This window comes from Homarus americanus, unplaced genomic scaffold, assembly GCF_018991925.1.
Source record: "Homarus americanus isolate GMGI-L3 unplaced genomic scaffold, GMGI_Hamer_2.0 scaffold60044, whole genome shotgun sequence".
NCBI lineage: Eukaryota > Metazoa > Arthropoda > Malacostraca > Decapoda > Nephropidae > Homarus > Homarus americanus.
In genome coordinates, this window is record NW_024726521.1 from 317,940 (window position 1) to 387,500 (window position 69,561).

A 69,561-nucleotide genomic window follows, 5' to 3' on the forward strand; every position below is an offset into this window, starting at 1 on the left:
ATAATAAACGGTTTATTAATAGAGTTGCAGCCGGTGGCTGAAAATATACAGACTTACATTAGATTTAGACATAATGATATAATATGCATTGAATGCATTTACAGGGCTGTGCAGTACATAAATCAGGAGTTGTTTATTATTTTAACAATAGATGGGATGGTGCTGTTCTTATATCTATCGGTGCGGGCTCTTATGGGCTGAATTTTGTTGTAGTGGCGGAATGCGCGAGTTGGGTGGGTGTGCAGGAGGTGGCGATGGCGAGGGTGGTGCAGTAGTCCACGGCCAAACCTTTCCAGTGCTTGGTGGTGGAGGTCACTGAGGGATGGCATTTCCAGGGTGGAGAGAGCGTTGGTGTAGCCGGAGTATTCTGCGCCGAGCATGATTCTGCAGGCCCTTTTCTGTACCTTCTCTAGCTGACGTTGTTGGGTGGAGTTGAGAGAAGACGACCAGGCTGGTGACGCATACGTTAGTTTGGGGAGAATAAAGGCGTTGTAGATGGTCCTCAGCTCTGGCGTGGGTGTTCCAAGTGACCTAAGTCTTCGTAGCATGTAGAGACGGTACGAGGCTGCCTTGACTGTGTTATTTACATGGGCCTTCCAGTCAAGTTTGTTGTCTATAGTTACACCCAGGAATTTGGCAGACTGCACCAGCTGGAGAGGATGGGCACCCACTGTGAGTGCTGGGGCTTGCACTGGAGTGGTGGCGGTATTGATATGCATGACTACGGTTTTGGTGTGGTTGATGGTGACCTTGTTCTCCGTAGTCCATGCCTGTAGCCTGTCCAGGGTGCCTTGGAGCGGTGAGTAGTCTGGTGCGGTGTTGTCCACTGAAACCCCCACACTGCAGTCATCCACGTACTTCCACCTGTGAGGAGTGTCCGATAGAGTGTCGTTGATCAGGATGAGGAAGCACAGTGGTCCCATCTTGGTCCCCTGGGGAACACCACAGGTGAGGTGTTGGAATGTAGAGACCAAGCCCTGATACCTCACTGCTTGGCGACATCCACTCAAGAAATCAGTGAGCCATGAGACCAGGTTGGTGGGCAGCCCTAGTGCAATAGCCTTGTTGATAACAGTGCAGTGATCAACAAGGTCAAAGGCCTTCCTGAAGTCCACAAGGGTAACGGCCAGTGATGTCTTACGTTTCTGCAAGTTTTTGTGCAGAAAATCCAGAAAGCTCACCAAGCAGTGTGATGTAGAGGAGGTCCTCATATTGCCAAATTGCTGTGGATCAATTGACTGATAGATACTGTGTAAGTATACATTCTAATTGATATGTGTAAGTGTGTATTCTGATTGGTGTCAGTGTATTCTGATTGGTGTAAGTGTGTATTCTGATTGGTGTAAGTGTGTATTCTGATTGGTGTAAGAGTATTCTGATTGATATAAGTGTGTATTCTGATTGGTTAGTGTGTGTGTGTTCTGATTGGTGTGTTTTAAGTGAGAGTACCTAAGATAGTATTGATTCCCTTAAGGGTTATGCCAGTCGCGTGGTTCAGGGATCAGGTCTTGGTGGTTGTCGATGTGTGAACTGACAGGGAAGACGACGAGTTTCCCGAATTACTGTCTGTCTGTCTGTCCGTCCGTCTGCTTGTCTGTCTGTCTCATTAAGATTTCAATTCGACATTTTTCCCTCATTTCATTTCAAGTGGAACAAAACTCTCCCGATTATTACTCAAAATTGCCAATTGAAGTCGTTTATACGGATATTTTTTTCTGGATAAGTTTGTCAACTCTTGGTGTGGAAATTCGCTTCGGCAGACATTACGATTTCTTTCATCTGAGTTCGAAAATAAATTGATTTATTCCAGATATAATTTTTCTTAAGTAATTTTTTTCCTGATAATATTACTTGAAACGATTATTATAGCAGGTAAAGTGAAATTAATTTTTTATTATATTTTTATGCCGTATTTTATTGAGTTATATTTATTCTTTTTCACGATTATTATTATTATTATTATTATTATTATTATTATTATTATTACTATTATTATTATTATTACAGCACTTGCACCAACACTATTCCTACTGTTATAGTTTTCATCAACACCGCCGTTACTATCACATAAACTACCAGTTCTATCAGGCTTAAGACTTACTACCCTCCTCACCCCGGTCAATGTCCTTACTAAGACTTAAACCACCTGCAACCACCACCATCAGCAACCACCAACCACCAACTATAACCATCACCCACAACCACCACACCACCAACACCACCAACCAACACAACCAAAACACAACAAAACTTTCAGTCACACACACACACACACACACACACACACCCACACACACACACACACACACACACACACACACACACACACACACCCACACACACACACACACACACACCCACACACACACACACACACACACACACACACACACACACACACACACACACACACACACACACCCACACACACCCACACACTACATCAGTATACATACAGGTGTTGAAGATATATATATACAATAATGTTTTGATATGCAGTTTACATATTTTTACGCCCACGTGATGTTTTTATATTTTGTGCTCGTACAACACGACGGCAGTGATATACTGCACATTGTAACAAATTAATAAAGACTACAGGAAAGCGGCGTGGGTGTGGGAGGGCGGTGTTGCAGTGTGGGTGTGGGAGGTGTGGGAGGGCGGTGTTGCAGTGTGGGTGGGAGGTAGAGGGGTAAGGGAGGGGTTGGGGAGGGTGGGTGGAGGAGGTGTTGGTGGTGTGGGGAGATAGAGGGGTAAGGAGGGGTTGGGGGGTAGGGTGGGGGAAAGGGAGCAAGCAAAAGCAGCAGTGGTGTAGAGGGAGGGTGAGGAGCTTGGGGGTGGGGTGGGAGGGTTAAAGGTGTGTGGGAGATAGAGGGGGCAAGAGGGGCCGGGGGTAGGGTGGGGGTGGGAAGGGGTAGGAGGGGTAGTTGTGGGGGGGGTGAAAGCACAAACGAGAAGGACTTTTACAACATACAGATTTTATTCCCGTCTACCTCACTGTCCACCTGTCTGTTTTTGTCTGTTGTTCTGTCTATGGACCATGACAGGTGACCGTTGCTTAATCACCTTAGCAACTAAAGCTGAAGTGCCTTAATAAACAACAACAACAACAACAACAAACAGTACTATTAACACCACCATTTAGAGTAGAAAAGTAAACAGTCGTTCTTGGGCAAAATTGTATCGCTTCGTTTAATTATATTTTAGTTTTTACAATTAATTTAGAAACCATCATCATCATCATCATCATCATCATCATCATCATCATCATCATCATCATCATCATCAACGCCCATGGGATATTAAAACATGTCTACATTATTTATTTCAATTAATATTTTCACCACCAATTTATTTCTGACATAATGCAAATTTTCCTTAAAAAAAATAAAAATACTTAATATTAAAAAGGAAATCCTACACTTTGATATAATATAACTATAATGTATATAACTATTTTATTTCAATATGCTGTTTGCAGTGTGATCGCCGCGTGTCAAGGGGTCAAGGATCATCTTTCTGTCTCATGAGGTAGAGTGAGCGTCCAGCAGAGTCTTATCTTGTTGTATTGGCCTAACAGCGGTAGTTGAGCTCTGCAGTATATTGTATGATGAAACTCCATTGCTAATTTTATAAGTCACTTTTAACTCTGACTTTGCTGAATATTTGTTGTAGATGCAGCTCAAGTATTAGTTATTATTATAGTATAGCAAAACGCAAGTACTAGCAAGATTGGCTATTGAGTTAGGTACTGTTACGTAGAGCTAGTGCGTGTGGCCTTGAAGAAAACCATACTAGCACGGCAAAATGAGCAGCGCCGCAAAAGCGAGAGACCAATATTTTTTTTACCCCAAATCTCGGGGAAAATAATCACACGCCAGTCAGTGCCGTAGGAGATAAGGTCTTGTTGGCGGGGGAGAAGTGGGAAAAAAAAAAAACCTCATTCCTCACAAAGATATTACTCGGTATAATACATGAGTGAGGAGAGGCAGCCAGATGAATGGTCACACAGTTAATATAGCTTTGTCTGACACGTGATCAAGACGTGTTTTAAATTCTGATCCATTTAAAGGTCATATAGGTCAGTGGTTATAAGAAGTGAATTAAATATAGAGGATTTATTTTATTTATGAAACACACACACACACACACACACACACACACACACACACACACCAAAGACCTTTCTAAAATACATAATTCGTAAAAAAAAAAATCACACATTGGACAGTTAACTAGATTGAACTGACTTAATGTTAACTAACTACAACAAATTAACACAGCTCATTATCATCATCACAGAGGCTGCCAAACCTCGTCTCTGCATCCTTGCCTCCCTGCCTCCCTTCTTGCCTCCCTCCCCGAGACACTGTGATTTGGAGGGAGGGAGAGGAGGCAGGTGGGCACTGACCACCCGGCCTGGCCAAACCCAGGTCACAAGCAACCCAGGAGGCTGACAGGGTGAGATCTGGTGTAATGACGTGGTGTGTGTGTGTGTGTGTGTGTGTGTGTACAGTCCTCGTTAGGGAGACAAATCGACTCAGCTGTGACATTACGGTGAATAATTTGATTAGCATCTGGTGTAGAGGGAAGACTATAGTGTTTATCTTGGCTTAAACATGAATAAATATAATAACACACCTAACCTAACCTAACCTTCTCTGTATTTGTATCTCACCTGTACCTGTATTTTCACCTTACCTGTATTTGTACCTGTACCACCCTTCGTGTAATTAATAAATGAAGTACAGTTTACCCCAGGTGTGGAGGCGGGGCAGGTAGTGTGAGAGCCTCAAGCAGGTGTAACACATGTACCTGTATGGATGATGGTTATGTTTACGCTTTCCTACACTTAATGAGGCTGTTGGTAGTTAGGGTAATAATTACTCTCGTTAACACTTAGTAATAGATTATTGAATCTCGGATGTGATTAAAAATGTAATTGCTTCTGTTGATTATTTGCGTAAGGAATTTTCCGATGTTCTTTTGTCAAAACTGAAAATTAGAATGGATATATTTTATCTTCAGTAACTTCAGTGTTAAGCCTTTATTACCTCCAGCCACGGACTCCATGATAAATCCCCCGTAAGAGAAACTGAATGAAAACGTCATAACCCCCAGTGTCCAATGAAATGTATGGATGATATCATTATATGTCCCCTTAACCAATGAAAATCTTGGATGGTGACGTCATATAACTGGGTAACAAATATTAGACATTATTGACGTCACATGAGTCTTTTGCCGGATATAGAGCTTGAATGTGATTGGTAACATCACTTAATATCGGACATATCATTGGTGTGGAAGTTGACGTCATATAATCCCTTCACCACTAATAGGTTTGAAAAATAACGTCACATAATTCCTGGCCATTCATAGGTCTAAGAGATGACGTCATTTGTTTATTATCTTGTGTCACTTGATTTAGAAAACTATGTGACCACTGTTTTTCTCACTTTAGGAATGTAAACAATTATATCCTGTTAATAAACTGCGTAAAAAAGGAAGATATGAAAAGTTATTGATGCAGAAATCCAATAAAATGAAGAATATTTCGTTAGTGAGAAATGTGGGCCGTACGCCGAGGGAAAATACTGAATTAAAATGTCCAATAATCCTGGATTTCTGTGTGTGTGTGTGTGTGTGTGTGTGTGTGTGTGTGTGTGTGTGTGTGTGTGTGTGTTTGTGTGTTCTGCTAACACACACACACACACACACACACACACACATAAACATAGTATGCATACCAAAACTGGGTCAGTAATGATGACAATGAGACGACAAGACTCGCTATCTGTGATGCATCACGTGCAGTATTTGTTGACGCTAATTGGTGCAGTACAGGAGAGGGCAATGTCTTGTACCCTCGTGTGTGTATATATATATATATATATATATATATATATATATATATATATATATATATATATATATATATATATATATATATATATATACATATATACACACACATGTGCACAAGTATAGTTCAAGTGATGAAAGTGATACATATGTACACTTCACGGACGCTATAACCACTATGTAGTCTGAAAAATGAACGAAGAATCTGAAACCATTCCCAGATGTCAAGACCCATTCTGCGTATTCTCACACCCATCGTGCCCAGGTTTTGGAGAAGTCTGGGTTGAGAGTGTACCTTGGTAACCGTGTACATTGATACAGTGACCTAGTTTTATGCCACAAGGTGTACACGGGGTGTAGTGGAGAGCACAGTGACACAGTCACTAGAACGGGCAATGCTGAGAACTACCACAGTTGTGCGTCACAAGCAATCATTATTACTGACTAACTAGACTGCACTCGAGTGAAGTGCCATCTTATTCGGGAGATGCTTGTTGCAGGGCTGTTACCTGTACCTCTGGCCTTGTGACCCTAAACCATAGCAGCTTAAGAGTATCTCATACGACATACAGAACAACCAGGTATGAAGACTGTACCTCCTCCCACTCTCTATAGTTCTGCTGTTGACACATAATTAGTTCCAGACACATATAGAACGTCTGATACAGCCGGTGGTGCTCATTAAGGGGGAAATATAATAATATATATGTGACTCTTACTGCCTCGTGCTCTCTGTTGTGTTATTTGAGGAACATCATGACCTACTAGGTGGTGCAAAACTACCAAGATGGGATACTGTCATAAACTGTTCTTATGACAGCTATTGCCAATCATTCTTGTCGTGACTGCAGCTAAAATGGGGATGTAGAATTGTGGCGAGCTATTCTTAGCGTGTTTACAGGGATGAAACGTGGTTGCCACAGAAGAAACAGTGACATATTCACAACTTCCCTGGTGCCACACTGGCCCTGTTTGGCACCCTGCCCGGGAATATGGTTGTGCGTAAGGGTATGGGCTGGGCGGTGACTAGGGTGGTTCTGGGTGGGTAGGGTGGTGCCCCTCTTTGTAGATGGCGGGTGGCGCTGAGCACACCTGCGGACCATCATCATCATCATCAACACACACACACACACACACACCAGTCAAGAGGGAGGAGTGGCGTGTGTACGGTGGAGCTCCCAGTAGGCTCTTGAGGGGAGTGAGGGAATCATGTGAGTGTACAAGGTTCACACCGCGGGTATAAGTGATGCATTATCGTGGTGCAGTGTACTTCTAAAGTGCGGCAGTGTACGTCTAAAGGTGCGGTAGTGTACGTCTAAAGGTGCGGTAGTGTACGTCTAAAGGTTGCGTCAGTGTACGTCTAAAGGTGCGGCAGTGTACGTCTAAAGGTTGCATCAGTGTGCTTTATAAGTGTGTTAAGTGATGCACCAACACAAATACAGCGACGTGAAATCATCCAGCAACTTATCTCTCAGTAATTCAATAAAATACACAGAACAATTTCAGTGATTCGATAACATTCATACGACGATGTAAATGTTGGAATAACGTACAGTACACAGTCGGGTTTAATGGTTCAGCAACGTACATAGAACGGTGTAAGTGGTACAGTAATGCACATGTATCGTGTATGTAGTAGTGTTATGTACGTAGTGGTGAAAGAAAATACGTACAGCTGTCCGTGTGGTTCAGTAAAGTACAGACAACCTTGTACGTGTAAAAGTATCTCAATCATGTACACCAAATAATGTAAAACGTACATACAATATTGCAATGTCATACAGTAATGCATTAACGTACACACAGACGTTTTACAATGTATACATACACTCGTGCAACAACGTACATATTTTAAGTGCAACGACGTATTGATATGAGTGAAATGACGCACACAAGGTAGATAACTACGTACATGCGGTAGATAACAACGTACATACAGTAGATAACGTACATACATGCAGTAGATAACGACCTACATACAGTATACAATCACGTACATGCAGTAGATAACCACGTACATGCAGTAGATAACCACGTACATACAGTAGATAACCACGTACATACAGTAGATAACCACGTACATACAGTAGATAACCACGTACATACAGTAGATAACCACGTACATGCAGTAGATAACCACGTACATACAGTAGATAACCACGTACATACAGTAGATAACCACGTACATAACCACGTACATACAGTAGATAACTACGTACATACAGTAGATAGCCACGTGCATACAGTAGATAACCAAGTACATACAGTAGATGACCACGTACATAACCACGTACATACAGTAGATAACCACGTACATACAGTAGATAACCACGTACATAACCACGTACATACAGTAGATAACCACGTACATAACCACGTACATACAGTAGATAACCACGTACATACAGTAGGATAACCACGTACATACAGTAGATAACCACGTACATACAGTAGATAACCACGTACATAACCACGTACATACAGTAGATAACCACGTACATAACCACGTACATACAGTAGATAACCACGTACATAACCACGTACATACAGTAAATACCGCAACATTGTATAGATATAATGTAAATATTTACTTAAATTATGTAGCACTGAATACATACGTCGTGTTATTATGTAATGAAGAAAAATGAAAAACGACAGCAAAAATGAAAAGAAAAAGAAGAAAGAAAACGAAGAAAGAAAAGAAATAGAAGAAAGAAAAGAAAAATGAAGAAAGAAGACAAAGAAAATATGAATTAGCTATATATTTCTATCTTAGTGTAGCGAGTGTAGTATGAGGAATATCTTTAAGACAACAATGAAAGAAATAATGAATAAGAAAGAACGAAAAAGAAAACAAAAAATGAAAGACTTAAGAAAATGAGATAATGAATAATTTACGAAAATATAAATGAAAGGAAAGATAAATATGAAAAGAAATTTGTAAACCAGACAAATGAAATAAAGATGAAAAAATAAACGAAAAGAACAAAAGAAAAAATGGAAAAAAATCAGGAAATGAGAATAGAAGAAAAATATAATAAATAAGTAAACAGGAGAGAGAGAGAGAGAGAGACCGGGGAGAGAGAGAGAGAGAGAGAGAGAGACAGAGAGAGAGAGAGAGTAAAACTAGCCGAGTCAACATAGCAGTGTTAATATAGCAAGACAATATATACTGTACAGCAAGGGACTATAATACTCATGGTGTACAATGACACACATGGTGCACTGTAACGCACATGGTGCACTATAACACACATGGTGCACTACAACACACACGGTGCACTATAACACACACGGTGCACAGTAATACACATGGTGCACTATAACACACACACACATGGTGCACTATAACACTCCCGGTGCACAATATAACCCTAGCACCTGATGTGGCTCGACTGGTTATTACACAAGGGTGACCCAGTGTGTTATTGCAGCATTTTCAGAAGTTGTTCTCATATGAGGTCTAATTATATTAAGGTTGCTAGTATAACGGTGCGTATAAATAATTACAGTGCTAGTAGATTATATTATTTACTTGTTGCTGTAGGGTTAGATTATTTTACTAGTATAAATAGGGCGTGGAATATTGCTAGTATAAATAGGGCTTGGAAATGATGATAGTCCTAGTAGATTACATTATTTACTAGTTCTACAGTATGTCAGATTATATCATCAGTACGTCAAGGTGTGGAAATGATTATAGTGCTAGTAGATTATATTCCTTACTAGTAATGTATCAGATTATATCACAAGTAGATTATACCATTAGATAATTATTTGCTATGAATCACATTATACAACTAGGAAACGTTATATAACTTGAGAACAACATATGCTATTAGAGAACTTGATGTGGAACAGAATTATACCACAAATTATATACGATTAGAATAGAGTATTATGTATAAAGGACACGTAATTTGTGACATGGTTAAGGTAGGGTGCGAGAGGACAGGGGTAGGGTGCGACAGAACTCAGATAGGGTGCGGGAGAACTCAGGCAGGGTGCGATATAACATACTGTATGTGGAGTGCGAGAGTACACAAATTAGGGTGCGACAGTAGACAAATTAGAGTGCGAAAGGAAGCTTGAGATAAGTAGAGTGTAGTTAGGGTGCGACAGTAGACAAATTAGGGTTAGAGTGCGAAAGGAAGCTTGAGATAAGTAGAGTGTAGTTAGGGTGCGACAGTAGACAAATTAGGGTGTGAAAGGAACTATGACGTAGAGCGAGTGTTGTTGACGTCAGAGAATGGAGCCACGAACTATTAAGCGGAGTAAAGGTTATGTGTTGAGAGGTGACCGATGGTTCTCTCCTGGATGGATTTAAAGCTTATCCACTCTATTGATTATAAGTGACAAAGTGCCCAAAAGTGGATACAAGTGATACAAAGTGGATAAAAGTAACAAAGTGCCTAAAAGTGGATATAAGTAGCTTAAAGTGCCTAAAATTGGATATAAGTGACAGAGTGGATAAAAGTAAGAAAGTGCTTAAAAAGTGGGTATAAGTGACAGTGGATAGAAGTAACAAAGTGCTTAAAAGTGGGGAGAAGTAAGATAAAGTGGATATAATGAACAAAATGCTTAAAAATGGATATAACTGACATAAAGTGGATAAAATTAGTATAAAGTGCCCTAAAAGTGGATATAAGTACGATAAAGTGAATATATGTAACATAGTGCTTAAAAAGTGGAGTTAAGTAACATAAATTGAGTATTAAACGGAGTGCATAAAAAGTGGATATAAGTGATAAAGTGCTTAAAAGTGGATATGAGAGCATAAAGTGCCTAAAAGTGGATACAAGTAACAGAGTGACAAAAAAGTGAATGTAGGCATCGCAAATTGCTTAAAAAGTTAAGTACCGATCATGTAAGTGATATAAGTGAGGAATATGTAAGTGAAGGTCAAGATACAAGTAGAAGACTATTTAAGTGTGGTACAGTGACAGAAATATAAGTGAATATCTTATTAAGTGTCTTATATATTCAGTGCCCATCGTATAAGTGTTGACCCTATAAAATGTTCATAAGTGACTCGAAAGTGAACAAATTATAAGTGAAAATCCTATAAAATAATCATAAGTGACTCGAAAGTGAACAAATTATAAGTGAAGACCCTATAAAATGATCATAAGTGACTCGAAAGTGAACAAATTATAAGTGAAGACCCTATAAAGTGACCAAAAGTGACTCTAAGGTGACCAAATTATAAGTAAACAGATTATAAGTGTTGATTAAGAAAAAATCTGAAAATCCCACGAAAAAATGGTAAATATTTCTACAGTAAAAGAACACAAGTGATAATGGACTAAAGGGAGAGGGGGAAGCACACTAGTGAACGTCGAATTGCCTAATGGGTCTCACTTCTAATGGGTGCTAGACCACAGCCAGTTCTAATGGTCCTAATGGTCTTAAAGGGTTGTTCAGTAAAAGCTCTATTTAACGAACTATGTAGAGATGAAAGTCCGTTATATAGAGGGTTTGTTAGATGTGAAACCCCCCATCTAACGAACTATGTAGAGATGAAAGTTCGTTATATCGAGGGTTTGTTAGATGTGAAACCTCCATCTAACGAACTATGTAGAGATGAAAGTTCGTTATATCGAGGGTTTGTTAGATGTGAAACCTCCATCTAACGGATTATATGGAGAGAGAAGTTCGTTATATGGAGTTTTCACTGTAGTCCTGAAATGTGCCCCAATTATAATGGTAAAATCTGATTAGGTTTTGGGCCTATTAAAAGTGGCCCCTATTAAGACTGCCTCCTATTAAGACTGGCTCATATTAAGACTGGCTCCTATTAAGACTGGCTCCTATTAAGACTGGCTCCTATTAAGACTGGCTCCTATTAAGACTGGCTCCTATGTTCCTATTAAGACTGGCTCCCATTTAAGACTGGCTCCTATTAAGACTGGGAGGTTCATTAAGACTGCTGGCACAGGAAACACATTTCAGGTCTTGGCTATAAATCCACAACTGGTGATGATAGCATATAGTATATCATCCTCTCTGACGCGTGTTATGTGGTGACTGCCATAACAACAGCCTCCTCCTCCTCCTCCTTCTTCTCCTCCTCCTCCTCCTCCTCCTCCTGCTCCTCCTCCTCCTCCTCCTCACCTTACTCTTCTTCTCTTCTTCCTCCTCTCCCTCCCCTTTCTCTTCCTACTCCTCTCCCTTCCCTTCTTCATCTTTTACTTCTTCCTTTTCATTTTCTTCTTTCTCCTCTTCATTGTCTTTTCTTCCTCCTCGCTTTCTTTTTCTTCTTCACTTTCTTCTTCCTCTTTACTTTCTTCTTCTGCTTCTTCACTTTCTTCTTCTTCCCTCTCACTTTCTTCTTCTTCCTCCTCACTTTCTTATACTCCTCCTCCTCATACACTTATTCCTCCTCCTTCTCTCCCTCCTTCAGGATATTCATGAGTGACATTAGTAGAAGCTCCAGGGGTCCTTCACCAATAAGGTATTATAGTGACGGGGGTAACAATCCTCCAGGTCTTGGCTGCAGGATATTGGATATGGCGCCGTGGATTTAGATAACTTCCCTTTGTTTTTAATTATTTTTACTAGATTATTTGACTAGATTGATTGTTTGAGAATACCGTGTTCTGTGTTTTCCGGTATAAAGACTCGTTGGTATGTTGAAGTGGGTTATTTACGATGGTTGATGTAAATATTCCCTGTGTATATTAGTAAACGTAATATATGAGCTTTATATCTGAGAAATAAGGCCCGGGGTTATACAGGGTGTCCATAAATGATTACCCTAAAAACAGTATGTTCTCGTGTTTTAATCAGGGTAATCACTTCTGGACACCCTGTATATGTAAATACTTGATAACATGATTCTTAGTTTGGTGTAGGTCAGGGAAGGTTATTTTCCGAGTTTGGCAGCCTCGCCCTACTCCCAGCCGTGTACTGATCCCTGAACTAATCACACGGTAACAGGTTCATGAATATTCGTGTGTCGGTGTGATACCCTCGGGGGCTGGCGGGCGGTGTGCAGTCCTCTCTCAACTCTCTCCAAAAATGTAGCCGAGAACCTTCTGATTTTTCTAGTCATTCGTGTGTTTGTTAATGGATTGTGGATGTAAAGTTGTGACAATAGATTTCTCCGATATTAACGAGTGTCTGCTTTTTTATTTGGTCTTGTATTTAATAACCAGAGATATGACGGTGTGTTTGCCTTACTCTTGCCAAGGATCGTCTTCGTATAATTTTTCACAATATTTCGTTCTGTAGGTCAAGGAATAGCGAGCCCAAACTCTCGATCAAGTGTTCGAAAATAAGGCCAATCTGAAATCGTTTTTCACCCCCAACACAAAAGAGAAAATGACGAACAAAATGATAAAGTAGAAGAGGAGTAAGAAAGGAACATTGATGAGATAGAAAATTAGGATCTATCGATAACTTGTGAAAACTTACCACCACTTATTGCGAAGTTTTCGTAAAGTTAGTTCACAAGTCAGAGTCATTTGCTAAAATTAAAGTTTGAGTTTTTCATTCGTAGACGCTGTAGTTGTGGCTATTATTGATACACTGTCATATTAACTTTGAATTTTACAAACTACGCTTTTCTGATTTGATGTTTACATTATGCATTCCCTAAACTGTTACCTTCGACTGTTTTATAAAATATTAAACATTTATTAAAGAATATCATTGTAACATGAATTAGTATATGTGATATTTTCATTATATCTTGTGATTCTCAAGAAAGGCAGAAATAAGGCATCACCTTAGTGTATAATGTATAGTACTTTATTTATCATTGTACGGGAGGACAAGTGGTCTCAGTGCTTGGTCTAGACAGGGCGGCTTAGGTTAGGTTAGGTTAGGATAGGTCATGCTAGGTTAGGTTACGTATTAGATTAGGTTACATACAATCAGGTTATATTAGGTTATACTATGTAAGGTTATATTAGGTAAGGTTAATAGTGATCAGAAGGTAATGACTCACACTTTAGGCTCTCTGGCAGAGGGACTTGATCCACTTGGAGTTATTGATGAGGTGGGATAATGAGAAGCAGTCTGGAGCCTATGTGAGGTGACGCGACGCCAAAACACCACACAGTTTGATCTTACCTTTGACCTTTAATGTTAATGCAAATTGAATGTGTTTGAGGGTTGAATGTTGAACGTTAAAGACGTATGTAAGTTCTTTTTAACATCAAGAATAAAAACTGTATATAATATTTATTGGACATTTTTACCAAGTTGAATATTAGCGAGGTTTATTTCCTTGATCCGGCCACTGTGAATCCGTCATCAGCACACCGACCCTAGCACGAGATCATTTTACCTGAGGGTGAATGAGGGTTTAAAATATCCCCCCCCACCCCACCCCTAAGCAGACACACTGACCCACTCCACAGATAGTTTTGATACACTGCCCACTAGAGCCACCTCCCCCCACCCCCCCCCCAACACCCCCTCTCCTGACGGCGTGTTCCATTTTAAGAGCTCCAGACTGCGGGGGTGGACAGGGAGGTACTGTTAACAGATGCCAAGGAATACCTCTTAAACATGAATCGAATCTGGGCCACCCAAGAGGTGTTTGTTCGGGGGGCAGAATCTCAAGTTTGTTACGTAGATATATCGGGATGATTAACACGTGTTTTATCTTTTGACTTTGTATGTGTCGCTGTTGCGTATCATGATATAGCCGTTACCTTCTGTCTGTCTGACTGTCAGTCACCGTCACCTGTCTGTCAGTGTGGTAGTTGACGTTGCACACAATAAAGACTACTTAACTGTCTTAAGTATTTATATAGCTTGTGACTGTTGATGGGAGACCATTACGACTAAGTGGATGGAACATGTTTAATGTAGAAGGCGGGGGGGGCGTGGAGGCGTGGTGAGGATGATATGGGCGTGCGTGGAGAAGTCGTGGGTGAGGGTATGGGCGTGGAGGAGGCGTGGGTGAGGATGATATGGGCGTGGAGGAGGCGTGGAGAAGGCGTGGGTGAGGATATGGGCGTGGAGGAGGCGTGGAGAAGGCGTGGGTGAGGATGATAAGGGCGTGGAGGAGGCGTGGGTGAGGATGATATGGGGGTCGGAGGCGTGCGTGGGGATAACATAGGCGTGGAGGAGGCGTGGTGGGGGATAACATAGGCGTGGAGGCGTGAAGGCGTGGAGGCGTGGAGTGAGGCATAGTAGGCGTGGAGGAGGCGTGGGTGAGTATAACAGGCGTGGAGGAGGCGTGGGTGGGTGATCGGGTAAAACACAGTAAGCCGTTGGATACACTCAGTCGTGTTCACAAATATAGAAGTGTTGGCAGAATCGAGTGAGCTCAGGGTGTAGGGTGGGCGATATATGAGTGGGTGTTGGATGGATGGTGTATGGGTGGGATTTGTATCTGTGGGCTCTGTGTGGGTGGGGTGGGTTTGTATGGGTGGGTAGACATATGAGCTGAAATTGGTCGTGGGTGGGAAAAGGTGGGTCTTTATTTGAGGGTGTAGGTCGTTGGGTGGGCTGTGGGCGGGTGGGTAGATAGACTGGTGAGAGGGGTGTCATGGGTGGAACAGGGTGTGACGGGGTGTGTGGGTGAGGATAATTCCGAGAGCTCATTGGACGGAACGGGGCGGGAACTAGCTGTTGTTAAGAGTGTAGGTGCGGCTGAGAGTGAAGGAGGTTGTGGTTTATTATTATTATTATTATTATTATTATTATTTACTGATAGTCTTATACGTTCATCTTATAAAAGTAATAAATGGTTGGTATAATCTGACTTTGGTGAAGGGAAAGTATCCGCTCCGTCGTATGATGTGTTATAACTGAGTGGTCGTTGAAGCATATTACTCAATTATTTGTTTAAGATATCGTTGAAATAATAGAATTTTCTTTAAATATCTTTCATTTTCACCAATGTTTAAGGTGTCACTTTTACATTAAATATTGTAAAGTTACTTATTTTACTTTAAACGCCATTAAAAGTGTCTAAGCATGCTAGAATTATAAGTGTGGTATAAGTGTGGTGCCAGTGTGGTGTAAGGTATGTTCACCTTGTACTGCAGGTAAAGATGTACTAGGTAGGAACAGAGCCATTAAAGCTGCCGTACTGTGTTATGGCGGTAACAGGTGGTCACCGTCACTCCTGACATTATCAGTTAAAGCATTACAACAATATCATACAGCTACTTTTTTTAATTAACGTCCTATTGAAAGCGGGAAACAGTCGTGTCTCTTTTTTTTTTCATACCGTCTCTCTTTTTTTTTCGTTCAATGACACAATGACACTGCACTATTACTAAAGGACATAACAACAACAATAGCAGAATCCATGGAAAGAAAAGCATTCTCTGTTTAGGGAAAAATATCAAGTAGAACAGTGTGCGTTTGAAAATGTCGGCGGGGGAGAATTGTGGGTCTGGCCGCCATTGTCCAACGCTGGCGACAAAATTCCACCGCCAGATAGAAAAACTCCTGCTTTTCCGACTTGGGTAATTTATACTGCAAAGGTTGGAACACTCCCACGCCGCACCGCTCTCAGTGTTCCTTTTGTATTGTACAAATATTTAACACCGTGTCCAATTATTCATTGTGATATTCCAATAAAACTATTGATACAGGATAATTAAAATATCAAAATTCACAGTGTGGAGCTGAATCATCACACCACTATCGAGTAGAATTGTTTAACCAAATGTGTGGGGAAAGAGTGACCCACACACACCAAGGGAAAACATGACAAATTCAGGTGAAAATTTATTGAACAATGTTGAGGTGGACACTAAGGGTTGATATGTATAGTGATGAGGCAAGTTAGGAGTACCTAATGCTGTTATGACGGGGAACCTCCACGCTGAGGACCTCTTCTTCAGGAGGCTAAGAGTGTCCTTGCTCCTACCCACCATACCCAGACTGCCTGCCATCACCAAGAACCTGTCCTATAGACGCCACAGGAAAGAACGCGTCCCAATGAAGACACAAACAAAGTAAAACGTCCCAATGAAGACACAGCCAAGAGAAGTTCTTGGTTGATTCACGAGGGACATAACATAACACTGGCTCTTGTTGGTGGAGGCTCAGAGTCCGTCAAGCCCCCCAGCCAGGACCACCAGTTAAGGAAGCAACATTGTGACACGCCCAAGAGCTTATGGATGGACTAGTAAGTAAAATTCAAGAAATTAATTTATTCATCATTAAAAGGAAGTTTATTATATGTTTTATTAAATTTTGTACTAATTATTTTATATTAATTTTAGATCATAAACTCTTACTGTTATTTGTTTTTCTATCACATAAGCATAATTTAACATAAAAACCCAATCTCTGACATTTTGGACATTTTCTTTGTATAATTACGTTTATTTAGTAATTGAATGATTTTGTATCAGGCTTTAACTTTAGAAAAACTGAAGAGATTATTTTTTTGATCTTCGCATGAGAGTCAAACATTATGGCAAAGTATTAAATTAATTCTATACTATACAGATTATCTAACCTAACCTAACCTAACCTAACACCTCTATCAACCAACGCCACTACCAACCATTACCTCTTCACCTTCAGGATTTTTTTATAGGAGCTGCAGGTGGAAAGGTAGAGGTGCGACAGGTAGATAGGTAGAGGTGCGACAGGTAGATAGGTAGAGGTGCGACAGGTAGAAAGGTAGAGGTGCGACAGGTAGATAGGCAGAGGTGTGACAGGTAGATAGGTAGAGGTGAGACAGGTAGATAGGTAGAGGTGCGACAGGTAGATAGGTAGAGGTGCGACAGGTAGAAAGGTAGAGGTGCGACAGGTAGATAGGTAGAGGTGCGACAGGTAGATGGTAGAGGTGCGACAGGTAGATAGGCAGAGGTGTGACAGGTAGATAGGTAGAGGTGAGACAGGTAGATAGGTAGAGGTGCGACAGGTAGATAGGTAGAGGTGCGACAGGTAGAAAGGTAGAGGTGCGACAGGTAGATAGGTAGAGGTGCGACAGGTAGATAGGTAGAGGTGCGACAGCAGGTGAGGTGGTAAATGCCGTGTCACTCTGGTCGTGATGAAGGTGGCGTCACCTGTCATACCCGAGGTGATCTCTCAAGTCATCAATTCCTCGGTCGACTGAACTCAGTGTATCAACGCCGGGACGTATGGAGGGGTGGGGAAGGGAGGGGTAGGGTGGGGTTGGGAGAGGAGGGGAAGGGGTGAAAGGACGGGTGGGAAAGGGTTAAGGGAAGGGTGTGGAGAGGGGAAAGACGGTGAAGAAGAAGAAGGTTTTTCACGATATACACACACACACACACACACACACACACACACACACAAGCTCTTACTGTGTACTCTAATTGCATATGATTCTTATACGTTAAAAAAAAGAACAAAACGTAATCAAATGTCCATATACACAAAGCAATCCTGATCAGTCCTTTGAAATATCACGTCAAGAGCTGCTAAAGTGATCAGTCCCTCTCAACAGTGGAATGGTGACGTTCTTAACTCATGAAAATGTTTAAATTACGTAACTTATATAATTGGTTTTTTTTTCAATTATGTGTGATATCTAAACATCTTACCTGGCATTATTATATGTAGAGTAATGTGTTGTTGCTTACACGTGTGATATGTATCTATTGGTTCTGGTTTTTTCACTGTAATGCATTTTGTAGTTTTGAATGAATTGAGTTACAAGTGTCATTATTAAAGATTATATTAATGTTTTTTTTTCTGAATCAAAGGAAAAACAATAATCGTATCTAATAATCATATAATCGTGATTTATTTATTTATTGGTCAATTTCAATCACCATATTGCAATCTTTACTGACCTGACTAATGAATTTTTTCGCCAATGCCAGATTTATTTATTTTTGTTCAAGTACGTTTCCAAAGATCTTGTAATGTAGAGTCACTCAAACAAGTATCTATACAAAATTGTATCTAAAAAATATGACACAGCAGACGAAGGATTTTGACAACCCTACCGAGACAACAGGAGTCACAGTGTTCATTGTGAAATTCATCGATCACCCCGAGTACAGATAGTTTTTTTGGAGTGATTACATAAACCCATCAATGTATTTACATATTTACTTTTGTATCTGAGTCATTGTTTGATTTAACCCCCCCCCCTCTCTCTCTCTCTCTCTCTCTCTCTTATTATGTATTCATGCTGTTATATCTATATGTCTTTCCCTTCCTGATCTCTCTCTTTCTCTCCCTTCGTTGTATAATACACTATTTCCATCTCCGTCTGTCTCAACCATGAATTTTGTCGTCACATCATCTCGTTAACTATATCTTTCTTTTCATTCCTTAATTTCTACATTCCAACAAATTGGAATGTAATGCCATCACTAAAAAACAAACAAAAACAAGAACACGTCAATTCCCACCAAAACCTGACAACAGAGAGAATTAAAAAAAAAAAAACCCTCAAAAATTCTCACCAAATATTTTTTAACACCGCTATTCATTTCCCACCAATTTTGGGTAGTGGAGCGAGGCGCCATCTTGGTGCTCTATCACCCAGCATCACAACCGCGGGAAAATAAATGACTCGGTCGTAAGAATTTGCATGATAAAGCAGCCAGCATATGGAAGTGGCTCGATTAGGTTGTAAATTCGAAAAAGATATAGGTATTAAAAAAAAATGAGTGTTTAGGAAGGTGTTAAATAATACCTAAGGGAGACGCTTACATAACTTGAGCTGTGGTTAGACGTATGTTTGGGGGGTTCAGTGTTATACCGCATCTCTCTACTGCTGGAGCTTCAGGTGATACCTTCTTCAGGAGTTTATTACTGGAGCGGAGGAATGACACCCTATATACTTTGAGGGAGGGAGAAGGGAGGTGAGAAAGGGAGAGACATAGAGGGAGAGGAGGAGAGGGAGGCAGAGAAGGTAGGAAGAACAAGGAGGAATGATTGTTTGGTTTTTATTATTTTTTTTTCCGAATATAAAGAAAATTATTGGTTAAGGTGTAAAATGAATGTTATGTTTCTTCTCTCTGGTTTGGGTTACCGTCTGTGGAGAATGTTTATATCGGGTGTATGTTTATGTGACCGCCGTTTATGGGTGTTAATGGTATGCTGGATAATGTTTACAGTATGTGTGGTGTGTCCAAAGAGGTAATGTTTAGATAAGCACTGTTTATATGGGCATTATCTCTGTGTGTGGAATTATTATTATTTTTTGGATGGACAGGTGGGCGGGGGGGGGTGTTTTGAGACAGAGTTGCTGGTAGCGATGTTTATGCTGGTAGCGATGTTTATGCTGGTAGTGTGTTTTTGTTCAAAGTTTATGGGGAAAGTTTATGTTGAGCACTATGTGGTCGATGTTTACGTGAAGAGTTTTGATGTGGCAGCATAATAAGTTCCATGGATCAGAAGTCCCATTTGAGAGAGAGAGAGGACAAAGCACACTTCGGTATATTAAGCCTTTGGTGATAACATAGGTTCTCACTGCTCCTTAATGCCCTTCCCTTCCTCAAGTGTATAGCTGGTGTGAACTGAAGATCCCATGGGCGCGAACCAGTGACCCCGTTGGACATAAAGCAAATGTTGTAGCCACTCAGCCACCGTAATCCAGAATGTATATGTAAGAAAATAGTGGCGGTTAAGTGGATAATATTTATATAGGCATTTTGTAATTGTATCCAAGTGCATATCCTTACATGTATGCCATATGTACCATACACATGTACTGTATCGACACTACCATATACCATCGTGTTTTTAGATGCAATTTCTTTCATCAAATTCTACCATAGTTTACTTAATTTTTTTCTACTTTCAACATAAACTACCGATATAATATGTCATCACACTCACTATATCTTCACACTTTCAAATTAAAAAAAACAAAAACAAAACCACACAAACTGTTTACCCCTAAAACACACACAAACACACTAGTACATAAATAATGGTGCTGTTTGTTTCATAAATTTCACTTTATTGCAGTAAAACTCACACTGTGTATATTTTTTCAACATTATATAAAACAGTTTAAAAGGTCATTATGAGGCTCCATATAGTTTATATACCAGGAAATAGTACACACATACACATTCTCCACCTGGGATGAGATAACTGTATACAGCACCAACCTAACATAGTCCAGGACCCAAAAAATAATAAATGACAAAAATAAACTTCTGGGTTCCATATGCAAATTAATAAAGGTGTAAATAATTTCAGTGAGTGACAATAACTACACAGACAAATTATATAATTCACATATTATCGAATACTTGAGTAAGTGACTGCATAGATTTCTAAATATACGAATTATCAGTTAATTATCAGTTTTACGAAATAACGCATTGGTTTACATATGTATTAGCGTACAAAAACCTTGACACTTTTAAGAATTTTCGGATATATGATATACCCAAAAAGATATAACGAATATACCATTATAACGAATAAATAAATGACCACGGACCGAATATGGGTTATTAATATATGAACTGACGAAAATAACAATGTTTATATACGAGTTAGCGACGATACGGATAACAGAAGGCTGCAATTATGTATGAGAGATTATACACGATCGTGGGCGGGATTATATACTGTACTCTGTTCCTGGGCTGGATTATATACTGTACTCTGTTTCTGGGCGGGATTATATACTGTACTCTGTTCCTGGGCGGGATTATATACTGTACTCTGTTCCTGGGCTGGATTATATACTGTACTCTGTTTCTGGGCGGGATTATATACTGTACTCTGTTCCTGGGCGGGATTATATACTGTACTCTGTTCCTGGGCGGGATTATATACTGTACTCTGTTCCTGGGCTGGATTATATACTATACTCTGTTCCTGGGCGGGATTATATACTGTACTCTGTTCCTGGGCGGGATTATATACTGTACTCTGTTCCTGGGCGGGATTATATACGGTGTGCCTGTACTCTGTTCCTGGGCAGGATTATATACTGTACTCTGTTCCTGGGCTGGATTATATACTGTACTCTGTTTCTGGGCAGGATTATATACTGTACTCTGTTCCTGGGCTGGATTATATACTGTACTCTGTTTCTGGGCAGGATTATATACTGTACTCTGTTCCTGGGCGGGATTATATACTGTACTCTGTTCCTGGGCGGGATTATATACTGTACTCTGTTCCTGGGCGGGATTATATACTGTACTCTGTTCCTGGGCGGGATTATATACTGTACTCTGTTCTGGGCGGGATTATATACTGTACTCTGTTCCTGGGCGGGATTATATACTGTACTCTGTTCCTGGGCGGGATTATATACTGTACTCTGTTCCTGGGCGGGATTATATACTGTACTCTGTTCCTGGGCGGGATTATATACTGTACTCTGTTCCTGGGCGGGATTATATACTGTACTCTGTTCCTGGGCTGGATTATATACGGTAACCATTTTCAAATACTTGTTCCGGTTCATATATTTCTTAATTAACAATTTTGCCTTTAATTTGTGTATGCATTAAAATAACATAACAGAATACAGTACAATGCGGTTAAGTCGTGTTTCTGAAATCTCAATAACCGTACAGTTGTTGCTGAACAGAGAGAAAACTATATTGCACAAAACACATTGGCATATAAACAATGAAAATGACTAAAGTTTTGCATATATTTTGCATAAACACAAATTGATATATACGCTTTTATGGACAACCCCGTTAGTTTGCATACGTGAATGGCTCTTAACAGTCGGTAGTTAGTTAAATCGAGGTTTCCAGGTCAGGGAGCATTAAATGTAAACAACTGTGGAACACTTCTGAACCATGTTTTGTACAAGTTCTATTACCATTTGTGTTAAAGTTGAGTTTGGTTCATGGAATTAGTTTAGTTATTCGAGGTCGTGTGTAGTAAGGCAATAGTGATAGGTAGAGGTGAAGGGTTGGTCACTGTTCGGCCGCGTGTAGTGAAAAATTAATGTTCTTTTGATTTACCTGTTGAAAAAAGCCTTAAATTATGGCATTATACACACACACACACACACACACACATATACACACACACACACACACACACACACACACACACACGTACGTCAACAAATAGTGTTGGTTTTTCATTATACAACTGAGGGGCAGATGACGTCTCTTCCTCTCTACTATCCTTACTCATTTAGCATTTGTTTACTTTTTATTTTATTTTTCGTATTTTTCATTTTTCATCATAAAATTTATTCTCAGTGTTTTGGTATTATGTTTTATTAAAATTATTATTATTATTATTATTATTTATTTCATGCAGACGTTTCTTGCATTTCCCGATATTATCATACAAATCTAATAAGCTAATGATAGAATATTAAAACGAATCCAAATTACTTCCTAAAAAAAATTTAATTATGAAGAAATTACAAAATACACTTACTTTTAATTACAGTTTACATAACGGTATAGGATAAAAATACACTCTGCATCTTGAGCCAACTAGGAAGACACTAGCTTAGATACCAAACCCACGTTGAAGGTCAGAAAATTATATTAAAACGCTAAGGTCAAATTGATTTCCAAGTAGACATTCACATTAGCGTTCTGTAACTCTCCTCGAGGTGGGTGAATGATATGTTCACTACGTGTCTGTCTTGTCGTCAAATTTCTTCAACCACAGTGAAGCCTTTATTTAACGAATGATATAGAGATGAAAGTCCGTTATATCGAGGGTCTGTTTGATGTGATCCTTCCATATAGTGAATGGTATAGAGATGAAAGTCCGTTATATCGAGGGTCTGTTTGATGTGAGCCTTCCATCTAATGAATGATATAGAGATGAAAGTCCGTAATATCGAGGGTCTGTTTGATGTGATCCTTCCAAATAATGAATGGTATAGAGATGAAAGTCCGTTATATCGAGGATCCATTAGATCTATTACCCCATCTAACGGATTATATGGAGAGGAAAGTCCGCTATATGGAGGTTTCAATGTACAACCACAGGCAGGTAGACTAATGATAATAAAATATGAAGAAGAAGAAGAATATAGTGAGTTTTGTCAGACCAAACCAAGCCAAAAAAACCTTCATCCCCTCCTCCAACCCCCTCACCCATCCCCTCACCCCCTCCCTCATCACACCCCATCCCTCACCCCTCCCTCCTCCCTGCCCATCCCCTCACCCCCCTTCTCACCCCTCCCTCCTCACCCATCCCCTCACCCCCCCTCCCTCCTCACCCATCCCCTCCACCCCTCCCCTCCTCACCCATCCCCTCACCCCCTCCCTCCTCACCCATCCCTCACCCCCTTCCTCCTACCCATCCCCTCACCTCCCTCCCCTCCCCACCATCCCCTCCTCACCCCCCCCTCCCCTCCTCACCCTCTCCCTCCTCACCCATCCCCTCCCCTCACCCATCCCCTCACCCCTCCCTTCTCCACCCATCCCCTCACCCCTCCTCCTCATCCCCTCCCTCCTCCACCCCTCCTCCTCGCCCCCCTCCCCTCCTCCCCCCTCCCTCCCTCACCCCTCCCCTCCCTCACCCCCCTCCCCTCCTCACCCCTCCCCTCCTCCACCCCTCCCCTCCCTCACCCCTCCCTCCCACCCCTCCCCTCTCACCCCCTCCCCTCCTCCCACCCCCTCCCTCCCCTCACCCATCCCCTCCACCCCCTCCCCTCTCCACCCCCCTCCTCCTCCCACCCCCCTCCCTCCTCCACCCCCTCCCCTCCTCCCACCCCCTCCCCTCCTCCCCCATCCCCTCCACCCCTCCCTCTCACCTCCCTCCCCTCCCTCACCCATCCCCTCCCTCCCTCCCTCCCTCACCCCTGCCTCTCCCCCCCTCCCTCCTCCACCCCATCCCCTCCCTCCCCTCCCCTCCCCTCACCCCTGCCTCCCTCACCCCCTCCCCTCCCTCACCCATCCCCCTCCACTCCCTCCTCCTCTTACCCACCTCCTCCCCCCCCCTCCTCCTGCCCATCCCCCTCCTCCCTCCTCCTCACCTTACCTCTCACCCCTCCCTCCTCACCATCCCCTCACTCCCTCCTCCTCACCTTACCTCCTCACCCCTCACTTCCACCCATCCCCGCACCCCCCTCTCCGTGTAGAATAATTTCACCTCCCTTTATATCCCCTTTACCCCCAGACTCGCCATGAGATAAAACTACACTCTAGTCTCAGTTAGGTTAGGTTAGGTTAGGTTAGGTTAGGTTAGGTTAGGTTAGGTTAGGCTCTCTGCAAGGCATCACACTCTTCTCTACCAAGACAAAATATTATGAGTGAATTAAATTTATTTCCAGTTTTCAATGTTTGTTTACTCGTGGTGAAGAGTCGGGAGTGTTATTTCCCAAGAGAGGAGTTGCTTCCTGAAAGTAAATCTCAGCACACACGCACACGCACACACACGCACACACACGTACACACACACACACATACACGTACACACATACACTCTGAGATAAAATTAAGAGGTTTATTTACACTACAATAGGTGCTAACATCCCAAGTCTCTCAGCCAAGTTACATCATCGAGATAACTAAAACAAACCCACTACCTTGAGGCCTGACGTACCCGGCCACGCTGCAACACCTCCTTCCCGGCCGCCTCCAGGAGTTTATATCGTCATTTCCGTCCCGTATAAGGAAGAGTCCTTGGTCGTCTTGGAGATGTCGGCAGGTCCCGGAGGCTCAGTTCTGCTCCCACAAAATTGGTGATGGGTGGGTCGTATATGTCAAGGTGATATCTGCCAGGATATTGCCTGCAGGAGAGGTGTGTGTGGTGTAGGTCAAGCTCTGTACAGGTGGTGGTGAGAGACGAGGGGATCCACGACACATACATATCTTAGATGTACACAGAAGTAAAAAAGCGGCCTAAGTGAAAACTGTATACCTAAACACTCAATAAATGTTTACTAAATTTCTGTTCGGTTATAGCTAGAAGTATTATCCTGGGCTTGTGTATTAGTGGGTCACCTACGGAAGGTGTCAGGTTTGGTACCGTAGTTAGATATGTTGCATAAATGTCCCAGTATAATAGACCATCAGCCAAAATCCGGAAATCCACATACTGTATCTCCTTGGCAGTTCGACAGACGCTTAGTTCAATGAGCTTAAATAAACCCACTGAGGTTAGGTCAGGTCACGTTTGGTTCGGGAACGTTCAGTAAAGTGAAACTTAATGTCAGTAAACTCGTCTTTCTTTACGTATGAAATGTAATACATCACAAGCCAAGGCCAGACTTCCTGTTTGTGCTCCATGACTCTCGAAAAATCGTGAGTTTCTCCAATTTTCTTGAATCAAAATATATCAAACCGAATCCTTGACTCGGTAACTATACAGTGGCCTTCTGTCCCTCCCAAGTATATAAGAGTGTATGGGTTTTCCATTAAAGTTATAGGAGTGATAGGCAACGGGGGACAGTGTAAGATTATAAACGATTTTGGATTTGAAATTTATAATAATAATAATAATAATATTATCAATAAGCAAGGATACGCTGAAGAGTGTTTGTGGTGCCCTTATTTTTGTGATGGTTTGATGTGACTTCCATTGCTATTGCTACATCCTTTTTAATACATGTAATATAGAACGGCTGACGAAGGTAAGAAAAATAACAAACGTGAAATCAGGTAAATAACTGTACATTTTCAAGCTTCTATAAGGAACATGACACTAATAAACCAAGTTTATCTTTGCCTAGCTTAACCTAACCTTACATAACCGAACCTAACCTAACCTAACCAGAATACATTCTTTTCTTTTACTCCCCTCCCTCACCACATTTACAAGCTATGCATCGAAATGAACAAATTAGTAGAGATGATATCGGGAAAAATCCAATGCCGTGGCGTTCCCTTTTATAAGCCTTGATCAATACGATATACTCAATGCTAATAAACTGAAGTATTATAAAGGGCTACGTGTGTTAATAAGGCGGGTATATTATGCTCTTTTTCCTGTCTTGTAATAAGTATTCATTGGTATAGATTAAGCGGTAGAATATATTTTTATGCTATGTTTTACGTGTAATTTCGTTTCATTCTTGATACTTGAAATTTTTAAATTATTTGTGTTTGTGTTAGTTTTCTCCATCGACAATTTTTCACACGTACGCATACACACACACACTCACGCACACACACGCACAGGCACACCACGCACAGACACACGCAGACACAGACACAGACACAGACACACACACGGCGACCTTCATAATGATTTTTTAACTTCTTCCATACAATAGGCTGTGTTGCCCTGGAGACAAAGGAGAGAAAGAAATAAGGAGTAGAAAAAAACTCCGGTCGTGGGTATAATACAGGTGGTAGTGGTGATGATAATGGTGGTGGTGCAGGGGCCTCTGGTGGTAGTGGTGGTGATAATGGTGGTGGTGCAGGGGCCTCTGGTGGTAGTGGTGGTGATAATGGTGGTGGTGCAGGGGCCTCTGGTGGTAGTGGTGATGATAATGGTGGTGGTGCAGGGCCCTGGTGGTGGTGGTAGTGGTGGTGATAATGATGGCGGTGCAGGGCCTCTGGTAGTGGTGGTGATAATGGTGGTGGCAGGGCCTGGTAGTGGTGATGATAATGGTGGTGCAGGGCCTGGTGGTAGTGGTGATGATAATGGTGGCGGTGCAGGGGCCTGGTGGTAGTGGTGATGATAATGGTGGTGGTGCAGGGGCCTGGTGGTGGTGGTAGTGGTGGTGATAATGATGGCGGTGCAGGGCCTGGTGGTAGTGGTGGTGATAATGGTGGTGGTGCAGGGCCTGGTGGTAGTGGTGATGATAATGGTGGTGGTGCAGGGGCCTCTGGTGGTAGTGGTGGTGATAATGGTGGTGGTGCAGGGCCTCTGGTAGTGGTGGTGATAATGGTGGCGGCAGGGGCCCTGGTGGTGGTGGTGGTAGTGGTGGTGATAATGATGGCGGTGCAGGGCCCTGGTGGTGGTGGTAGTGGTGGTGATAATGATGGCGGTGCAGGGGCCTGGTGGTGGTGGTAGTGGTGGTGATAATGATGGCGGCAGGGCCTCTGGTGGTGGTCTGGTGGTGGTGGTAGTGGTGGTGATAATGGTGGCGGTGCAGGGGCCTCTGGTGGTGGTGGTGGTAATGGTGGAAGTGGTGCCGGTTCCCCCTCTAATCTAAATGTTCCAGAGTTTGTGTGTGTGTTCTTGAAAGTTCACAGTTCGCGTTCCTTTCTTGAATTGGATATTATGGGAAAAAACTAAACTTAATTTGTTTCCCAGGTTAATTTGCTTTACTGTACCGGGTATAAGAAAAACACTGAAACCAACTTCTTAAACATTTGATGATTAATGAGCTTTTGTTAATTGGCCATAAGTGAAACACATCAGCTAATTTTTCTTTAAAGTTCAAAGGTTAAATTGTTTCTCATAACTGGACAGAAGACATACTGAGGAACCAAATCTTTAAAAGGTGTAATGGTTAATGTGCTTCCCTTAACTGATCATAAGAAAAACAAAACACAAAACCTCAGTTCTTAAAAGTTTGTAGGTAAAAAAAAATTCCCTGTAACTAGACATGAAAAAAGCAACCTCACCTAAGAACTGTATTCCAAGTAGAATTTTTGACGACAGTTGAGCTTACGAAACTGTCACATTTTAGCTAAGCCTCTTAAGATACGTTCTCAAGTCACCAGTTACATACAGGAGAGAGAGAAGCTAACTTACGAGGGTGTGAGAATTCAAGACTTATTTTAGAACAGCGTGTAAGCGTTACGAGCTGTGGTGTACCAGTGCTAAGGATTCTGACTTCGTGGTGACTGGCCCTACACACTGCCCACCATACCCACCGTGCCCAACACACCCGGGGCACTAAGGGTAAGATGGAGAGGGTATAGGAATGTAAAGGGAAGGGAGGGATGGGAGGAGATTGGGACGGGAGGAGGGGGGTGGATAGTTTGAGAGACAGAGAGAGAAAACTAGTGTAGGAGGAGAGGAGGAAGGTCAGGAAGGAAGGGAGAGAGGAAGGGGGTGGGAGAAAGCCAGGTGGAATGGGAGAAATGAAAATGTAATAAAGGGGAGAGAGAAATAAATGAGAAAAGAAGAGTGGGTAAAAGTGAGGGGGGGGGAGGAGGAGGAGATGGTGAGAGGCAGACGGAATGGGAGGAACAGAGAGAATAGGAGGTAAAAAGGATACAAAGATAGAGAGGGAATAAATGAAAGAGGAATAAGGAATGGGAGAAAGAGTTCGAGGAGAGAATACGGGAGATGAGAGACAATAAAGAAGAATTAAATAAAAAAGAATGATTTGAAAATAGAAGAATATGATAAAAGAGTTGCCAAAAGGTATTGAAGTAAAGGAATATTGACAACAACAACGACGATAATAATAATAATAATAATAATAATAATAATAATAATACAATCAATCTCTCTCACATTACTATTGTCATTCACGTTATAAACCAAGTGTGAGTATCGTGGGGATGTGGTTGTCATTGAATTTTTAAGTCGAGTTTCAACCTACGTGTGTGTGCGTGAGGGCAGGAGGGGGGGTGGAGGGCTATTTTTGAGACCGTCATCATAGTCTAGGGGAGAGAGGACAGCTAAAATAGGGTCACCGGCTTTACAACACTGAGATAGGGGGAACACTGAGGTACAATTGACACCAACTTTTTATTTATTTTTTTTATTTTTTTTTTATTTTCAAAGTTGACGATGTTATATAACTTGTTTTATTTTTTTGTTCATTTTTCTCTTCCCTTCTCTATTTTCTGGTCGAATTTTACACCGATTTTGTAACTTTTTCTTCTTGTATTTTGTTGTGAATTTTCCGATTGTGTTTTTGTGATTTTTTGGGGGGCTCAGATTTCTTTGAGGGATTTATTTTTTTTATTTTTTGGGGGGCGATTTTTTGTGAATTTATTTATTTATTTTATTTTTTTATTATTTATTCTTTAATTTGTGGATTTATATGATATACCGGCATATTTTTTTTCGATTTTTTTCTCATTCCACGAGTTTATATATTCAAATTTATATGCGTAATAAGACTCTAAGATCGATGAATCGGAGGAGGTGAACGAGGAGAGAGAGAGAGAGAGAGAGAGAGAGAGAGATATTAAAAGAAGGGAGGCAGGAAGGAAGGAAGGAATGTGAGTCTTCCCTCCCCTACTCCTTCAGGCATTTAACAATAGGATTTGTTCGAGTATGGCCCTCGAGGGACACCAACAGGAGATATTCAAGGTTTAGCTCTCCTTGACAGGGTAGCTGACGGAGGGGAGGGAGGGTGTTGATAAGGGAGGGACCTTAGTATGTTCCTGTCAGGGTGGGTAACGGAGGGAAGGTGTCAAGGGAGAGGTTCTTAGGTTCCTGCCAGGGTGTTGAGGAGGAGGTTGGGTGTTGAGGGAAGGAGGGAGGTGTTGAGGGAAAGAGAGGAGGTGTGAGGGAGGGAGGGGAGGTGTGTTGAGGAGGGAGGGAGGTGTTGAGGGAGAGGAGGTGTTGAGGGAGGGAGGGAGGGTGTTGAGGGAAGGAGGGAGGTGTTGAGGGAGAGGAGGGTGTTGTGGGAGGAGGGAGGGTGTTGAGGAGGAGGGAGGGTGTTGAGGAGGGAGGAGGAAGGTGTTGAGGAGGATCTTATACTCTTACTAGGTGGATGACGATGGATGAATTCTTATAATAACAATAATAATAATAATAATAATAACAATAATAATAATAATAATAATAACCAAATCAAATACAATCTCTTCTCTTTCGCAGGAGACACACACACACACACACACACACACACACACACACACACACACATTAAGCTTCCATCTAAACACTAGGGAAGAGGCTTAACACCCCCACTTATATAATGCATACTCACCCCGTATGTACTCACTTACACTAGGTATACAAGGCGGGTCGCTCATGATTGATCTTCCCTGTTTGTTTAAGAATCATTGAAGGGTCGTGTGGTGTGTTGTCATCCCTGTAGGAGAGAGAGAGAGAGAGAGAGAGAGATATAGAGAGAGAGAGAGTAAAGGAACTAGGATGACAAAGAGAGGAAGAAAAGAAGAAAGAAAGAAATGGAAAGAGGAGGAGGAGAAAGAGAGAGCAAAGGGAGGGAATGGTCGAGAGAGAGAGAGAGAGAGAGAGAGAGAGAGAGAGAGAGAGAGAGTATCTGTTTATATAGTTAAAGACGACGTTTACGGGGTGTTGGTCATTCGCCAAATATGTTGATGCATCAGTTGTTATTTGTGGAGAAAATTCGCCACTCAGGTTCGCCAATCAGTGTAAAATCGCCAAATATATTAATCAGTAGGGAAAGTTTGCAAATTATATCGTGTTTATCGTTAAAAAAACAATCGCCAAAATTGGTCAGAGAAATTTTACCAGGTCATGTTATTAAAACTAGACCAAAGTTGTATCTTTAATCTGTGAGGTCAAAGTATTAAACGGGGAAGATAAGGTCAAAGTATTAACGAGAAAATCAGGTCAAAGTCTCAACAACGATGGAGATCAGGTCAAAGTATTAAGCGAGGAAGATCAGGTCTCTGTCTCCCCAAAACTTTCGAGATATTACTAACTTCAAACTTTCATGAGACAATACTTATGCATATTCCTCATGAAGCTTATTGTGTTTGTTGACATTATTTAAAGGTCAAGGTCAAGTAGTCAAGAGGTCAAGTAGTCAAGAGGTCAAGTAGTCAAGAGGGCAAGCAGTCAAGAGGTGAATAGGTCAAGTAGTTAAGAGATTAAGCAGTCAAGAGGTGAATAGGTCAAGAGGTCAAGCACTCTAGAGGTCAAACATTCAAGAGGTCAATAGGTCAAGCAGTCAAGAGTTCATATGGCTTAGTTTAGGTCAATGAGTTCAAAATATTTGGTTAAATTCAGAGGCCTTGACTACAGTAGTTGATTTATCGTGAGTCTTGTATTTTTTTCATTCCTGGGGGAGTATTGGCACTGTACATCCTTGAGAGATGATTCTTGGCACTGTACATCATAGACAGAAGATTCTTGGCACTGTACATCCTTGAGAGATGATTCTTGGCACTGTACATCCTAGAGAGAAGGTTCTTGGCATTTGAATGTGATCTGTCTTAGGTTAAAATGAGGTCAAAGGTCACTCAGCCGTGCTTTAATCTGTGACCATCGTGCAAGATAATTAAATTCCTGCCTTAAGGTAATTGATGTGAAATTCTCCAAGTTAAGCTTTCATTAATGTCCATTTGTATGCTCGTTGGTAAATACACCTTCCTGCATAATGGTTCGTGTATATTTAAATTTTTAAGCAGGCAGGCAGTGTGTGTGTGTATGTGTGTGTGCGTGTGTGTGTGTGTGTGTGTGCGTGCGTGTGCGTGCGTGCGTGCGTGCGCGCTGGGAAGCAAGCGAGCGGACCCGGGTTCGATCCCCTGGCAGGTGAACCTGGATGTTAATCGATTTGCGGATCGTGTTCTGGGGTAATAGTTAGCCAGTGCAGTTGGCGAGTTGTCCGGTCATCTCGGACTATTCCTTGACACTGGGTCACGCATCTCGTTAGCTCAGGGTGTGGTTGTTGTGTTGGCGACAGCTTCTACACCTTAAACAAACTCACGCCTAGGTGACCCTTGGGCCGGCCATCCTCGTTAACACGAGGGGCAACCATTACTGTGTGTATGTGAGTGTGTTTTTAAGTGCACCTTCCCCTACACACACACACACACACACACACACACACAGCCGTATCGCGAACCCCCCATCTAGCCACCTACCACCACCACCCCCCCCTACCACCACCACCCAGGGTCAGAGATAGAGAGATTTACCGTATGTGTGGAGATTTTTTCCCTGTCCACATATAAATTATCCTGTGACACCAAGACCACAGGAAGGAAAAGGTTGAAATAAATATGTGGTGTAATTTCCCATGTGTCCGTGTAATGGTTTATAGGTTAGGTTAGGTTAGGTGACCATACAAGGTTATGAACTTACCGGTGAGTTCTGAATGTGTGAGGGTTAATAGCACTGAGAAGGTAGATTAGGTTAGGTTAGGTTAGGTTATGAACTAACGCGGTGAGTTATGAATGTGTGAGGGTTAATAGCACTGAGAAGGTAGATTAGGTTAGGTTAGGTTAGGTTATGAACTATCGCGGTGAGTTATGGATACATGCTCGTCCAACTTCGGGTTACGCCACCATAGTGCATCTGATAGTGTTGTAGTTTAATGTTAATACCTTTTATCTCCCTCACTCCCCTGATAGACTGAAAGGGCATGTCAGGCTATTCTAATGGTATCCTTCCATGCAAGTCTCATCACGGATACTCCACCATTACCTCTCCCATTAGCAGTCAGCTTCAGTGTCCCAGCTTTTGACCCTGACCTTCTTCTCACCCATCAGTGAACACCATCCCACACTTGCCTCAGAGATAAACAAGGTGGATCAGGTAGTAAACATTTAATGGGTGTAAACCTTCAACTCTCTTGCAACTCTTATCAAATATGTCTTCCCTCAGCCTGCCACAGGGCGACTAAAAGACCCCAACAGTGTCAAGGGACTAGTTGGGGGCGATATGGTCCTTATTTACTGAACCTTCTTCCCAAATCCAATAAGCAGTAACGGAGAGACCGGGTATTACTATTATTATTTTACAGGGAATAGCCCACCCGGGCACAGGTCATCGACCCACAAGGGGGCCTTGGGGGGGAGGGGGGAAGGGGGCGAAAAAATAAGAGTAAAAAGAAATTAAAAGTAGAAGAGAAAAGACTATATTAATCTACACCACGAAGATGCCGGAAAACCAGCTTTTTGAAGTGAGACAGATTGTATGAGTATGGAAACACAGAAGAAGGCAGAGCATTCCACAGTTTGGCTGTGTGAGGAAAGAAGGAGGTACTATAACGGATTATTCTAGTGTGACCGACATCCACAGAGAAACGGTGGGCAACAGAGGATGCCAAATCCACCGAACATTGCCTGTTAAGTACCTGTAAAAGAGAGTGAGTGAAGCAACATTGCGGCGAAGGGAAAGGGAAGGGAGATTGTCGACTAAAGGAGGAGAGTTAATAAGACGAAATGCCTTTGATTCCACCCAATCTAACAGTTGGGCAAAACAAGGGCCACCCCAGATATGAGAGCAGTACTCCAAATTAGGACAAATGAATCCCTTATAAACTTGAAGCAACTGCTTAGGAGTGAAGTAGCTACATCTGTACAGCATTCCCAGCTTTCGGGAGGCAGCTTTAGCAATGTTGTGGATGTGCGGCTTCCATGACGTATTAGAGGAAATGGTGAGGCCTGGCATATCTATTTTAGAATTTGGTAGAATGATTGCGTCCTGAAATGTGATTGGCGGGAGATCTTCTATTTTGGAAAGTGTAGTTGGTAATTACTGTGTTTTATTACTATTGAATTTAACCAAATTTTCTACCTCCCCATTCGGAGATGCTGCACAGATCCGCATTGATAGATAAAACAATATCAGCTCTAGAAACAGATCTAGTTTGAGAGTTAGGGGAACGTGAAAAATGTGAAGCGTGAAGAGTAGAATCATCAGAATGGATAGAATTTGTCGTAGTGTGAAGTAAATTATTGATAAACAGAAGGAAGAAAGTAGGTGAAAAAACAGAACCCTGTGGGACACCACTATTGTTAGAGAAAGGGTGAAAGATCGATCCCTCGACAACAACTGACATGGATCGGTTCTCAGGGAAGCTAAAAATTAGAGAACAAAGTGGAGGAGAGAAACCATAAGAGGGAAGTTTAGAAAGCAAGGACTTGTGCCATACCCTGTCAAATGCTTTGGAGATGTCGAGGTGCCGCGACGAAAGTTTCCCCATAATCCCTAAGAGAGGATGACCAAAAATGGGTGCACTAGGAGAGCAGACCACCAGCAGATCTCGCCTGGTGAACGCCGTACTGGTGATCCGACAAAAGAGAGAGGCGTTCAAGGTGACAGAGAAAACGAAAGTTGAAGATAGTTTCGAAAATCTTAGAGAGGGATGAAGTTAGGGCAATGGGACGATAGTTTGAGGGATTAGAATGGTCACCCTTCTTCGGGATGGGCTGAACTGAGGCACGCTTTCAAGAAGAAGGAAAAGTTTGAGTTTTGAGGCAAAGGCGAGAGAGACGAGCAAACACAGGAGCCAGAATTTCAGCACACTCCCCAGAACACGAGGGTATATTCAAGCCAGTCCATGCGCTTTGCTCACACCCAAACTGGATAACACACCAGCAACCCAACGAGTGGAGAGTATAGGAAAGTGCAAAGGTTCAGAAGGCGGAGCAGGAGTAGGAGGGATAGAGTTGGAATCATCTAAGGTGGAGTTAGAGGAGAATAAGGTGCCAAAGAGATTGGCTTTATCAGGGGGAGAGTTGGCTATAGAGTTATGAGGTAGGAAGAGAGGAGGAAAAGAGGGAGTGTAGAAGTTATTACAGATGTTTTTGGCTAAGGACCAGAAGGATTTACTAGAGGAAGAGTTAATCAGGTACTGTAACACTCCTCATTCTTAAGGAGTCCGACAGTGTACTCTTATATGGTTGAGTCTGAGAGTGTTGGAGTACAGGGAGTGAAAACAGCCCTTCACTCCGGTAAGAGACTGAAGCTTGGATCCTCCACTTTCAAGGCGACTGTTTTACCACTGAGGGTGAGCGTTGCGTTGTATGAATGGATGGTCTTTTTACCCAATGTCATTCACGTTTCCTACGGTCTTTTTGTCATGAAGGAAAACTACGGCTATAGGGGACTTGGTCTTATAGTGCAAAGTTCATGAATGGATGGGATGGCCTTCTTAAAATGTGAATGAAAATGAAAAAAACTCAATCTTCCTTTTTTCTTTCTTAAGTTTATTTATCAGGGGTAAAAGTAGAGATTTTTAAGAGAAAAATTCAGGTATGCAAAGCCCGTCTACTGCACACACGAGGAAAATTCGCTCTTATCAAATGAATCAAACCCGGAAGCGAAGTAACTGACGGCTCTCTGTATGGTAGTGTACGGCAGCAATCTCCAGCCTTGGTGTGAAGTAGATAGACAAAATTACATAGCAGCAGCGTTTGCAATTTATTCATTACTGCAGAGCGCCTATCCCAGTCCCCTTCCACCCCCAACCACCAACCCTGTCTCCCACTCCTACCTCCCAACCCACTCTCCCAAACTCCAACCTTCCACCTCTCTCTCCAACTCCTATATGCCACCTCTCTCTCCCACCTCTCCCAGTCTCCAATATGCCCTCCAACTCCACATGCCACCTCTCTCCAACTCCAATATGCCACCCTCTCTCCAACTCCAATATGCCACCTCTCACCTCTTTCTCCACTTTCTCTCCCACTCTCCCACCTCTCTCCCACGCCCAACCTCCTACGCCCATATAAAGGAGAGGCGTGAGTAAAGGGGGCCTCAATCTCGCCTCGCCCTTCCCCTTAGTAACGTGATATACCCAACATATATGGCCATTGCGGTTCTACCCCCTTCCCTTACTGCCAGAATACTTAAAATGGCATCAGATTTTATCCTTCATTGCCTCCATACTATGAAGTAAGGGCCTTTTCTAGTACGCAACGTATTTCAGTAGGGAATACTGTTCTGTATTTTCTAACCGCGAGTTTTTTTAGTGGTTTTATGATCATAAACGCGGTTTTTTTTTTGTATATATTGCGTATGGGTTTTTTTTCCAGTGTGTCGAGATGTTATGAGATAGAGGCCTGTGTGTGTGTGTGTGTGTGTGTGTGTGTGTGTGTGTGTGTGTGTGTGCGCGTGTGTGTGTGTGTGTGTGTGTGTGTGTGTGTGATAAAATATTCATCATTACATAGATACATGTATAGAAGCACTTTCTAAGTTATATGCTGTGTGTGTGTGTGTGTGTGTGTGTGTGTGTGTGTTTGTGTGTGTGTGTGTGTGTGTGTGTGTGTATAATATTCCAAGTAATATATTATTGAATTATCAGGTATAGAATAATTACTTTTTATATAGATGAAATATTTACCAACAGAGAGATACATGATTATTGACATTCAGTTTCAGCAGTACACAAATGAATTATCAACTTTGGGATTATCATGATGTTCTAAATAACTTGTTGAAATTATTATGAGAAATTATATGGATTTATTTTTTGTGCCAAAGGACAACCAAAGGAAAGATGGCTGCCACTGACGTGATTATTATTTGTTCATAACTGTGCCTCGTGTTAGCCACAGTGCCAGAGTTGGGAGTTATCTTTGGCACTCAGTGGGGAGAGCTAGTTAGGTGGGGATAGGGTGGGGAGGAGGGGAGGGTCAGGGTGGGAGGTGGGCAAGAGGCAGATGGCTCAGTGGAAGGTGAGGGGAAGGGAAGGAAGTGGAAGAGGAGCGAAGATGAGGGGGGTGAAGGAAGGGGATAGAGGAGAGGAGAATCAGAAGGGATATTTTTTTCGAGAAGGGAAGGGCGTGGATGGGTAGGTAAAGTGATGGGGAGGTGAAGTAATGGGGAGGTGAAGTGATGGAGGTGAAGTGGATGGGGAGGTGAAGTGATGGGGAAGCGATGGTGGGGGAACAGAAAAGAAAAAGGAAATAAATCTAAAAGAGGGAAAAATGAGAATGATAACTACGACGGGGAGAAAGTGAGAGGGAAGACAGGTGAGCGGTAGGTGAAAATGTATAGTTAGTGATTCTCTCTCTCTCTCTCTCTCAAACACACACACACACACACACACACACACACTCTACACCTGCTCGGCAATAATATACACGTAGGGGCTGTTAGCTGCAAAGTTAACCCACAGTCTGGACGGGAACACCCAACCTACCTACACTGTAAAACAGATTAAGACCACAGCTGCTTGGGTCCTTGCTATATGTATCTGACCTGTGTGGGTATATCTGAAATGTGTGGGTGTATCTGTACGTGTGGGTGTATATGTGATGTGTGGATAGCTGCACAACATATAAAAGATGTGGGGTTATGATGTGGGATATGTGATGACAAGTTATGGTATATATATATATATGTGATATGTGGTCTATATAAAAGATAGTGTGTAGGATATGTCAGGTATTAGTTTTTACACATCATATACCGTCTTCATCTATTCTAAAAGATACCATTTAAATGTTCAAAGATTCATGTGATATATTGTGCAGCTCTATGAATTCCTTTACTGACTGACTGACTGATTAGAGAAATTATCTTCTCCTCCTGTCCTCGTCTTCAATGCACTCCCAGCTCCCCACGCGCCAAAACACACACACACACACACAACACACACACACACACACACACACACACACACACAACACACACACACACACACACACAACACACACACACACACACACCATCATAACTGAATAATATCCTCTCACCATCCTCTCGTTAAGATGTGATAACCATTAACCTAACTCCACCTAACTCTAACTCAATCTCCAATTCCTAACTTAAACCTAGTCCTAACCTAACCTTAACACAGAACCCGAAACAATGCCTTAACTTAAAAACAAAACAAAACAGCATTTTTCAGTGACAACAACCAATAAAACATTGTCATAATTCAACACCTCTCTAATTTAATACCCTCATCTCAACTCCCTGACTTAACACCCCCTTAATATAACACTCTCACTTAACACCCTAATCTTAATACTTACACCCCACTTAACAATTCCCCATCTCTAACCCCCTAATATACCCTCATTTCTAACACCCCCACTTAACACCTCCTAACTCAACACCTCACTAACCCCCCAACTTAACACCCCTATATTAACACTCTCTTAACTTCCGTTCCCCCCATCATTAGTAGTTATGAAGGGTGACTGAACTATCCTCCCCGTCTTGCTCAACACAACACGACGCTAGGCTGGGTAATACGCCATAATGACCCTTAATGTTGGTTATCATCTTCTGAAGGTTAACTCATGCGTCACTTGTGGTATTCGATGCTCACTCATGTGTTGCAGGTAATGGCGGCGGTAATTAACAACAACAACGACAACAACAACAACGACAACAACAACAACAACAACAACAACAACAACAACAACAACAACAACAATAACGACACCAATAACAACAATAACAACATTAACAACAGCAACAATAACAACAATAACAACAACAACAATAACAGCAGTAACAATAACAATAACAATAACAACAACAACAACAAGGAGGATAATACCGGGGGGAGAGAGAAGGTGGGAGGTGAGGGTAGGTGGGAGGTGGGAGGTGAGGTGGGAGGGGGGGAGGTGGGAGGTGGGAGGTAGGTGGGAGGAGGTAGGTGGGAGGTGAGGAGGTGGGAGGTGAGGTAGGTGGGAGGTGAGGCAGGTGGGGGCGGAGGGTGGGGGGAGGGGAGGGGTGGGAGGGGAGGTAGGTGGGAGGGGGAGGTGGGTGGGGGAGGAGGTAGGGTGGGAGGAGGTAGGGGAGGTGGGAGGTAGGTGGGAGGTAGGTGGGAAGGTGAGGTAGGTGGTGGAAAGGAGGTAGGGGGAGGCGAGGTGGGAGGGGAGGGTGGGTGGGGTAGGTGGGAAGGTGGGGGAGGGTGGGTGGGGTGGGTGGGGTTGGGGTTGGGTTGGGGGTTGGGTTGGGGTTGGGGTTGGGGTTGGGTTGGGGTGGGGTTGGGGGAGGTAGGTAGGGGAGGTAGGTGGGAGGTGAGGAGGTGGGGGAGGTGGGAGGTGGGAGGTGGGGAGGTGGGGAGGTGGAGGTGGGTGGGGTGGGGGGGAAGGTGGGAGGTGGGGTGGGTTGGAGGTGGGGTGGGTTGGGTGGGAGGTGAGGGGGGTAGGGAGGTGTTGGGGGAAGGTGGGAGGTGGGGTGGGGAGGAAGGTGGAGGTGGAGGTAGGTGGGAGGTGAGGTTGGTGGGAGGTGGGAGGAAGGGGAGGAGGTAGGTGGGAGGAGGTAGGTGGGAGGGGGGTGTGGGTAGGTGGGAGGGGGAGGAAGGTGGGAGGTGGAGGCAGGGTGGGTAGGTGAGGTAGGTGGGAGGTGAGAGGTAGGTGGAGGAAGGGGTGGGAGGTGGGAGGTGGGGGGGAGGTGGAGGTAGGTGGGAGGTGAGGTAGGGTGGGGAGGTGAGGAAGGTGGGAGGTGAGGAAGGTGGGAGGGGTGGAGGTAGGTGGGAGGAGGAGGAAGGTGGGAGGTGGAGGTGAGGTGGGGAGGTGAGGTAGGTGGTAGGTGGGAGGTAGGTGGGAGGTGAGGGGGAAGGTGGGGAGAGGTAGGTGGGAGGTGAGGTGGTGGTGGAGGTGAGGTGAGGTGGGAGGAGAGAGGGTGGGAGGTGAGGTAGGTGGGAGGAGGAAGGGGAGGAGAGGGAGGTGGGAGGTGAGGTGGGGAGGTGGAGGCAGGTGGGAGGTGAGGCAGGTGGGAGGTGAGGTAGGTGAGAGGTGAGTGTAGGTGGGGAGGTGAGGTAGGTGGAGGTGAGGAAGGTGGGAGGAGGTAGTGATGGGAGGAGGGGGGGTAGGTGGGAGGTGAGGTAGGGAAGAGGAAGGGAAGGAGGTTCTTGTTTCCTGGATTTTCAGCGTTAATTAAACTTCAATATAAACTCTTCTTACCTGTTTTATTTTGCTTTATTTTTTCACTGTGTGTGTGTGTGTGTGTGTGTGTGTGTGTGTGTTATCGATAGACGCCTTCCAGTACTCTTTTCCCTCTATTCGTCCGTCACATCTGCTGAACGATGATCCTTCTAACCTCTTTCCAAGGTGGATTTCTTGACTGAAAAAAACACCAAAGAAATTTCCTTGACGTATTTAGTGATGTGGGAGGAGGGAGGGAGGGAAGGAGTGAAGGAGGAGGGAATGAAAAGGAGGGAGTGAAGGAGTGAGGAAGGAAGGAAGGAGGGGGGTGAAGGGAGTGAGGGAAGGAGTGAAGGAAAGAAGGAGGGAAGGAGGAAGGAAGGAGGGAGGAAGGGAGGAGGGAAGGAGGAGTGAAAGAGTGAGGAGGGAGGGAGGAGGGGAAGGAAGGAAGGAAGGAGTGAGGGGAGGAGTAAAGGAAAGAGGGAAGGAAGGAGGGAGTGAAGGAAGGAGGGAGTGAAGGAAGGAGGGAGTGAAGGAAGGAGGGAGTGAAGGAGTGAGGGAGGGAAAGAGGGAAGGAGCGAAGGAGGGAGGGAGACTTAAATAAATAAGTTCATTGCATTAGCTTGATACTTGTGGCCTATACTTAACACCTGGATAGCTAATTGACCTGCCGCACTAATAATTCCCATCTACTTTTCTACAAATAAGTAGATAATTGTAGACTCGGGTGGATATTATTACTCTGTAAATATATCTGTAGATCTTTAGATTCGCTGTAGTTTGTCTGGTGATTTTTATTTTATTTTATTTAGTAAGTTATGAAGCGGTTCTTGTGATTACCAATGTCTTTTCTATCCTCTTTGGACCTCTAGCTAAACACTTCCCGGAGGCTGTGTTATGCATGGCGCTCTGCGCCGCGTTCTCTTATCCTCTGTACTCAACCATTTTTATTTCTTTCACCAACTTAGCTTAGGTTAGGTTAGGTTAGGTTAGGTTAGGTTACGTTACGTTACGTAACGTGTGTAGATCGACTCAAAATTTGCATCATAGTATCTGAGAATTCATAAACTTGTGTTGAATGACTTGAGTTTCGGAATTTTTTCAAAGGTGAATGTTAATAATAATAATAATAATAATAATAATAATAATAATAATAATAATAAACGGTTTATTAATAGAGTTGCAGCCGGTGGCTGAAAATATACAAACGTATATGTGATTTAGACATAATAATATACGTTCAATACATTTACAGGGCTGTACAGTACACAAATCAGGAGTTGTTTATTATTTTAACAATAGATGGGATGGTGCTATTCTTGTATCTATCGGTGCGGGCTCTTATGGGTTGAATTTTGTTGTAGTGGCGGACTGCGCGAGGTGGGCGGGGGACTGCAGGTGGCAGTAGGTGGCGATGACAAGGATGGTGCCGTAGTCCACTGCCAAACCCTGCTAGTGCATAGTGGTGGAGGTCACTGAGGGATGGCATTTCCAGGGTGGGGAGAGCGTTGTTGTAGCAGGAGTAGTCTGCGCCGAGCATGATTCTGCAGGCCCTCTTCTGTACCTTCTCTAGCTGACGTTGTTGGGTGGAATTGAGAGAAGACGACCAGGCTGGTGACGCATACGTTAATTTTGGGAGAATAAATGCGTTGTAGATAGTCCTCAGCTCTAGCGTGGGTGCCCCTAGTGGCCTGAGTCGTCGTAGCATGTAGAGTCGGTACGAGGCTGCCTCGATTGTGTTGTTTACATGGGCCTTCCAGTCCAGTTTGTGGTCTATAGTTACACCCAGGAGTTTGGCAGACTGCACTAACTGGAGAGGATGGGCACTCACTGTCACTGCTGGAGCTTGCACTGGAGTGGTGGCGGTATTGATGTGCATGACTCCGTAGTCCATGCCTGTAGCCTGTCCAGGGTGCCTTGTAGCGATGAGTAGTCAGGTGTGTATATATGTGTGTGTGTGTGTTTGTGTTAAAGAGTCCTCAGCCTCGTCGTTATAGAGATTAGACACGGGAGGTGCGATTATATTCGGTAAGCGAGTTGTCTATAGGAAGGCATCGCTGCTTGTGTACACTCGTTGGTTAAATATTTACACCCACGCCCCCGTAACCTAGGCCTGGCAGGGTGTCGCATCCTTCTCCCTGCATTATTCCCAAGTTGGCTGTAGAGAGAGAGGGGGTGAGAGAAAGAAGAGAAGTGAGATAAAAACAAAGAGGGAGGGAGGTAGAAAGAGAGGGGGGAGTGGGAGAAAGGATAGCGAAAGAAGGAGGGAGGATGAGAGAGGATAACGGGATAATGAGAGATGTTATGGCCCTTGTTTCATAAACAGAAGAATTATATAAATGGGTTAATTACATTTGATTTGTATACTGATTCATCCCCTGTAACTTTCCACTGGCTATGAGGTGACATGTTCAGTGCACGTAATAAGGTGTGCCCACGGGAAGCTGTGTCATATTATGCTGAGTTCAGGCATTAAGTAGCCTGCTTTCTGGCCACCCAAAGCGAGCAGTAGTTTGATATCCTTGACTAGAAGAAGACGTTATTTGAGAGCTGCCGTGGATGGCTCCATCTTCCCTCGAGGGAGGACGACGTGCCTATTCCGTTCTCCCTCGATGGGTCACTACTCACATCAGTCACACTCACAATCTTACATCAAACGGAAGTGATAAAACGGTCTATTTACATAGCCGCCGTCCTCTCCCTTCAGGCTCATAAATAGTGGAAGTTACGGTTGATCTACACTCAGGAATTATATAAACAATACTTTTTAATAAAAGCAAAAACTTCAATTGGGTTTTGTTACTAAAGCCCAGTATAATATAAATGTACCAGCCCGGTTAACTTTGAATTAACCAGCTAGTTCAGAGAGAGGGGGGAGTGGGAGAGAGGATAGCGAAAGAGGATGTAGAGAGTGGGAGGAAAGAAAGAGAGAGGAAGAGGAGCGCGAGGATAAAAAGAGACAGGTAGAAAAGCAAGGATATATAAATTGAAAAGAAAAAATATATAGAGAGAGAGGGGGAGGAAGAGAAAGGCAGCTACAAAAACAGAGGGAAAAAGAGAGAAAAAGGAAGAAAAAAAGAGCGAGATAAAGAAAGAGAGTTTTAGAAAGTGAAGGAGAAAAAGAGGATAGAAGGAAGAAAGGAGGCAGAAAGAGAGAGAGAGAGAGAGAGAGAGAGAGAGAGAGAAATGAGATATTCTGCCTCACCGTTGTTGTTGTTGGGTTGTTGTTGTTGAGTCAGTGACAGACCAGCGTACAAAAGCTTAATTGGGAAATAATGTTTATCCATTTTAATTGGAAGACCCTGACATCTCTCTCTCTCTCTCTCTCTCTCTCTCTCTCTCTCTTGTACCATCAGTAATCCGTACAGAGAATATTCTCACAGAGAGAGAGAGAGAGTGAGAGAGAGAGAGTGAGAACAGCAACAGCGAGAGACAGACAGACAGACAGACAGACAGACAGACAGTAATCAAACCTCGGATTAATAATAATAATAAAAAAAAGCTTTTCTTCGGATACTAAAAATATAACGTATTAAGATTACCGGAAAGTTGACTCCTTATTTCACTACCGCCTCAGCTTATTTAATGAACATTTTCCTATTGAAGAAATAAGTCAGGGAGGCCAGTAGGTAACCCGCCATCAGCTACTGTTAATTAGATTTGATTTTATTTTGTATTGACAGACCGTAGTTACTAAGGTGGAGGACTTTTATTTTGACCACAGTGCATGATGATGATGATGATGATGATGATGATGATGATGATGATGATGGTAAGGTAGTTCTTGTTGTCTGTGGCACTTGTCTGTGTGGCTGCACTTGTTTTCATCGTTAAATGCCTCTCACTAGCAGGATAACTTTGTTTGTGTGTGTGTGTGTGTGTGTGTGTGTGTGTGTGTGTGTGTGTGTGTGTGTGTGTTTGTCGTGTGATTCATGACCTGGGACAAAGGTCACTGGCCATCAGTGTGTGTTTACTGTGTGCACATGTTCTCGTGTACACAACATACATGGGTCAGTGCGCTTTGTTAGGCTAATCATGTATACTGGTACATGTATATATACACACTAGAATATATGTCTGTTTGTATAGTATTAAGGCGAAAAGGATTTATTTTAACAATCTTGACAACTTAAACAACAATTACACAAACTGCCGTGACAACTATCCACATATTATGTACAGTGACTCAAAAAACTATCTGTACTCGGGGTGATCGATGACTTACAGAATGAACACTGTGACTCTTGTTGTCTCGGTAGGGTTGTCAAAATCCTTCGTACGTTGTGTCATATTTTCTCAACACAATTTTGTATAGATATTTTTTGAGTGACTGTACACTAACCTCAAGTAATGGGGAGAAACACAACCATATAATAAGAGTGGGAAGACTTAGCTAGTGAGTAAAAGTAACTAGGAATACTCGTATATATCATCAATTTACATACACAGAATGTTAGGTGAACAATAAGCATTTACATTGATTCTAAGCGTATCGTCTCAGTTGCCTATGTAAATTAAATCAATCTTTTTATTCGACCATTCTTAAATTTTCGTATTATGATAACGAAATACATTGTTATCGTGTTTGTGCTTAAGAAATATAAAATACATCTTGCAATTGGATTGATAAAGAAATAAAAACAAAAATATTTTATAAATGAGTACCGTTATCGTCAATGGTGTATTACAGTTCTTCAATTCTCGGCTGGAAATGAAAAAAAATACGATTCAATCTATCTAACTTTAGAAGGATTTATAAAAGCCGAGTTGGGGAAGTAGGTGTCCACGGGTCCTGCAGTCACCCTACTCAAGGACTCTGGCTAGTAACACTCCAGAGTCCGAACTAGTAAGACTCTCCTATTGGTGCTAGCTGACAGTATAGCTAGTTAAGGTAGAATATCTATATAATACTGATGTGGTTTTGAATTTTATATCTCCACTTACGAGGAAAATTCAGTGTACGATCATTTGAGAATCGTAGAGCTGATTAGTAGACAGGTAAATGTATATGTATACTAACGAAACTGGTAGATATATTTATTAAAGTATGTATGATCAGTTATATACATGTGACGTCATAATGGGAGTGGTATTAAAGTATGTATGATTAGTTATATACATGTGACGTCATTATGGGAGTGGTATTAAAGTATGTTACTATTAGTTATATACATGTGACGTCATTATGGGAGTGGTATTAAAGTATGTATGATCAGTTATATACATGTGACGTCATTAGATATGTATAAAATAAATTATTTTGTTATTAATGCAAGAGGCTACATAAAATTCTGTGTACTTCCCGGGGTAATATCTTTCTGAACTACACAATTAGGTCGTGCACTTTGACCTTTTGCTATGAAATATTCCGTGTGACTCTACACTGGTTTATGGAGAGTTGTCAACAGGTTTATACTTACACAGACACACATACATACATAGACACACACACACACACACACATACATACATAGACACACACACACACACACACACACACTCTCTCTCTCTCTCTCTCTCTCTCTCTCTCTCTCTCAACTTCACCATAGTAACCATAAGCGACATTACATTGATACATTAAAAGGTCAGAGGTCAAAGGTCAAGTCTCTGATCAAAACAAATAATTCCACCACTTGGCGTTAGTTGGCAACTCATCCTCTCAATTACAGTTGACTTGTATCAAACGAGGTGATTATACCGACAACAACCACCTCTATAACCTCTTGAATAACGCCTATAATTACAGCATCTGTATTTTGATGATACCATAGGGTAATTTGCCTCGTTTAATTACATATTACTGTATTCTTGTCATTGGATAGTCAGGTCATTAATGTTTGAAGTTATTATATACAGATCAGAAAGAATTGTTATGTAATGCTGTAATGGTGTTATTTACCTACTCACCAGGTAAAGTGAATACAGGTGTAGGGGTGTAATATTTCAGTAGTGTGTGTGTGTGTGTGTGTGTGTGTGTGTGTGTGTGTGTGTGTGTGTGTGTGTGTGTGTGTGTGTGTGTGTGTGTGTGTGTGTGTGTGTGTGTGTGTGTGTGTGTGTGTGTGTGTGTGTGTGTGTGTGTGTGTGTGTGTGTGTGTGTGTGTTTCATTGGTAATTTTTGGATAAACATATGTATAAGAGAATCATGTGTATGTCAGATATTGTGAAAGTAATGGTTATTTATTTCTCTGTCATCATTATCATCATCATCATCATCACTATCATCATCATCACCGTTAGGTTGTCACAACGACAGCATTTCGTAAAAAGATAAAAGCTTTTAGGGACAGGTCCAAGTACACTGTGTGTGAAATGGCACAACACTTTATCTCTAATGGCAAGATAGCCGACATGTTAAGATTGATTGTATCCACGTTTCTGCACTCAGTAGCTAAGTCAATTCCCATGTATAGAACCAAACACATAATGTGCTTGAATACCTCTCACTCAGATGTGAATAACAAAGTGTGCGGCCAGACATATTGCCTCACACTCCTGTACTCACAACAGTCGTGAATAACTCCTATGTACAGAACTAAACAAACAATATATATCGAAATGTTCTGTAATATTCAATGCCATAATATCATGAGTACTGGGGTCTGTTAAACACACCCTTTGTAAACCTCTAATGGGCTGCCGCTCACAGGATGAGTATGGGGTGCACAATGAACTAGCTGATGTTCATGGTAAAATTCATATTCAATCATCGCCATCATCATCATCATCATCACCTTGAATAAAGTTTGGGGACTTCAACTCTCCTTTAGAAGATGTGGACAGACAGACAGATAGACAGACAGACAGACTGACTGACTTGCAATTCACAGTCACTTTCACCAAATCACAGTAAATTATATTGAAGAAAATACCCACTTGACTATATACTAGCAAGGCCTCTTACCCCCACTGCTATTATTGCTATTGTGATTCTTGGAGGAACATTTGCTTTAACTACCCATTGTACGACCAACAACCAACCAAAAAAATAGATTTGTATATTTTATTATATTTCGCGTTCTCTTAGCCCAGTTAGTTAATATTTGTTGATGATTTGAGTAACCAGTGTTGTATATTTCAGTGATAGTGTTGGTGGTGGCCTATTTCAGTGATGGTGTTGGCCATTTGGTGTATATTTTAGTGATGGTGTTGGCCAGGTGTGTATATTTCAGTGATGGTGTTGGCCAGTTGGTGTATATTTCAGTGATGGTGTTGGTGGCCAGTTGGTTATTTCATTGATGGTGTTGGTGGTGGTTATATTTCATTGATGGTGTTGGTGGCCAGTTGGTGTATATTTCACTGATGGTGTTGGCCAGGTGGTGTATATTTCAGTGATGGTGTTGGCCAGGTGGTGTATATTTCATTGATGGATATACTTAGATGCTGTAGTATATCACTGAAGTATACTCGGTGGCTAATGGTCATCTTCAAGTACTTACCATAACATGTACCGGTATTTCCTCTCGCCTTTAATGGCTGACGGCGAATACAATTAGAAGGAAAAGAGAGGGAATGGGTGGTGGTGGAGAGGGAATGAGTGGTGGTGGTGGAGTGGGAGTGAGTGGTGGAGAGGGAATGAGTGGTGGTGGTTGAGAGGGAGTGAATAAATAATGTAGAGGTTGTCAGTGTGTGTGTGTGTGTGTGTGTGTGTGTGTGTGTGTTTTAACGTGTTTTCTATCAGAATTTTTACACCGAATCGAAAAAAAACAAAAAAATATCCATCTACTTAGAAAATAAAAGTCAAATTAAAAACAAAATCATTTCTAGTGGTATAAAAAAATCTCATAAAATTAAAACCCTAAATTCCCTCTCTCTCTCTTCTCTCCCCAACACCCTATCGACAATGTTCTCAAATATGGTAAAAAAAAATCAATAGGCGTCTATATATACCGGCAGGGTTAACTAGGGGTACAGGAGTCGACGTTACCACACTTGGGAGTCTGGTCTATCTTCGTACTTTCACTCGATATAAAGTTGACGATAATTGGTGATCTAAAGTTGACGATAATTGGTGTCCCTAATCCTGTTAAGCGTCTCCTGTAGGCGGTAACTGGCGGTGTTAATTATCCCTGCCCTGTAATGGTAGTGATAAATATGACGAGGCCGACCTCTAATTACTCTTAAAAGGAAGGGGTGATGAGGGTAATTAGTATTTTGGGAGGCATAACTCGGTGAGGGTCCTTCATCACAACCCTCCTCTGTCCTTTTTTGTTGCTCACTGCTCGACTCACACCTCAGAGAGAGAGAGAGAGAGAGAGAGAGAGAGAGAGAGAGAGAGAGAGAGAGAGAGAGAGTATATTACCCACACATCTACATAACCTTTTGGTCGGAGTCAATAACCATATGTAAGGCGTCATATATCTCTGAGGCCGACACTCGCAAGACTTATATCTAGAATTTGCATATTGATTCGCACCTTCATGGATGTTGGCTATTTTCATGTAGGTGTAAAAGAGGTTGAGAAGGGAAGTGAAAGGGAGGGAGAGACAGAGGGAAGAAGAGAGAAAGAGAAAGAGATAGAGACGGAGATAACGAGGGAGGAGAGAGAGAGAGGGAAAGAGGGAGGGGATGTACAGGGATTCTGGTGGTCTAAAAATTAACCAAATCGTGTTTACTATTTCACACCATGATCGATGTAATTGCGAAGAGTGGGAGAGGTGGTGTCGATCGAATGACTGAGGGAAGGAGGGGAGATTAAACTTAAGGGAGAGGATTAATTTAACCCGAGAGGATTAATTTAACCCAAGAGGATTAATTTAACCCTTGGAAGGAGTAAAAATATGCGTGTTGCTATTTGGGTCTTCTCTTGATCCATGTACTGTACGTTATTCCATGCATTGGGTTTTGGAACTGTGTAAACTTGATCGGGGGTCCGTACAGCCATGTCACTATACCCAAGTCTAAACCCATGTCACTATACCCATGTCTAAACCTCATATGTTGAAATGTCATTAATCAGTCGCCCAGATGCATCCATGTCCAAACACATGTCAAAATAGTCTTTTTCAAATCCCTTATGACCAAATCCCGTGTCTAAGAACCCAAGTCTAAGAACCTATATCCAAACGCCTATGTCCAAACACACACACACACACACACCGTCGTTATAGACAAACAATGGCAGATATCCAACTACCAATGGCAGCAGCTACTCGCGGTTGGCAGATAGTGAACGATTCAACATTCCAGTTATTTTCCGAATGAGTGGTCCAAAAATATGCAAAACAAGCAATATAAGTCAGCCTGGCTGGTTATGGCCGACAATATTTGCCCACTGGTTAGAGGTCATTACACCAACGAAGCTGTTGACCCTGTGTGTGTGTGTGTGTGTGTGTGTGTGTGTGTGTGTGTGTGTGTGTTTCGTTCGTTCGTTCGTTCGTTCGTTTAGGGGTACGAGTATTTAGGTATGTATGTGTTATTTGTTGTGTGTACGTGTATGATTGTACTTTTACTGTATGTGGGCGCACGTACATACACACCCACACACACACACACACACACACACACACCCACACACACCCACACACACAAAACAAGAAGCATTACTACTTAAAAACACATCTATGTGAGTGATATAATAGTCTTGTCCCAAAAGGAGTTCCATGTTCCGAGTCCCTCATGATCACGCGGCTTATACATCTCTCTCTCTCTTTCAACACTTTTATTACCGCTTGTCCCCTGTCTCTGACCCACTCCTCACTTAAGCTCTCACTTTCACCCTCCCTCTCTTTCTCAATACTGTCATCGCAGCTTTTATCCTCTCTCTCTCTCTCTCTCTCCTGTAAAAAAAAACACATCAAAGGAATAGCTAATCGAAGATGAGAAATTTAATTAACTCCGACAAAAATCCAATCTGCTGGTTATGATGGAGGTATTTAGGGAGCCTCCATCTCGTCTTCTACAGGAGAGATTAGCCAGTCTCGGCGTCTCGGCCCGATAGCATGTCTACGGCCCATATGATTACTGGTTTAAAGGACACCCACTCCTATACGCCCCCAGCCTAACCTAACGTAACCTAACCTAACCCAACCTAACCTATCCCAACCCAACCCAACCCAACCCAACCCAACCCAACCCAACCCAACCCAACCCAACCCAACCCAACCCAACCCAACCCAACCCAACCCAACCCAACCCAACCTATGCATTACGATTGGAATGAGGCTTTAACTGAGTCTAGTCCTAAAGGGTTTGAGTTCTAATGAGTCCCAGTGCTAATGAACAATAATCCTAATTGAACACGGTTGTAAGGGTTCGTTTAGGTTTGAGGTTCATTAGTACCCGGGCCTATTAGGACTCGGATTCATTTGATCAACAAGTTAACTACCAAGGAAAATCTCTTACTAGATCTTACACGATATACCACCACCACCACCACCACCACCACTACCACCACCACTACCACCACCACCACCACCACCACCACCACTACTAACACCACCACCACCACTAACACCACCACCACCACCCCCACCATCACCACCACCACCCCCACCACCACCACCACCACCACACCCACCACTACCACCACACCACCTACCACCACCACCACCACACCCACCACTACCACTACCACCACCACCACCATCACCACCACCACCACCACCACCACCACCACCACCACCACCACACCCACCACTACCACACCCACCACTCCCACCACCACCCACCACACACACACCCACACTACCAAACCACTACCACCAAACCCACCACTACCACCAAACCCACCACTACCACCACCACCACCACCACCACCACCACCACCACCACCACCACCACCACACCACACCACCATCACCACCCACCACCACCACCTACCCACCATCACCACCACACCACCACCACACTACCACCACTACCACCACACCCACCACACCCACCACTACCACCACCACCACCACCACCATCACCACCATCACCACCACCACCACCACAACCACCACACCCACCACTACCACCACTACCACCACACCCACCACTCCCACAACCACCCACCACCACCACACCCACCACTACCACCAAACCCACCACTACCACCACACCCAGTATCACCATCACCACTACTACTCATCACCACTACTACACCCATCACCACCCACCATCACCACTACTTCACTCACCACCACAACCCACCACCTCTCCTGATCCACAGATAAAGCATACAGTGACATCTCAAACAACATATTTATCAAATTAAGTAATCCGCTGTTAAATAAATTACAAATTCTTAAACATAAACCAATAAAGACACAGCTTCCATATATTAAACCTATCTATAGCTGTATTTGTCGAGTCTGTCGATAATTAGAGTTGTGTTTTTTTTGTTTTTTGTAGGTGATAAAGGCTTCACATTCCCCGCTTAATTATATTACAGGTTCCTATAATACACTTTCCACAAGATAGCTTTCATGTTGAGCTAACTTCTGGATACCGTGTGTTATTTTTCCCCCCTGGTCAAGTGAGGATTAACGTTAGACAGAGTTAGACAGCCTTGCCCCTCACCCTGCCTAAGTTAAAGCTGTACACACTGGATGATATAACCTGAAGAACATCTGAGAATACCTGACCACTTAGACGTGTATATACAGGTAATGATTTACAATACTTCCTGACTACAGTTTATATAATTACAATAACACTCAATCTCGAGAAGGATTATTAATATTTAAGTGTCATTCAAGTATTAACATGTGAATCTAAGTAATTGATATCATGTATCTGGAGTGAAGTGACGATTATGATGTGTTATCTTGATATGCTCTCCTGGCCCGCTCCCTAGTATATGATAACACCACCTCCAACATCAGTGCCTGTTATCTTTACAATATAAGCGTATGGATTTACTTGAGTATCTAATTTCTTTCAGTTAAATGTTCAAACCTAAATAAACTTCCACGGTAACATTTCACTTTATATAAATTCATTTGGCTTTGAAATAACTTATTGTTTATTGTAATTTTTTATTTTGTTGAGAATTATATTTAATAAGACTTTACATGCATGAGTTATTAAACTAATGTTCCTAAATTGGATGCACTTTACGGTTCGGAGACTTGTATGTAAAAGACAAATATTAATTATTATTTTTTTTAATTACTGGGAATATAGCTTTTGTACTAAGAGAAGTTTAATATTTGAGTCAAAGTTAAATTTCCATTCCTTAAAGTTTTCTTTATTTTCTAATAGTATTTGAGTTTATTTCACCGCTGGCCAGTTTCTTCAAGTCTCACCTTCAGGAATATCGTAAATCTTTTCCTGATTTTACTTTTAAATTCTATCCCTCCTCTTTTTATTTTCTTAGTAAGGAAAATAAAAACTTCAATTCTGTCATTTTATTCGTATTAATTTAATGATATTTTACCATTTTTTTATTTCTTTTTAGTGTCTCAAGGATTAGCCTCAGTAGTCACAGTCTGCCTCGTGTATCCAAGGATTTGTTATAATTTCTTTTCTTTACTAAATTTTTTAATCTTTCTCTTCTTTCATTTCTGTTGCTCAACCCATTTGCTGCCACGTCTAGTATTTCCTACCTCCCTCTGCCTCTGTCTTCACCTCACTTGTTACTGTTAAGAGAGAGAGAGAGAGAGAGAGAGAGAGAGGTGTAAGTAAACAAGGTGTGAGAAGTGTGTATGGCGGGAGTACTGTGGGAGTTAGTATGTAAATTGAAAAAGAGAAAGACAGACAGGCAGATACTCAAACACACTTATACATACTGAGAGATAGATCCAAGTAGACAGACAGACAAACGAAAATACAGGAAGACAGACAGATAGACAGACAGACAGACAGACAGCAAGCGATAGTGAGGCGGAGGGGGAAAGGGAGGGCGGGGGACTTCCAATATGTATTAATACCTGTATAAGCAGTTCAAAGAGAAAGCTCTAAAAAAAAAAAGTTGAAAATCTCATTAATTTCGATACAAACCCAATTTTCCACTCACATAAAAATGATGTTGAGTGTTTCAGTTCATCTGCCGGGCTGCCGAGCTTATGTTGCCTCTGCGTAGTGTGAGGCTCTGCGTAGTGTGAGGCTCTACGTAGTGTGAGGCTCCAAATCTAGGGGAAAAAATTGTGTCGAAAAACATATTTGAAAAAAAAAAACAATATGGCGTATTTGTTTATGGTTGCTAGTGAAGAAATAAAAAAAATGGGTGAAAAATTTAAAAGGAGGGAGTTTTAACTTGTCTTCGTGAGGGAAAAACATCTAATTTTTTTTTAGGGAAATATTGACCTCGTATAATGCAAGTTTGAAGATAATTGTAATTTTTGAAGAAAGAGAAGAGATACGGGAAGTAAATTAGTTTCGTGTGGTTTTGAAATATAAAGGTAAATATTTCCATTGATTTTATTTTTTTTCTTATCATGAAATATAGATGTAAAATGGATACCTGTTGACTGTAAGAGGATCCAGGTCATTAGTGTTCGGTTATGAATAAGACAACTATAGGAATTTCCATTGATGTTATTAACCTTATTTTATTGTTTTTAAATGGCTTACTGTAGCCCTGTAGTCATTACGTTATTGAGAAGTCCGTTATTGAGAGGGTTTACTGTCGACATTACGTTATTGAGAGGGTTTACTGTAGACATTACGTTATTGAGAATTCCGTTATTGAGAGGGTTTACTGTAGTCATTACGTTATTAAGAAGTCCGTTATTGAGAGGGTTTACTGTACTCTTTCGCATAGCAACAACCTCATCCCTCAAATTCATTCAGCCGACGAAATTTCTGTTCCCACCTCAAAAATATCCACAACACACACACACACACACACACACACACTCTCTCTCTCTCTCTCTCTCTCTCTCTCTCTCTCTCTCTCTCTCTCTAAGACAAACAATATCTCTACAACTTCCTTCAATATCGTCTTCCATAACAAAACCATATTTCGGTAACAACTTCTTCAGCTTGTTCTCCTGTTCCTCAGTCAATTGGTGAACAGATAATTATAGTCGACCTAGTTCCTCCCTCCGTCCTTTTCGTCTGCCCTTTCCAGTTCGTCCGTGACATTTAAGGTGAATGTATTATGGACAGATCTTATTTTAGGTTCATTTCTGCGAGAGAGTGAGCACTTAATATTTCACACTAAGGAGAGAGAGTCTTGGAGGGTGAGAGGTACTAAGGCTTGTTGGAGGGTGAGAGGTACTAAGACTTGTTGGAGGGTGAGAGGTACTAAGGCTTGTTGGAGGGTGAGAGGTACTAAGACTTGTTGGAGGGTGAGAGGTACTAAGGCTTTTTGGAGGGTGAGAGGTACTAAGGCTTGTTGGAGGGTGAGAGGTACTAAGGCTTGTTGGAGGGTGAGAGGTACTAAGACTTGTTGGAGGATGAGAGGTACTAAGACTTGTTGGAGGGTGAGAGGTACTAAGGCTTGTTGGAGGGTGAGAAGTACTAAGACTTGTTGGAGGGTGAGAGGTACTAAGGCTTTTTGGAGGATGAGAGATACTAAGACTTGTTGAACCTAACGTAACCTAACCTAACCTAACCTCTAGTAAGTCAGTCTGTTAATGTACAGGGTCTCTCAAGGCTTAAAGCTTTACTCAGTGTATAAACCATCTCTCTCTGTACGAACTCTTTGACTCCATGATTTTTTTTAAACCAATTAGATTCTTCGGTTGGCTACAAAATAATGTTATCTCTCAACGCAAATGCATGAAAGAACCAATTTAAATCACAGTAAAGTACATGTGATTGCTTTATTGCGGTGACTAACATGTAAATCCCAACTTTAGAAAAATAAAATTGTGATTGACAACTTGTAGATCGCTGTAGAGTTCAGTGTAAAGTGACATTCACCCCGAGCACCTTCAGCAATCAATACGTCAAGCCTTACTGCCTGGATGTCCGGTGTGGTATTAGAAAGATCACTCATGATTTATGTAATCACTATAATTCCTTCTACTGTTTATTTTTCACCAATAGAGTATTATAATACTTATCGTGCTTTATCCTCATTGTACAGTTCCCTTCACTAGTACGTTTACAGGGGCTCGTCAGGTTTTGTGCAGTGTGGCAGCGTTGTGTTTGTTTACATTCGATAGAAGGAAACTCACAATAATAAACATACTATATCATCAAAATAAAACAATATTAAAACAAATTTCTCGAAGATAATGATTTGTGGAATGTTTACATGACTAGCCCCTGTAAACGCACTAGTGAAGGGGACGTGTACATTGTTGCACCGTGTTGCTCTATCCTCATTATACCTTGTACCTCCGAGTTACTCTATCCTCATTGTACTTTGTGGCTTTGTGTTGCTCTATCCTCATTGTACATTGTTGCACCGTGTTGCTCTATCCTCATTATACCTTGTACCTCCGAGTTACTCTGTCCTCATTGTACTTTGTGGCTCTGTGTTGCTCTATCCTCATTGTACATTGTTGCACCGTGTTGCTCTATGCTCATTATATCTTGTACCTCCGTGTTACTCTGTCCTCATTGTACCTTGTGGCTCCGTGTTTGATATCTACAAGTAACCTTCGCTTCGGTCTAAAAATATCAATGTCAATGCTGAATAATTTGCACGGCTTCCAGGAGTGTTATAGTGAGCCAGATCCCATCCTTGACCGCAGTGAAAGATGACTGTGGAAGGGGGTACTTGATGTTGACTGGTAGAGATTAGGAACTGTCCTTATTGTGGAGTGATGGAGACTGGCGAGCTCGTTTATTTGGACACTATTTAACTGGAGACTATTTAACTGGAGACTATTTAACTGGAGACTATTTAACTGGAGACTATTTAACTGGAGACTTAGTTAGTGAAAGCTGCTCGTGTTAAGTTATAGAGTGGAGATAATTATTGACTGGATAGAGAAGGAATGACTGACTGACCGTTTAGTGATTGCAAGACAGATAATCACTGACTGGTAATGATAGACAGGAGAGACTGTTCATAATAGAAATAACTGCATCTCATTCATTTCCTTATCAACCTATATTTATATTACTGTTCCTCATAGTTTTAAAATAACAGTATCTACCTTTTTTTTTATTTAACGTACAATAATATGTCTACTGTTGTGGTGTTGTGAAAGACAGTGTTCTTAATTAATTACATGAGGAAGAATTTTTTTTTTTTTTTGGAGGGTGGATAAACAATGCAAAGTGTTACATCTTCCTTGATCGGGACAACAAACTGCTTCCTGTGTACTGTACAATCTCCTGGGAAAGAAAATATGCTGTTTGCGCATTCGTTGAGTTTGTTTCTCGTGGATCACAGCCAGGGAGAAATATGCAAACTCCAGGTGATAAATTGAAATATATTTCCATTCCGGCTCCTACATTTCTTTTCCTTTACATAACAAAGCGTGGCGTTGGGTGGTACTGTGCCTGTTTTCTTTTACCATGATTTGATGTGTTCAGAGGACCGTTACCATGATATAAAGATATAATGTTGTTTACGAAAATAGAATTTGGATAGCTCATTGTATGGAATTTTTTTCTCGAGCTGTTCCGTAAAGGGAAACTATGATTAATATATTTGTCAAAAGACTACAAACACTTTAATACCAGACTCCTCGTTACTTGTTGTTGATTATGGAGAGTAGTTTGATAACTTAATGTGTTGTTATTATGCAGTTGCTTTTTGAAAACTAAACCCTGATAATGTTGTTTATAGTACACACTCCTCTGACACAGTGTCCTCACAATGTTGTTTAAAAGAGGAAGAATAATAGTTAATATATGATGTTTTTATGTAGTTATTATATGTGGAGATGTCATGTGTAATCCTAATGTTTTCACAATACACATGTCAACATACAACCCCCTGACATAGTGTATGGAGCTCTCTGACACATCACTGTTACAAACACTCCACTACATTGTGACAATGAAAGCAATACGCTAATTGCCGGTGCTTCTCTCTTGCCCTTCAGCTACGCAAGCCTGTGTCCACCCTGTCCATCCCTGGGTCGATGAAGGGGGGCGCAGGCGGAGGGGGTGGGCGTGGTGCGGAGGGTGAGGACCCCGGCATAGCGCTGGTGGGCGTGCACTCCGAGTACCCGCGCTACACCGAGGAGAAGGCCGGGTCTGGTGCCTGCAAGAACGCCTCCTTCAAGCTGCGCAACAAGCCCAACGTCGGGTACCGCCTGGGGCGACGCAAGGCGCTCTTCGAGAAGCGGAAGCGCATCTCCGACTATGCCCTCGTCATGGGGATGGTCGGCATCATCGTCATGGTGATAGAGAACGAGCTCTCCTCCGCCCAAGTCTACGATAAGGTAAGTCAAGTTCTCCATACTGTTCTCTTAGGGTCTCACCAGCCTCCTGCAGCTTCCACTTAGCTGAGGCATTGTCTCCTGCCTCCGAGACTTCAGTCCATCTGGTCTGATATCTGTCATCACCTTAATGCTTCACTCAGTCTGTCTGGAACAACAAGACTCCAGGCATAGCATCATTTGCCTTGGGTTTAGTCAGGCATTATTCTTATCTTCTTGATATTTATCTTGATTTATTTATTCAAGCTCTTATTAATTTACTTTTATTTATATTTCCTCCTGGTGGTTTCTCTTGAACTGATTTTAATTGGTGACTCCTACCTAAGGCTTCACTTGCTTCAACTTAAGTAAAGCAGTTCTCTTCCTGGGTCCACTTCTTATACGTCCACCAGTTTGCGGTGCGTATTACCTAAGAGCATTGTTCTCAAGGTCTTGTTTTTCCGTACGTCTATCTTTCCATTATCCGGGTTCTTTTGACCGAAGCTCTTCACATGTTAGGGTAGGATCGCACACATAATGGTAAAGAACATACTTAATTTTGATGAGTCTGGGGTATTGGAGAATTACCTAACTAACTTACTTACCATATTATGGGAGACTAAGATATGGCTAGAATAGCTCTTAGACAATACCGTAATTTGCTGTGTTCCCCCGACAACGGTTAAGAGGAAAGTTCATCTTCCGAATCATTGAGAATCTTGACCCTAGCTCTTACGGCCCCAAGGTCATGACCCTAAATTGACCCCCCCCAAAAGGGCATTTACCTACGCCCGCAAATTCGTAGGGGGTATTATAACGTCGTCCATCTGTCTGTTTGTCTGTCTGTCTGCCTGTCTGTCTGTCTGTCCGTCTGTCCGGTAATGGTATGGTATTCACTCAGTAACTTCAGCTTCCTCTCTGTCCAACTCTTTTTTTTAAGTTGCATAAAATTCACACTTGTTGGGGAGAATACGGATAAAGTCGAGTATGAAATAGGCACTCGAGTTGGCTGCGGGATTTATCGAGAGAAAAAAATATTCGTTTTCATTCGGTAACTTTTTTTCACGTTTTCATACTCTACTGATTCAGTCCAAGATTCATTCGCTTCTTGAATATCCTTGGGATTTGAGGATACACTTCAAGAGTCCTTAAAAATCCCTGAAAAATGGCTGAGAGTCATTGAGTTGTAAAAATAATCCTTAAAGAACAGAGGTAATGGTATTGAAAAGAGCATATGAGTGTCTGCTGTTACTTCTTCTCATCAACCTTTAATTATATGACAGCGAAGGTTGACTACATCCAAGAAATTCCGTCCTGCCATCCTGCTTATGCCAAACATCATAACCTACAGAGCCACATGACAAGTCCATTTTAACAGTGCAGAGAACTTCATTGGCACAGGAGCATCACCGGTACGACACTGCCAATGGGAAGATGAGAAGATAGTGGATTAATAGAACTGACTTAAACACTGACTATATATCTTCGAGCACTGAACTTCATAACTCACAAGGAACACCAACAACTATTCAAGTCTTGATTCTAGGTAAATGCTCCTTAACTGTGCTGCCTTGGGTAAGTAACACAGACAAAACAAGACCCTTTAAGTAGATAAAATAAATCTCACTTGGTATTCTTAAGCATCACTCAATTCTACAGGCAATTTTACATCAATGGTGAAACACTGAAATCATCTTCAAATGCATGGCAACAGAAGGTATGATCTGATGGTGTGCTTGAATGCATGATTTGATGGTGTGCTTGAATGCATGATCTGATGGTGTGCTTGAATGCATGATTGATGGTGTGCTTGAATGCATGATCTGATGGTGTGCTTGAATGCATGATCTGATGGTGTGCTTGAATGCATGATCTGATGGTGTGCTTGAATGCATGATCTGATGGTGTGCTTGAATGCATGACCTGATGGTGTGCTTGAATGCATGATCTGATGGTGTGCTTGAATGCATGATCTGATGGTGTGCTTGAATGCATGATCTGATGGTGTGCTTGAATGCATGAAACCCTCCTTTATCATCCTATCATTTAGATTTCTTGAATGAACATGCAAATTCATACATAGTTAGGCAAATACATGACTATCTATCTGCATTGCGAAGTTAAACATGCCAACGCGCACATGCATTCAAAGATAGGTTTTAGACACACGATACAAATGCATCTGTCTAGAGGAGAGATAGATAGTGAGAGACGAGAGATAAATAGTGAGAGGAGAGAGATAGATAGTGAGAGGAGAGATAGATAGTGAGAGACGAGAGATAAATAGTGAGAGGAGAGAGATACATAGTGAGAGAGGAGAGAGATAGATAGTGAGAGAGATAGATAGAGAGGAGAGATAGATAGTGAGAGAGGAGAGATAAATATAGTTAGAGAGAGATATAGTGAGAGAGGAGAGATAGATAGTGAGAGAGGAGAGATAGATAGTGAGAGAGGAGAGATATAGATAGATGGTAGGAGGGAGAGATGAATGGGGAGAGGAGGATGGATAGTGAGAGACAGAGATAAATATAGTTAGAGAGCATAGTGAGGAGAGGAGAGATAGATGGTGGGGAGGAGATGAATGAGAGGAGAGATGTAGATGTAGTGAGAGGGAGATGAATATAGTTTAGAGATAGATGGTGAGAGGGAGAGATAGATGGTGAGGAGAGGAGGATAGATGGTGAGAGAGAGGAGATAAGTGGTGAGAGAGATGGGTGTTGAGGAGAGGAGAGATGAATGGTGAGAGAGGAGGAGATGGATGGTGAGAGGAGGAATAGATGGTGAGGAGGAGGAGATATAGATGGGTGAGAGGAGATGGATAGTGAGAGAGGGGGAGAGATGGATGGTGAGAGGAAGATAGATGGTTAGAGGAGAGATAGATGGTTAGAGGAGATAGATGGTTGAGAGGAGAGATAGATGGTGAGGAGAGGGAGATAAATAAGGTGAGGAGGAGATAGATGAGAGGGGGAGAGGTAGATAGTGAGAGAGGAGAGAGAGATAGTGAGAGGAGAGATAGATAGAGAGGAGAGATAGATAGTGAGAGAGGAGAGAGATAGATAGTGAGAGAGGAGAGATAGATAGTGAGAGAGGAGAGAGATAAATAGTGAGAGAGGAGAGATAGATAGTGAGAGAGGAGAGATAGATAGTGAGAGAGGAGAGATAGATAGTGAGAGAGGAGAGATAGATAGTGAGAGAGGAGATAGATGGTGAGGGAGGAGAGAAAAGATGGTTAGAGAGGGGGTGGAGATGGTTAGAGAGAGATGAGCCACAGAGAGAGAGAGGGATGGGCAGAGAAGAGGTGGGACAGTGAAAATTAGAGAATGAGAGAGAAGTAAAAAAAAGAGAGATGAGAGATAAAGAAAGAGATAAAGAAGAGATGAAGAAGCTGCCCACATAGAGGTGTTTTGGACTTGACGCGAACTTCTGATTTACTGAGCATATGTTAAATTGACCACGAGAGAGAGAGAGAGTAAATTACATTCCATTTTTATTTTATTTTTTGTTTGTTTGTGTGTTTGTTTGTGTGTTTGTTTGTTTGTTTGTTTGTTTGTTTTTCTTTTTTTTGTTTGAAAATATAATTAGTGGGATTTTGTCATTGATGTTACTGGTGGATGCTAAGGTAAATATCCCCCCTCCCCCCCAGCTTTCGTACTGTGTGTGTGCGTGTGCGTGTGTGTGTGTGTGTGTGTGTGTGTGTGTGTGTGTGTTAATTAAAGGTTAGTAAAATGTTTAATTAAAATGTTTGGTGGCTTGTGTAGTGAACTAACTACTGGACCTGAAGGAAATGATGAATGTAGTCATGTTTTATGGAATGTTTATTTAACTGTAGAAATAAATGTTTACCTGAATGTTTATTAAATGTTGAATACTGTGAAATGTTTCTAGAAAATTTATTATAAACTCAAATGTTAAAGTAAATATCTGCATGAAGTGTTCTGTGTACATATTAAAATGGTCTTTGGTATGTACAGGCGACGTTTAGAAAGCATGGGATAGTACTTACTTTCTATTATATAATCCATAACACTGTATTTTCCATTTGATTTTGCTCTCTCTCTCTCTCTCTCTCTCTCTCTCTCTTTATCTATTCCATCATCCTGTCTATCTATCTGTCTGTCTGTCTGTCTTTGTCTCATTTCTCTCACTTTCTCTCTCTGTCTTTCAACATTTTCTCCCTTACCGTTTACTCACTGTCTTTCTCCCTCCCAGTCTTCGCATTTCTCTTCCTCCCTCAGTGATATAACCTAACCTAACCTAACCTAACCTAACCTAACCTAATCTAGTCTAATCTAACGTAACATAACTTAACCTAACTTCTCATTAACCTAAGTCACCATTAATTATTCTTGTTGATTAAAATTGCTTACAAAATTGTGATGATATTCCGTTCAGGTATAGATGCACACTGTACTGTAATGGCCCGTTATTACAGCCTTTACCACATTACAGCGCTATTACAGCCACAAGCCCATTACAGCGTCATTACAACCAGAATTACATTACAGAGTCATCACAGCCTACAGCACATTACAGGATCTTATTGTCTTCGATATTAGATACAAATATGGAATTAAAAAACTTCCTGTATTCATGTAATCAGCGTAAGTGCAATTAGAATGTGAACACTACATGACCCGCGTGACTGTACCGGTCTAGGGATGGCATTGCTGTAATTTTCGTCGTATTGTCAGGTATTACTGTCTTGGGTCATCGCTGTATTACTGTATCCCCCCCCCCGTGTTCATGTATTTCCCCTGTCACTCCATTCCCTATCTGTATATTTCCCCCATTTACTACTGTATTGCTGTATCACTGTATTACTCGGTATCACTCGGAAATTCCTATAATTACTGAGTTTTTGTATCACTATATTATCCTATCACTATATCTATAACTATGTATTGCTAAATTTATGTATTTCTTTATCACTGTATTTCTGTATCAGTACTGTATGATTATTACTTATCACTGTATTTTTGTTTCACTGTATTGCTGTATGATTATAGTTATTTTGTATAATTTTTGCTGTATTGCTGTTTCTATAATCGTCATTTTCTGTAATCCTGTATTTATTTAGTTCTATAGATGTATATTTCTGTATTTTATGTATTTGTATCTCCTTTTATTTATGTATTTCTATAATTCTCTTATCTGTACATTTCTGTAATTCAGTATTTATCTATTTTTTGCATTTATTTTAGCCTGTATTTTCACTCCCCGTTCACTGCCTCCCTGTCACTGCCTCCCTATCACTGCCTCCCTGTCACTGCCTCCCTATCACTGCCTTCCTATCACTGCCTCCCTGTCACTGCCTCTCTGTCACTGCCTCCCTATCACTGCATGAGCGCATCATTGCCCCTGCGAGTGAGTGTGGCGGCGGGGAGAGATTGAACAGTTTTATCCAGTGCGATGACGGATGGGCTGAGGGGACCATGGAACGAGGGAGGGAAGTGTGTGTGTGTGTGTGTGTGTGTGTGATGGACGAGCTAGGAGGGAGGGAGAAGTGATAGAGGATAGATCAAGCGGAGGAGAGGGAGGTAGAATGAAGGTGGTGGTTGAAAGAGTAGTAATGATGATGATGAGAGAGAGAGAGATGATAATGGCAACACACAAGGAAACGGTAAGGGAAGAACGTAAAGCAAAGATGGACATAGTGTAAACGAAGATGAATAAGGAAAATAATTATAAACAAACAAACTAATCAAATTACAATGAATAAAATCAACAATAAAAACAATAGAGTTATGAGAAGTAACTAATAATAAGAATAAACTTGTGAATAAATAAACTGAAATAATGACATAAAACGACAATAACAACAGATAATACACACACACACACACACACACACACACACACACACACACAGGAGTATATACAAACATACATAAAACAGTTATAGGCAATGCTTCCGTGTAATGCCTGTCGGTAGTGGAGTTTACAATCTGAATTCTACATTGTGAAAAAAGGTGGTGGTGATGGTGGGTGGTGATAGTGGTGGTGATGGTGGGTGGTGGTGGTAGTGGTGGTGGTGCAATCAGTAATAGGTAAACATCCTTTCTTCTTCCTCTTTCATTCTCCTTATTTATTTCTCTCTCTATCTCCTTCGTTATACCTCCTCTTTCCTCTTCAGTCTCCTGCTCCTATCCATCCCTATCCATTCTCTGATATTCTTCTTTCTTCCTCCTTATCTATCCTTCTCTCTTCCCTCCATTTTAACTATCTTTCCATCTTCCTCCTCCTCCTCCTTCTCGTCATCTCTCCTTCTCACATCCTCTCCTCTCCCTCTTCACACCAGCACCTCACTAGCACAGGTCGACAAGCTGGAGTAATTCATTCCTCCTTTGAAACTGGACGTCAATGGGATTCCATCTTCTGACCCTTCCTCCTCCTCCTCCTCCTCCTCCTCCAACTTCTTCTTCTTCTTCCACCTCCGGACTTCTTCTTCCACCTCCGGACCCTTCTTCCTCCTCTTCATTCATATCTAGTCCTCTTTCCTGGCTCTATCTCATCCCCTCCTCTTTTCCTCTCCAAGACGCCTCCCCCTTCAACTTTTCCTCCTCAAGACAACCCTTCCCGCCTTCCTCTTCCTCCTCCTATTTCTCCTCACCAAGACCCTCCCCCCTTCTTCTCTTCCTCCTCCTATTTCTCCTCCCCAACACCCTCTCTTCCTCTCCTCCTCCCACCAAACAATAGTCATGTCCCGGAACGAATTCGTGTCAGAGTCACTCAGGCGGTTGTGTAGGTGGGACCCCGGGGCCTTAGCTATTGTGTAAACTCGATAACTTTTCAACGAACTTGTAACAAATCTTATCGAGAGTTGACGTTGTTGTTGATCTTCTCGTGGGCTTAAGGTGGGTTCGGTATTAGTTGTTGATCCGATTAGAATTGACGATTTGCTGACGATTTTTTTTTTTTGTCTTGAGTATCTGTAAAATGGCGTCAGGATATTGCATATACTTGGTGTTAGGGGAGTGGACAGATGTCAGTGTTTGATATTTACGTGGATGGTGATATAAAGACGAAGGAGAGAATTATCACTTTAGCGGAAGGTCGTGTCGTGGTTATTTACTACACCCGGGAAGTTTGTCTCTCAGGAGTTAAGATAATCAGATAAGGTGGAGAATTTTTTACCGCATAAGACGACAAATTCCAAAACATTTTCTTCTTAGACTTTGGTCGAGTTTCAGAAACCCTTGTTAGTGTGTCACATAAACCCTCAAGAAACTAATTTTGGGGGTTTTGTTTTAATTTTTGTGTTTTTTTTCTTAGTTTTATGGTAAATAATTCGATGACCTAATTTAGTATTTTAGTGAATTAATATGACACATTATGAGTAAGTCTGCATGTCAGCCACTCTATTAACTGTGTGTTGATGTTAGCAATAAGTATATAAGGTGACTTTCTACTCGTCTTAGCTATTTCCTGTTACTTTCTTCTCGTCTTTACACTTTCTGTCTCCCGTTGAGTCACCCAACACAAGACTGGGGGAGAAATGAGGGCATTACTATATATAAACAGGGGAATATTTTGTCTGTCTAGGGTAATACTATAGATAAACTAGGGAATATTTTATGTCTAGGGTAATATTATAGATAAACTGGGGAATATTTTGTCTGTCTAGGGTAATATTCTGCCTAAGTAATACTGAAGTAATGTTTCACTTGATTATTGAATTATAAAGAAGTATTAATATCTTATAAATTTAGTAATGCAAAATTAACTTTTTTTTCAACACAATAATTAGTTTTAACATAATTCACTTAACTTAACTTACCTTAACTCTATAACCTGAGCATATCGGTATTATACATTATACATGCTCTTTACATAATGAATATTCGACCAATGAAAAGACATGTATTCCTCGTATGTCTTATCTATGTATAAAATATACACGCAGTTCATTTCCATACGAGTTTATAAGCAATACATAAACCAAACCACTTATCATTAAGAACAGGTGACAGGTTAAATCAAGGTGTTGTATTATTAATGGCCTATAAGGTTGGTGCAAATATACACACAGGATGATTGAGGATAGCAGATATAAGTAAAGTTATCGCTGTCAAAAATCATAACACATTAAGGGTCTTATCAATGATGGACAGGCGCCTCTGATACGGGGCTTCAAACATTCTTAATGGTTCACGTGGCTTAGATCGAAGCTTTGAAGTGTCGAAGTTTTATTCACGTCACCAAGAGCGGCAAGAAAGGATCTGAAGTGTCGAGCAGCTCATTCGTTGAGAGTCATTTTTAAACCTCCATGATTCATCTGTACTTACTAAATATTGAAGGTAATTATGGGTCTACATTGGAGAGCCATGATAGGATTTAGTCTCAGTTGGTTCACATTATGTTGTTTCGCTTCTGGTGGTTCATGTGGAGTGATACTATGTGGGATCTTTCTCTGATGGTTATGTGGTTCATTATATGTTGGTTTTGCTGAGACTGACACCACATAGATTATCAATTGGTGGTTCATTACACTCTAGATTAGGAACTATATGTTGGTTCACTAAAACTCACTATATGGAAAAAAAATAAAAAAATCATAAAAAATAAAAAAAATAAAAGAAAAATAGCACTGTAACCTTTGAATAGGATTTTGTTTTATCAAGTATATGTTAATGTCCGCCAGAGGAACAATAGAGTTTTTATTTTATTTAGAGATATCCAGCTATGATCGAGGTGTTATGAACGTCTTGACGAGAGGAATATATTCTTGGTATCAAATCCCTTAAATGCTAAATAATTATAAAGTTAGAACGAAACACCAACCACTATCACCTAGTCTTTGTAACCTTGAAACTCTTGACAGTAATATTCTAACTGTTGATCGTTATAGTGAGTGACCTCTATTTAGCGGATTATATGGGAGAATGTAGTCCTTTATATCGAGGTTGTCTATTAGATGTAAAACCTCCATATAACGGATTTTAATATTCGTTAGAGTGATGTCCGTTAAATGGGGGTTTTCGTGTGCATTGTTGAAATTTCCGTGTTATCATCCATTTCCCTCTCATGTCTGTCTGTCTCTCTCTCTCTCTCTCTCTCTCTCTGGTCTTTACTCATAAAACTCACGACTCGCAGTTCTTGATCTGTGAGGTATGCTGACGGCCTCCTCATAATTTTTATAATCCACTAAAAATTTTCTCGGACATGGAACAATGCAATTTCCACTTGTTGACAGTTTCTCCTATTATTATTTTTTTTACATCTCTCCCGTGAATTTTTGAAAGAAGAGAAAGATAGAAAGAAAAGAAAGAAAAATAATAGGGTATAAGTTTGTATATAATTTAGGTTAGGTTAGGTTAGGTTAGGTTAGATTTATATGTGAAAATTATACAGTGGAAGATATATTGTTACCTATATGTTACATTGGTTAATTCCCCAGTTAACCAGGTTGGTAACACATATAATATAATTGGGCTTTTGGTAACGAAACCCAATTGAAGTTCCTTGTTTTATTATAAAAGGATTATGTCTATAATTCCTGAGTGTAGATCAACCGTAAGTTCCACTATTTATGAGTGAAAGCGAAAGAGAACGGCTTTTATGAATATAAACGTGGATCACGTCCATTCGATATTAGTTGATGTGAGTGACTGATGAGTAGTGACCCATCGAGGGAGAACGGTATGGGTACGTCGTTACCCCTCGAGGGAAGACGGAGCCATCCACTGGGGCTCTCAAATAACGTCTTCCTCCAGTCAAGGATATCAAACTACTGCTCGCTACAGGTGGCCAGAGAGCCGGCTACTTATGCCTTTACTCAGCATAGTATGACGCAGCTTCCCGTGGGCACACCTTATCACGTGCATTGAACATGTCACCTCATAGCCAGTGGAAAGTTACAGGGTGGTGAAATCTGAATATAAATCAGATGTAAAACCCCATTCATATAATACTTCTGTTGATGAGACAGGGGCCATTACAATATCATGATGTATTAGTTGAGTTATATAACGCACAACCCAATTACTGTCACGAATTAAACAAAATTGACTTCTCGTGTTGCTGTGTTATGAGTTGACAATGACCAATTTTAGTAAGGTATTATAAATTTTATCTGAACCCTCAAATGTTTATATCGTATCCTAACCTTACCTAACCTAACCTAACCTTAACTTACCTAACATAACCTTACCTTACCTTACCTTACCTCACCTCACCTTACCTCACCTCACCTTACCTCACCTTACCTTACCTCACCTTACCTCACCTTACCTCACCTTACCTTACTTTACCTTACCTTACCTTACCTTACCTTACCTTACCTTACCTCACCTTACCTCACCTTACCTCACCTCACCTCACCTCACCTCACCTTTCCCCGGATTCTCTTCTCTACTAGATCATCACCTCATCTTGTGCTTCTCTCCCCTACGTTTATTTATTGTGGCCGCCACGACACTTCACCCAATATAGAAACAAAGACGACACAGGTAAACAAACAGCAACACCTGATGAGATTTTGTGGATGGAAAAAAAAAAATGACCCACCTGTCGTATATTATATAACACAGGTGAGGGAAAAGATGAAAGGAACAAGGTATCAGTCTCGTGAGATTTTTTGAGGCGACATCTTTTCTTTTTTTCTGTCTAACAAATCTCACTCTCGTCCCATCACCGAGGCTGTGTATCTTTTTTATAATCCCGCCGACGACAGGGAAGAATTAGTCTGGTGACAGCTTTATCCTTATTATCTCACGGTTATGGCCCGGAGTCCAGGGGCACCAACCTCGAGATGACTTCCTTCAATCTTCCAGCAAATTTTCATCACCAGTAAGACTCACGTATAGTTATATATCAACAGTCCATATACAAATAGTATCTGACATTGGTGGTGTTGGTGGAATATTCATATGATTATTGAAGGATTTGTTAGTATGAGGATTATTAACACACAATAGTCTTTTATAGTTCATGGGAGCTTTATTACCCAAGGCTTATAACTTCTGTAGACGACCCTGGACCTTGTTGACCTCTAGAGACACCCACCTTAGAGCTCACCTACCAACGTAACCATCAGTTTGTCATTGCTGGAGTGACAAAGACAGAAACAATGCTCTACTGTATACACTTTTAAGTAAATATATATTATTGACAGGACATGTGTGTGTACAAATATGTATTAATCATTTGTTCATTTTCAATCAAGGAGATGACATTTTATTTTCAAATATAGAATGTTGAGCTGCAATTTAAATTAATATTTACCGTACGTCATAGCTTGTTTATACCGTGTAAAAAAATCGTTGTGTGTGTGTGTGTGTGTGTGTGTGTGTGTGTGTGTGTCATGACTGAAAGGAGAAACACAAGCAGAAGTTCCATGTTGAGAGGTTGGGTATGATCGCTCCCCGGCGTGTGGGTCATAATTATCTCCTAAACTTACAGCAGTAAATATCGTCACCTAACTTTAGTCATCCTAACTCACTCTTTTCTGTCTCAACTTTCAGTATAGTTATCGGCAGTGATAATGTAGTCTCTCTCTCTCTCTCTCTCTCTCTCTCTCTCTCTCTCTCTCTCACACCGGTTTGTAAATATTCTCTTCCCTGTTGACCTTTGACCTTAGGCAGGGAGTCACCAGACGGTCTTTATCTGAGTCGTTTAAAACTCTGGCTTATTGCGAAGGTCCTCAGAGGTCCTCTAACTGTCCACTTTGTCAACTTGACCTCAGGAGAACTTTGCCCCTTGTCACCATAACCTGAAAGTTATCTCAGATCTCATCCCACCCTTGTAGGATATCTAGGACCCCCCTCCCACCACGCTAGGCTAGGACCTGTGAACGAGGTCTAGGAACATCGCGGAAGAGGTAAGTTTAGGCCATGGAAGACCGTCATAAAGTATAAGAGATAAGCCAGACCTATTTTAGATAAGAACTGTATTTTTGGGGGAGTCCTAAAAAAAAATTCTGGACTTAAAAACATTGCATAAGGGTGAGATTAAGGTGAGGGTGTTGTACTAGTGGTAAAAGTCTTAGTCAGAGTTTATTTAGGATGACATTAGTTTAGGGTGCAATGGCTGAGTGGATACAATGCTCGCTTCTTGTCCTGAGGGTAACTAGTTCGCGTCTGTTCCACCATCCCCCCCCCCCCCCCAGTTGTGACTTAGTATACTGTGTGCTGGATCCGCCCCCCAGGCCTGTGGGACCAACTTATTATTATTATTTTTTTTTGAATCTCTCTCTCCAAAGTAGTTTTAGAGAGAGAGAGAGAGAGAGAGAGAGAGAGAGAGAGAGAGAGAACACACACAACTAATTGCTCTTCTAACTT

At 41.8% G+C, this 69,561-nt stretch overlaps 1 protein-coding gene across 1 annotated transcript; it reads left to right on the forward strand.

Annotated features, from left to right (window-relative positions):
• Positions 1 to 6,963: 6,963 nt before the first annotated feature.
• LOC121865634 (small conductance calcium-activated potassium channel protein-like) lies at positions 6,964 to 58,435 on the forward strand. Its single transcript, XM_042365156.1, has 4 exons — positions 6,964 to 7,076; positions 16,428 to 16,966; positions 56,966 to 57,307; positions 58,373 to 58,435. Exons 2-4 carry the CDS (start codon positions 16,955 to 16,957, stop codon positions 58,433 to 58,435), a joined length of 417 nt encoding a protein of 138 aa, XP_042221090.1. The 5' UTR covers positions 6,964 to 7,076; positions 16,428 to 16,954.
• The last annotated feature ends 11,126 nt before the right edge of the window (positions 58,436 to 69,561 follow it).

Coding starts and splice junctions, on each gene's coding strand:
- LOC121865634 (XM_042365156.1), top strand. Junction 57,308..58,372: donor CCGCCCAAGTCTACGATAAG/GTAAGTCAAGTT, acceptor CTACTGATTCAG/TCCAAGATTCATTCGCTTCT.